Here is a 72089-nt window from a genome sequence, read left to right as displayed (position 1 = left end):
AGGAGGGCTTGGAAGAACAAGACTCGCTGCAGATTCTGCCAAAGCTTGTGAATAGATCATGAACAGCATGTGAATAGAGAATGTTAGCACAGGGTAGTGAGAAGAAAAACAATAACAATCAGTACACCCCAGTGATGTAGCCAAGTCTGGATAAGAACACTCTTCTAGTATGTCACTCCTTCATTACCTCCATCTCTCCTGTACCTTCAGTGCCTTCCACCCACTCTGCCACCAGTTGTTTTCCTGTAGTCCATAATCCATATCCATGGATTAAGTCCATATCCGTGCTTAAACTTTTCCCAGTCAAAATGAAGAAAACAAGCAGCCCTCTTTTAACTCTAGAGGAAAGATGTTTAAGGAATGTCCCATACTCATGGTCTTCCTTTCCTCACTTTCCATTTACAGCTCAGTCCAAACCCATACAAGCTGGCTTTTGCTCAGAACCCTCCACTCAAATGGCCCTCACACATCCCACCGGTCTTCACATTACCAAATGCAGTATCTTCCAAATCTCTTCTTATAGAGCATCTACACTATGTTTGCCTCTATTGACCATCACATATTCTTGAAACTCTCCTTGACATCAGATCATAACTTTCCCCTTTTTCTGTTCTCAGCTCTGACCATCGGTCTCCTTCACGAAGGTTCTCTCTGTCTTCTCTTTAAGTGCAAGATTTTCTCAGGGATCTTCTTTTGGCCCACTGTTCTGCCTACCTATGAATTCTCCCTGGGCAGTAACTTTAATACTTACAGTTTTAACCAACACCTTATCTTAAAGACCAACAAGTGAAAATTTACAGCCTTTGTAGTTCCCCTGAGTTTTAGACCAGAAATAGGTCTATCCAGGCATACTTCCAAGGCACCTTAGAATTAATTTGGATAAAATGATTGTTTCTTGTGACTCTTCACCCATGTATCCCTCACAGAAATGCTATACTTGCTCCTATTTCCTAATAAGTTGTTGACATCAGCACAAACCAAGTCTCCAGGTCAGCTGTTCTTTCCTATCGCCCTGCCCACCATGTCCATCCTCCACAGCCAATTAATCAAGTCTTGTCTCCTCTCTTTTGTAACCTGTTGACTTATACCTGGAATATTATAGAATCTTCCTTGGTAAGTATACAGATTGTAGAAACCCAAAGAATTTGGGCACAGCTTTTATATGACACATGGGGCTTTGTCGCATGAGTTACTTGTATTCCAACATAAGCACGAACGCATAGACCTGCCTCAAAAAAACAGTCCAAACACAAACTGGTTTTGTTAAAATAACTTGGAAAAGTCCTTGATTGTTGAGTGTTGCTGTTTGCACTGACCTTGGGTGGAAAATTGGATTTTATTCCTTCATGGGGATGTGTGGAAGATTTGTCTGAATCATTCCTTTTATCTAAGGGAATTTGTAATACACCAGCCTTGAAAACAGAAGACAGATGAGTTGCTAGGCTATTGAGAGGTATGTTTGCATGGATGAATACTTTCCAGGGAGGGAGCCATGTGTTTATAACCTCCTCAATATTAACTGAACTTGAAAGAATGAATTGTGACATTGACATTGATAGGGGATCAAATCATAATCTCCACAGTGCCCGAATTTCACTTGATTTACCTTGCTTCCTTTCTACTTGCTTGTGCTCTCCATTGGGCATTGTGTTCATCCTCTCTTACCTAGACTACTGTCATATCCTCAGGGATATGTGAACATGGATATTCATGTGTCAGAAGGTCTTTTTTTGGCAGTGAAGGCCGACAAGACTATTTTGTGATGGTCTATTCTAAAGGAATCATAAAGCAGTTGCTTTTTACATCCAGCATAGATGTTAATGTAATTTGTTTAAAAAATGATTAGAGAAGACAATTTAGGTAACACAGACAAGCTTTATTTAACACTTCCTGAAACAACAGTCTCCAGTCAGAGAACTGCAAGATGGGACGGAAGGCAGGCAGCTTTTATAGGATAAAGGATAAGGAACAAGGAAGGAAGCAAAAAAGCCCAGAGTTGGCCTGGAGTTTAGGGACTGACTGTTTATCATATATTTCTGGTGAAGCACAGCACTTACAGGAACACAGAAGTTATCTAAATCTCTATTTGCTGACATGGTGCCCTGGATAGGAGAAGCTCCATCTTGGTCCTAGAAATACACTTCAACAAAAATATTCCTTAGGGTTGTCGTGACGATTAAAAGTTCATATCCACTACTAGTATTATTAATATTTTGCAAATAATTCCCATTTAAGAATATTTAAATAATATTTAGTTTTTTTAATTTTAAACACTTTTAGGGTGACATCCCCTTGCCCCACTTCCAAAGTAAGCAGGTCAAAATCGTGTGGAGATCCATCCATTGTCTAGGCATGCCAACTCCCAGACATGCTAATAGCTGACTAAGGTGTCGCAGGAGTTTGGTCTCCTGGACATCAGACATGCCAAAAGTACCTGGGAAATTTAATTCATCATCTGGATGATTTCATATGTTTAAAACAAAAATCAAGTGTGTGTGTTTTCATGTTGGGGTTCAGTGAAAACAATGCTAGATTAGAAAATATTCTAGGTCGTATTATTTTCAGTGAATCAAGAAATTTCCATCTCTTTGGCACCTGGGTGGCTCAGTCGGTTGAGCGTCTGACTCTTGGTCTTGGCTCAGGTCATGATCTCACAGTTCATGAGTTAACCCCACAACAGTCATCAACGAGGAGCCTGCTTGAGATTCTGTCTCTCCTTCTCTCTGTACCTCACCTGTTTGTGCTCTCTCTCTCAAAATGAATAAATAAACTTTATTTTTAAAAATAAAGAAATTGCCATCTCTTTCCCCTTTTTTAAAAAAATTTTTTTAATGTTTTCATTCACTTTTGAGACAGAGAGAAACAGAGCATAAGCAGGGGAGGGGCAAAGAGAGAGAGAGAGAGAGAGAGAGAGAGAGAGACAGAATCTGAAGCAGGCTCCAGGCTCTGAGCTGTCAGCACAGAGCCTGATGCGGGGCTCAAACTCATGGACTGAGAGATCATGACCTGAGCTGAAGTCTGACGCTTAACCGACTGAGCCACCCAGGCGCCCCTTTTTCCCCTTTTTTAAAAGTTTGTTTTGAGAGAGAAAAGCAGGGTGCATGTGCGCGACAGAGGAAGAGAGTGAGAGAATCCCAAGCAGGCTCTGCTCTAGCACGGAGCCCAGTCAGGGCTTGAACTCACAAACTGTGAGATCATGACCTGAGCTAAAATTAAGAGTCAGACACTTAACGGACTGAGCCACTCAAGCACCCTTGCCACCCTTTTTGTTTTAGATCTAAACATCTTTTTTTAGACTAAATCTTCAACTGTAAAAAGTTAGTTGAGTAAATTACAATATATCCATATGAAGAAATTCTAATAGCTATTAAAAATCTTCTGTCAAGGGAAACTAAATAACAGAAAAAATGTACATCATCTAATACTAAGCATAAACTATACACAAGAGAGATGTTCTTAAGTTGCATATGCACACAGGTATGTACATGTGTGTAAAAGTATAGATTTTATTTGTAAGAGGTAGGATTATATGTGGATTTTCCCCTTTATTTTGCATTTCTGGGCATCTTTTGCTTTTGAGATTAGCAAATTTCTATAAAGGAAAAATATTCTCCCCCATCTTATCTAACAAAACCATTTATTACTGTCTAGTTGTCTCCCCAGAGTTATGAACATTTGCTAATGAGACTTAAACTCCCAATAATATATGGCTTATTCCACTCACTGTTGCACTGCTGAACTAATATCTATGGGTAAAGTTTTAATATTTTAAATATTTTTAAAATTTATTTAAGTGATCTCTACACCCAACGTGGGGCTCTAACTCACGATCCCAAGATCAAAAGCCACATGCTTTTCCAATTAAGCCAGCCAGACGCCCCGAAAGTTTTAATGTTTTAAACTGAATAGACTCTTCCCTCTTATAGCTTATTTTTCTCTATTATAATCTAAGAAATAATTATGAAATCTTTAAATTTATTAAAAAGTATACAGAATAACACTATAAACACCAATGAATCCATCACCACACTGGCACACACATCTGGCATTTTGCCAGATGTATTTCATATCTTTTTTTTTAAGAAATAAAGTGTGTAAGATAAAATTGAACCTTTACTCAGTATTATTACCTTGCCTCCCTCCTCAAGGTAATCATTATAATGAAGATACATACAGCTGACCTTGAACAATACAGGGGTTAGGGGGACCAACATCTACCAAAAATCCACAAATAACTTTGATTTCCCCAAAACTTAACCTGCCTAATGTTAAATAGCCTACTCTTGGTCAGAAGCCTTACTGATAACATAGTCATTTAACATTATTTTGTATGTGATATGTGTTATACACTGTATTCTTAAGTAGGTTAGAGAAAGGAAAATATTATTAAGAAAATCATAAGGAAGAGAAAATACATTAACAATACCGCACTGTATTTATAGAAAAAAATCCACACGTAAGTGACCTGTGCAGTTCAAACCTGTATTGTTCAAGGGTTAAATATATACACCACCCAACCATATATTTATATTTTTACCACATATTTATATATAAACAATAAATACTTTGTGATATGATTTTTTAAATTTACATAAATATTAGATTTTACTTATGCTTTTAAACTTCTTTTTCCACTCAATATGATCATCTTATAATTTATTCTTATTCATATATGTAACTTGAATTCATGACTTTTGTTTATAGTATTACATTGCGTGAATTTTTTCTTATCCAATTATTGATGGTCATTTAAGTTCATTCTAATTTTTTTTTCTGTTGCAAATAGTGTTGTTAACATCCAACCATCTGTCTTCTTAAGCAAAAGTACAAGCATGTATTTTGGGTGTGTATCTGGATTTTATGGCTTCAAAGGCATTTTCCAGTCCTCTCCAATCAACCAATCAGTGAGTTAATCAATATTCACTGAGGGCCTACTCTACTAAGATAAATAACTAGAACTTAGTTTTTACGAACAGAATTGCGTTTCCACTCAATGATTCAAAATAAAATCAAATCTAAAGACAAAAAAGTGTGACTATTATTGTAAACCATACGAGACTCTTAAAAACTGAGAATAAACCGAGGGTTGATGTGGGGTGGGAGGGAGGGGAAAGTGAGTGATGGGCATTGAGGAAGGCACCTGTTGGGAAGAGCACTGAGTGTTGTATGAAAACCAATTTGACAATAAATTTCATATTTAAAAAAAACAAAAAAAAGCACAACTTTCTTCTCCAAGGAATGTTTCAGATTGGTGACTATGCCAGGGCAAGCCCATTTTCAGTGAATTTTCATACTTTGTGCAGTTCTAGTCCCTTATTAGATAACAGTGACTGTTGATTCACCCTGGTTCTTGCTTCATTGTGTTATTTGGTATACAGCATCCTGACCAATGAACCCAAGAGTGATTATTCATTCTGTGTTTAAAAGTGTTCCTTACATGCAGTTTTCATTAAACATGTGTTTATTGTAGGAATGCACCAATAAGCCTAACGATCACCTCAGCCACCCCAGAATTTACAGTCAAGTTCAAGAGAGAAAAATAACATGTTCAGTGTCATGTTGGAAAAGTATAGGATCTCAAGGGAGCTTATATAAGGGACACCAACCTGGACTTTGGGGTTTCCAGGGGAACTTCTTAGACAATGCAATGTCTGTACTGGGAGATTGAGTAAAAATCATCCAAACACAGGAAAGGCAGAAGACAAAAGAAGAGAGTTTATTGTGTTTATTGAATTCCTGTGTTATTAACTTGTTTTAAATCTCAACCTTAGCCTCAATTAAGCCTCTATCAGCCTGTACGTCATTGAGGTCTAGCAAGGTCTATTTCCTCAGTCTTTCAATATCACTTTGTCACACATTAGAAAGACTCAGAATTGAGCCAAAATTTTCCATTAAATAAGGCTTCCTTCAATGTTGTTTGTGTCAAATCCTGATGTCCTGAAATATTTTAGATCCATTAAAGCTATTGATTTTTATAAGCATTTTATCTCTATTGACCATTTATCATTAATATTCCTACACGTTTTACTCTGACCATAAAACATAAAGGAAATCCCAGTACCTACACAGTGATTACCTTTGACATCAAAAATCTTATGAATCTTCTATCTGCAGACAAAATTCCAAAGAGTATATGCATTATATTGATTAATACTAGGTCCAAGCAGGAAGAGTGAAAATGCCCTAGGCCCATTTTAATGAGTCTGGGCCTTGTTCTGAGGTCAAAGAAAAGCCATAGGCTGGTCTTGAGCAGCGGGTTTAAGGAAAATCCCTCTGGAAGTGATAGAGAAATGGATTGAGTTGGGGCTAATACCATCATCCTGGAAAGAGATGAGAGTGTGCATGAGGATGCTGTCTATGAGGATGAGGACGATGAGATGAGAGCTCAGAAAGATAATTAGAAGGAACAATGTGAAGGAAAAGGGGGCAAGGAGGGAGAGGTTAGGGAAACTTCCTGGTTTCTGGCTTCCGGAGCACTGTAACGACAAGAGGGAAAACACGGTGAGCACACAATCTGAGAATAAATCAAGTGGCTCCTGGTCTGCACATGCTGAGCTTAGGGTACCTGCAAAACATCTTGGAGGAGACGCCCAGTAATCAACCGACGTTCAGCTTTCTGGCGTGAAGGAGTGCTTTTGGCTAAGGTAAAGGTTTTCCTTCCAGTAATAATAAAGAGAACAGAAAGAACCTTGTCCCCAACCTGGCAGTTATGAAGGCATTAGGAATGTCCAACACTTAATAATTTTTTATTATAAATGTCGCCAATTCTATTTTTAAAAATACTAATTTAATTGACTTTTAAAGGGGAATAAAAACTAATCAATGAAAATATTGTCTTCCTAATATAAATTTCCACGGGAAAATCACCTATTTTTATAGCTGCTTATTACAGGCCTTTGAAAACAAAGACAATCAGACTGAAATAAACATTGATAGCTCACTCCCAGAATTATTGATTAATCGAGGAAGGACTTGCATCATTGTATGAAACCAGTGAAATATATATAAGCACAAATTATTTTTAAATATTGCTTGCAATAATGTTTTCATATCTAACAATCAGACCATATTGTATCCTGTGAGTGTCACTTCTATGTAACCATATTGGCGTGGTTAATGATTTACTACGTTTTGCTTTTTTCCTTTACTTTTACATAATAAATTCTTATTTAATTACACCAGTTTAGGTTATCTTGCTGGACAACTCTACCAATATAGCAGTCTACATGACACATAAAGGCACACAAGAACAGTTTGCACTGCATTCAGTAACATTACTGATTCCATTGGGATCTGAAGAATAGTGATAATTAAAAACAGTTACCATTTGTTTAGCCTGTGCAATATGACAGAAACGATCCTGCTAAATATTTTATAAACCTTAGCTCCGTTAACACTCACAAAACTTTTTGTGGTAGGTAGTATTATGAAGCCCATTTTACAGATGAGGAAAATGAGTCTCAGAGAAGTTATTTGTCACACAGATAATGTGGTTTTAAACATAGATTTGCCTGACTGTACTAAACATTTTAAATTGCTACATATTGTGTGTGTCTCTACTTTGAAATCATAGTTTATGTTAATTCTGTCTTCATATTTTATTTTATTATTTTTTAATGTTTATTTTTGAGGGAGATACAGAGCATGAGTGGGGGAAGGGCAGAGAGAGAGAGAGGGAGACACAGAATCTGAAGCAGGCTCCAGGCTCTGAGCTGTCAGCACAGAGCCCCATGTGGGGCTTGAACTCAGAACGGCAAAATCATGACCTCGGCTGAAGCCAGACACTTAACCAACTGAGTCACCCAGGTGCCCCATCCTATCTTCATATTTTAGCAGAAACTTGAAAAGTCACTTCAAAGCTGTTATATAAAGGCAAATCTGCGGCTCTTGGGGTGGTGCCTTTCCTAGAACTTAAGACTAGCTCACAACATCCTGATGCTTCTTAGTCCTTACTGCATCCTATCTGAATCTTTTATGGTCTCATCTTTTCAAATGCAGAGTCCAGGAAAAGCTGAAAAGGAGTTTCACTGGGGCAAGCCACTTAGAACTGAAGCCTCTGACAGGGACAGGCCATTCTTTTGGGTTTCCTGAATTTGCTAGTCCATTCTTGGCCACTTTTCCCTTATATTCGCTGGGAGCATTAAGATGTGAGAGAACTCTTGATGTGCCAAGGGGTTATCTTTCATCAAAGGATCCATGCACTCTCAGAGGGGTTTCTTTGGTGGTTTGTTGCCCAAGTACCCTTAACAACTCTCCCCCTCACTCCCCCCTCCCCCCCTCCCCAGGCTCCGGCAAGTGAATACTCAGCTTCCTGTCAAAATACATCAGGTACTGTCTTCAGGCACACTTTCTAGTGGAGGGTTGAAATGATATTATAAATTGTAGAGGTACCCAGACAATGAGTAATAAGTAATAAAACAGTCTATATGTGGGGAGAAGGGATGGCAAACAGTTCATACATATTACCCCCCAAATTGACAGGCAAGAAATCTTGCCATTTTGTAACATAAAATATGGTAACAGTTTTATTTTCCACAGGGATCATGCAGAGAGCATTAATAAGCTAAAGCACACAGAGCTAAATGACAAATCTTGATTAACAAACTACCCACAAAGCTCATATTTGCCTCGGTGTGTTTAAAGATGCTTGAAGGCTGTAAATCCCTGACCCTCATTCTGACTATTGATTGGTAAGAACAACACCCTTGTTTTTAACTAATAAAAACAATGGTTTCTCTTTACTTTAGGGCAGGTATCATATTAAGTAGTTAATTTTTCACTTTCGTAAATGTGTTCCTCACCCAATTCTCACTTAAAGACCCTATGACATCTATTTTAAGAAGGTCACCACATCACACTGAGAATCTTGGTTTTGACCTTCTCTTCACCTTTAGTTCCCTTCAATTGTAGGGTCACATCAGCAATACAGGAAAATGCATTTGAAAGCATTAACAAATTTTTTCTTCCTTGATATTTAAATACCTTTTTCATGGGAGAAAGTCTGGGATTCAATTTGTGAAAAGGAATAGAGAATTGTATTAAACATTATTTTATTAGCTGAAATCATCATTTTTAAAAAGAGAACCAAATTAAGACCTTCATGAAGAAAACCAACACCTAAAATGAATACAATGTTACATGTCAATTATATCTCAGTTAAAAAAACCCCAAAAGATGAATCTCCTTAATTTTGTGTTGTCAGAGAAGACATAAAAGGGGCTTAAAGCCTATTTTTAGTAGTGGATTCTAGGAAAACAATGGTGTTTGTTGAAAATATTTTAGCATTTCAAAGTTTATAAAAATCTCAGCTTGACATTCCTACCAGCCTTGTCTAATACTTTGTGTATCTTCATAGTCATGTTTCTCATGTTTCATCACTAAATCACTATGATTATCATTAAAGTTTGAAAGCTTCAGGAGTTTCTAGATTCATTCTGGCTGCTCTTCCTAACTCTTTGTGCTCCTTATCTTTTCATCTCTTCTGCCAACCCTAGGTTCCTTACAGGCTGCATTCCTGTCCTGAACACTCATCCCACCTGCCAAGCCCTCCCCCGCCCACCACCACTTCCTTCCCCAACATCCCCTGCTTTCCATTTATTCTTCTAGTCTCAGTATGTCACTTCCTGCAAGACATTTCCCTGACCAGCTCTCCCCACCCCATCCCTGCCCTGGAGGCATCTCCATGGGCTCAACTCTTATTATTATTTCTCTGAGCCACCTTCACTTCTTTTCACAATGTCAATTGTGTAGATGTTACAGTTAGTGTCTGCCTTACCTCATAAACCGTAAGATCCATGGGGTGGGGGGTGACCTTATCCTTGTTATCAGCGTGAGCAGACATATTTGTTAAAGTGGGATAAAATTGAATATCTCTTGGAAATTTCAACATGTTAACTCCTTAACAAAAAGCTAACCAAGGCTAAGAACATGACCAAAACATTTCATTAAAATATTCAATAATTTCAATTTCAATTCAATAATTTCAATTATTCAATAAATAGAAGTCTTGAGATTAAATGAAATATTTGTGAATAATGAGATAAGGTTTTTAATAGGAACAGGAATCTAGAAGTATTCTACATTTATATGTATGTCCAAAGCTTCCCATCCTATTGAACGAACAGAGAGCTAGAACTTTCTAGTTATGACAGAACTTCTAGATATGACAAGTAAAACAGTCAATCTAATGAGTGGTCAATTTTATCCCCATAAACATCTGCATGTAATACCTATTACATGAGAATTTTAAAGAAGAAAATCAGAGATCTCTCCAACTGGATTAGATGCCAGAAAACAAAAAACAAAAACAAAAACAAACAAACAAAAAACAAAACAAAACAAAAAAACCCTAAATTACTTTGGTCATTCTGGAAGTAGACTATTTTTATAAGAAGAAACATTTCTACCATAATATCATATAGCCAAGATGAAGAAAAATTAAGCACTATTTATAAGATTTTGGTATTAGAAAACTAATTGAAAACCTTTTTACCAAACAGAACAGAGATAAGCCCTTATTTTGTAATCAAATATCTCAAAATTACTGAATAGATTACTCATTGGAACTACCAATCATTTCCAACCATTGCTAACACCTATAATCAAGGAGTAACTGAAATTTATTTTCTTTTCATTTAAGCAGTGTGCTTTTGGAACAGACAAGTTGCGTTCTCTGCCATTTACAAACTAGAGGATTTAATTTAGAATTCTATAATTGAATGAGATAGTACAATAACCTTTTATATAAACTCATCATTTCTTATCTTTCCCAAAGCACAAAATGTCCTGTATGCCATCATCACCATTGTTTACTTTTCTGGAAGGTTTTTGTTTAAATTTCTCTAACTGACCTGGGATTATGAATCTGCCTTCAAAATACAGTATGAACAGTTTGCTACTCCAGTCCTTATAAGAGTTCAAAGCTGTTATTGTGAAACTTGTAGGACAATTAATTTTGCTTCCTGTTATACTAGAAATCTGAGTACCTGTAATATCTCTTTCCAGGGAGTTCATACATATCACTCTCATTTATCTCCTGCTTTTTTGAAAAATTGGAACTTTGGGTTTGGGTTTCAGAATTCATTTACCTCAAAGCATTTTTCTTTCTTTCTCTTTTTTCTTTTTCTTTTTTGGGGAGTTCAGGGGGGGGGGAATGCACTACCTGGCAGTATTCTTTGTCCTGTTTTTGTGGACTGCGTTTGAGCATAAATTTATGAGCATAAATTCAGTGGTTGGAAAACATCACCGGTGATGTTTGCTGTTTATCATGTTTGCTGGTTATCTAATTTGATGTTTATCATGTTTTTCTGAAGAAGCGGAACATGCGCTGTGGACTGGTGACTGTAGTCAGGGAAGCTGTACTCTGAATGGCTAAATGGAGACCATGTCAAGAAGGGCTCCGAGGGTAAATTTGGGAGAGCAGGAGAGAATTGGGCATTGTGCCTCACTGGTCAGGATGGCACAGTCTCAGCTCTGGGGTTCTAGAGTCTAGGTCCAGGCACCTGTGGCCTCAGTGTCCTCTTAGAGGGGCCCACCCATTGCTGCCTACTGGACCCCTCTCACAAAGCTGGTCTCTAGGTCTCCTTCCCTCTCTTTCTCCCTGCTTCTAGTCCTACTTTTCTGTTTGTTGGCTTCTCTAAGCTATGTGTAGGAGTTTCATAGTCACAGTAGCTGAAGAAATCATCTAATTGGGTTAGTTGGATCCTATTTAATGTAGAGTGCGATTACTGGTCAGAGTTTGGGGACATTCATCTCACAGCCTAATCCATTTCTCCATGGAAGTGTTACTCGCTTTATTTCTTGCCACAGTTCTTCACTGTGCAAATCTGTCCCACATGCTGCAAGATATTAACATCCCTGGTCTTGACACTAAATGCCAGTGCACCCACCGGCTGTCTTTAGGTATCATGTGAGTAAAAAATATTCTCTTTCCCATTTCCAAAATGGGTTCTTGACATGGGCGACCCCGAGAGTCTCACGGACTTTTTTCTCTCAAAGCAGAAACAAAGAGAAAGATTTTACATCACAACTGTAATTAGAATTTAGCTTAAATAATTTTTTAAAAAATCCTTTCTAACCTGAAAGCATACTTGGGAACATGTAACTGAGGAGAGCTCTAACTTTTCTCCACCACCTGGAGAGAGGAAAATAAATCAGATCTCCTTTGATTTGTAATTCTATGTTAATGACATAGCTGGGTTTTAGTTTTTCTTCAAGCTGTTATAAAATAAACTCTTGGTTTCTGAATTGTATTGAGTCCACCGAATTATTTGGAATGCTCATTTTTCCTTATGCCTTTTATCTATAGTAACCACTAAAACACAAGATTTGAAAGATAGTACTTCAAGAACGGAGTATTTAAACCTCTATCTTTTTTATTTCTACCCTTAATTTTGGGCTTCACATAGGCATTAGCTTGAACAGGTCACTTTTTTTCTTTTTTTTATTTATTATTTTTGAGAGAGAGAGAGAGAGCACATGAGTGGGGAAGGGGTAGGGGTGGGGAATTGAGGATGCAAAGTAGGCTCTGTGCTTACAGCAGAGAGCCCAATGTGGGACTCAAACTCACAAACTGAGATTATGACCTAGGCCAAAACTGGACACTCAACCGACTGAACCACCCAGGTGCCCCCAGGTCACTTCTTTATAATTGATAGTCCACAACTTCTAAAAATTACTTGATTTACTTTTAAAAACAGAAACACTAGAAAGCTAGGCTAAGATCCTTTAACTATATTAAAATTAACCTGAAGAATACCAGAAAAAGCCTTGAGCATCCAAGCTTTAGATCCATGAAGGAAGCAATTCTAGAATGATGAGTGCAGCTGAAAGGCAGGAAGGTATTAAATGTCTCAAGCTCCTTCTAAGTAAAATTAATGATGCTGTCACTTTTAATTCATGCAAGAATGGCACCACCTCTCCGGAGGCATTTGGAAACATAGATGTTGTTGTCGCAAGGCTGGGTGAGAGGAGTGCTTTGGTGTTTGAGTGCCAGGGATACTAAATCTTGTGCAATACGCAGAATGATCCTGAAAAACAAAGAATTGTCCTGCCTGAAAGCCAGTAGTGCCCACAATAAGAAACGCTATTATAGGGGCGCCTGGGTGGCGCAGTCGGTTAAGCGTCCGACTTCAGCCAGGTCACGATCTTGCGGTCCGTGAGTTCGAGCCCCGCGTCGGGCTCTGGGCTGATGGCTCAGAGCCTGGAGCCTGTTTCCGATTCTGTGTCTCCCTCTCTCTCTGCCCCTCCCCCGTTCAGCTCTGTCTCTCTCTGTCCCAAAAATAAATAAACGTTGAAAAAAAAAATTTAAAAAAAAAAAAAGAAACGCTGTTATACATCTAATAGACATAAACCCATATATGTCTAATAGACATAAACCCAAGTCCCACTGCTTGGGGAAAAGAGCAAGTTAGTCTTCCTGATGTCAAAATTTAGCACCTTGTCATTGTAAATGAAACCCAGAGATAATGTTTACTTTTCTTCTGCACTTCTCCCTGCTCCATATAATTTTCCCTCATCTATGAAGGGGTTATCAATCCAGGGTCAACTATTTATACTGAAATGCTTTGCAAACAGGGTTAAAGAAAACTTTAGCGCCACTACTAACATATTCCTTTTTTTAAAAAATTTTTTAATGTTTATTTATTATTGAGAGACAGAGAGAGACAGAGCATGAGAGGGGCAGAGAGAGGAGGAGACACAGAATCCGAAGCAGGCTCCGAGCTGTCAGCACAGAGCTCGACCTGGGACTCGAACTCACAAACTGCGAGATCACAACCTGAGCCGAAGCCGGATGCTCAACCGACTGAGCCACCCAGGCGCCCCTAACATATTCCTTTTTAATTCCTGATATCTCCCTCAGTCACCAATCCTTTAATTGTACTAAATGATGCTTATGCTTCTTCGAAATTTCTTTTTCCTGCTCCTTTCACTCTGCTTCCATGTAGTCTCTGCACTTACCTGCTGGACATCTGGATGAGAGAAATAGCCTCTCAAATAGCCCATTCTTGGGCTAGTTCCTCTCCTGTCTGGTCCTCCTCCCTTTCCAGCTGCTGCTGGCTGTTCCTTAAACACCATGTCCCATATTACTTTTTACTCAAAAATCTTCCATGAGCTTCTACTTCCTATCGCATCACCCCTTCTTCATCATATCAGAACTTACCAAAGGCATTGGCAGGGGTTTTTTTTTACAGTCGTATTTTCAACTTGCATTTTTCAATGTGCCTGACGTAAAATAGATGCTGAGTATATATGTAATTACTATATGGTGGAAATTTGGCTCTTAATTTTCAAGACTTATGTCCAAACATTTCTTAAAGCTGTTTTGCTTTTCACTTCAGTCCAAGCCCTTCATAATTTCACTCTCCTTTGTATTCTTACAATATTACTACAAATCATAGACCATTTATTCCTATTTCTCATCATTTGTTACTGTTGCAGAATTTTCTGCTCAATTAATTAGCTCATAAACTACATGCTACTAAGCAAATGGTAGCAACACTCTGAGAAGTCCACAATTAATTTGTTTATTGCTTTCTGAAAACAATCTGCAGTTTGTCTTCACCAAATTACATCACGATGTATAATGGGTATTTGGGGCTTACAAATCCTTTAAAAATGTACTCGGAGCTCATAGTATAACCCAATCCTTAATACAAATAATATAAGTCCTGTCATATGACTGTAGGAAAAGCCTGTGAAGTTAATGGAGGTTTCCCATTACAGGCCATGAGTCTTGCAACAGACCGTTCAGCTAAGATATACAAAAATGAAAAGGAAACAGACCTAGATAGATGGTGTATCAAATTCTATTAACTCATATGGAATGAATTCCTCACTTCTGAATTTCTCTTTGCATTCAAATGATCCTTGAACACTCATTCATTCTTAGTTTATAAGCCAAGTACTTGATTAAAGACTGCTTCTAAATCTTTAGAAGTTCAAATGGTCTATAAGCCACAATTTCCTTATATTTATATGCATGGATATGATATGAAAATATTCTTGAATTATGATGTTTTCACCAACCAGCTTTACTCTTTAATTCAGTATCCAAAGGAACTTTGCCTGTGAATCCTAAGCATTCTTCAGAAACAGTAACAGTTCTAAGAGCAGTCAAGGATTTAAAAATATTTTCATACTTTATTTCTTTCATTTCTTCTTACCTTTCTTAAATAAAGAGGGAAAGCATTCATAATCTCCGTTCAGTTACATAGAATTGGAATACTGCTATGTAACAGAACTCATCACACTAATGCACAGGATTGAAAGTCAAGCAACTTTGGTCTAGGCTGAATTGAATTAAGTCTTGACCTTGTAAACATTTCCACAGGAGGTAGAACACACACACTTGACTTTTTGTCAAATAAGGGATAGTAAACAATGATTCTGAGACCCTAATAAATTAAAGGTATTTTAAAGGTATTAAATAATTTTTTCTTTTTATAGACCAAAGATGAAGCAGCACACAGATTTTCAATAAATTAGGAAGCAAAATATTAAATCTTCATAGCTGAAATGTTTGCATCTTCAAAGCTCCAGTGGTTCAATTTGATAATGTTTGAAACTATAATTAATAACGAGATCACATTTTAAACAATTTGCGTGCAAGGCAAAGTCTGCAAGTATCTCCATTCATCATGGAGTTGTCCATAGTTTTGTACCAGTGACTTGAAAACAATGTCCTGCCACTGTATATTCAATTTTCTTTACCCTGATGGCAATCTGAATGAACAATATTTGAGCAGTAGAGATTCTTAGTTTCAATCCTCATTCAACATTGTTGGTTTAAGTGCCTCCAGCCGCTGTTCCCATGAACACAGTGTTGATGGGTGGTAAAGAGGACACCATTTCTCTACCATTTGCTCCATGGGAATCCAAGGTCTCTTGAGCTGGATACTGATTGGAAGCTCCATACATACATTGGGATGTGGAGGAAGGAATTGGGGTTTGCAAGCTGGATGCTGTAAGGGAAAATGTAATCAGCAATTGAATATTGACTGACATTTTTTTTCCTTTCCAAGTGCCACTCATTTTAAGCCTCCTGTATTTATTTTCGCATTTATCACCCATATCTATGCTATTTTCCTACAAATTGTTTTGACTTCTACACATTTCACAAAGAAAACTCCATTTCAAACTTAAATTCAGACAACTTTATCACCAAAATATATCCCCAGTCTACTTCCTCTTTCCATCCACACTTCCTCAATTATTCAAACCCCCGTGTTCTCTTATCTGGACCCACACAGCCACCTCCTAACTAGTCTTAGGACGGTCACCTTTGCCCCACCCTCTCATTCTGCAGGGAACAGCCAGGATAATGCTGCTGATGTATACATCAAATTGTTGCTGTTCTCAAACTCTACAAAGACTTCCCCCCACTCTTAGAATAGAATCCAAGCTCTTTGCCCTGGTTCGCGACGTCTTCTGTGAACTGGTCTCTGCCTTCTGATTGATTTTACTCTACTGTCTTCATTCACCATGCTCAAAGCACATTGGCCTTCTTGCTGCCCACTCAGTTTTCCTTGTTCCCACTTCAGAGACTGTGCACTTGTCATCTCTTCTGCCACCACTCCACCATCAGACCTTCAAGTCATCACCTCCTAATCACTCAACTTTCAATTCTAATATCTCTGCCTCAGGATTCCTTTCCCAACCATCTTACCAAAAGCAGTTTCTCCATAACCATGTGTCATTTTACCCTATTTAACTGACTTCAGAGTACCTGACACTATCTTTTTTTTTCTGCATTTGTCTATATAATCATCCCTCAATCTCTCCTTCCTAGAAGGTAAACTTCTTATAGGCAAGAACTCTGTCTGGTCACCACCATAACCTCAAACTTAGAATGAAGTTTGGCCCACAGTAGTTGGTTCTCAAAAATTTGACCACCTGGCTCTCTGACACTACATTTCCTTCATGTATGGTTGCTGGCTTCTCATTGCTGTTTTTCTCATTTTTCTAACTACCATCTTCTCTGTCCCTGGAAGCTAGGTTTTCTAACTAAGGAAACATAGAGTGGGTCCTAAGTTCCCTCGCACTACTTACCCACTTACTCTGTTCCCTTTTTTCACTCAGAAGCCCTCTTTGCTATTTACTTGTAAGCCAGCTCTGACAACTAAAGCTTAGAATCCATCCTACACCCAAGCTATGTTCCATCAAAGCTTCCACTATCTCTACGAGTAAACAGAACTAATAGTAACAATAGCAACACAGTACATTTTAGTCTCATGGTGAGGAAACTTCCTGAAGTGGAATTTTCTGCTTCATTAGAGTAACCTAGAAGCAATGACCATCTGCAGATAGCATGAGATGAGCTGCTAGACTCTGCTCAGGGAGCATCTGTGATGGTCACGGGAAGGGAAGAAGTGCTTCCTATTGAGTTATTGGAAAAGCACACTGAGAGAGGAGAGATGGAATTTATCTTATTTTCCCTTATGCTCCAGCTGGGTGTCAATGGCCTTTACTCCAGCTAGCTTGAAATCTATTCCATTGGAAGATTTCAACCATCTCATATAAACATTAACACTCTGCCTTGATACTTACATGCATATATACTTGCCCTGTGATCCCTTATTAGCCATATTGGAAATTAAATCTATACATATATTTTTGCCCCCTTTTTCAACTCACTGATGTATGGAGTTCCTACCATGTGACAGACACTTTGCTGGGTGCTGTTGATGTACAAATTGTACAAGTACAAGTTGCAGGATTTTCCCAGGGACAGCAACCTGGTTGGAAAAAGATGCTAGGGGACTTTATGGCAAACACACCGTTTTGCTCATTTTTACTTAAACTATATGTAACAGAGCAATAAAAATAGCAGCATTTTCTACAGAGCTGTCTAATCACATTTTACATACAATTGAGAAAATGACAGCAAACTCTATCACAAATCACCATTTTTTAAAACTTGGAGTGGTTTTAGGGTACTAGTGGAGATTATGGGGTCCAAAGATACCTCTTGGCACTGTCCCTGGGTCCAACCGTGAACAGGAGAGAGTGAGAAAAAGACATCATTACTGCCCTCGTAAAACTTAAAGTCTTTTAGGGGCACCTGGGTGGCTCAGTCGGTTAAGCGTCCGACTTCGGCTCAGGTCACGATCTCACTGTCCGTGAGTTCGAGCCCCGCGTCGGGCTCTGTGCTGACTGCTCAGAGCCTGGAGCCTGTTTCAGATTCTGTGTCTCTCTCTCTCTCTGCCCCTCCCCCATTCATGCTCTGTCTCTCTCTGTCTCAAAAATAAATAAACGTTAAAAAAAATAAATAAAAAACTTAAAGTCTTTTAGACTGCATTTGACCGATTATATTCATGTTTTGCATACATAGTAGGTGCCAGCTATTTTTTTGAAAGAATAAGAGATTTAGCAGTGGGTTGCAGAGTGACCAACAAACTGAGAAAGGGGAGACTGTTACCAACAGACACAAAAATATGACTCGATCCAAAGTGATGAATCACTTGTAGGAATATGACCTCCAGGTTTACCTCAATAGTCACCCTCCAAAGTAAGACTACATACCTGAGGTCAGCAGCCTTTAAAATGTTTTCAAGAACTACTAAAATAATTTACCTACTACTGGAGTTCGACACGCAACTGATGGTGATGTGTCTGCGTAAAATGAGCTGGTCTGCTTTCTACTATTGTCATCTAAAATGTTAAGTGGATCGTGGATGTCACTGTAGGGAGGCAGTGAGCGAACACTGCTGATGACAGAAACATGTTGGTTCACCATTGATCCGAGTCTATGAGACTCTGGGTAGTTTATGTTGCTTCCATAGTATCCTACAACAGAAAAAGTCAGGAATGTATTGTTAATGTACTACAAAGAATATTCCAGGAATGAAAAAAGGGACAAGATAATAGGGAGGGGCCTAAAGATGCCATATTATAAATATTACATTCACATCCATCTTTACTATAGAGTTGGATTTGTGCTTGTATAAGGATATGCTTCACTCTGCTGGGTTTTTTTGTTTTAAAAAAAAATACAAAGGAGTTATCCTATTATTAATTTTCAGATGTAAGACTACACCTCTCTCATATTTTCCTCATCTAAATTAACAAGATCTTCCTATAAAGAAAAAAAGCACTACTAACTTCTCACAAAGATTACACTACTTGTCAAATACTTGTCAAATTTTATCTACAGATTTATGTTACTGGGAGAAGGACTGGTCTACATCTAGAAGAGAGGACACAGAACCCGCATTGGTGGCTGAAGAAAGAAGTCCACAGACCTTTCCAACTCCCTAAACTTTAAGTGTTTTATCAGACTAATAGGGGGCACAGTTTCTGTCCTAATCTGTATGATCTGCTGCTAGTTCTCCGGAAGAAACATTATTTACTACAAATAAAATGGATAGAACATTCTTCTTTTGGGCTTATTAAGGGAGATCTCAAACATACAGTTTGACATAGTATTTTTTTCATCATTTGTGGCATTTAAAAGGGCAACTTAAAAAAAAAAAACCACAAGAATTGTATCTGGAAGAAATTAGCTCCAAGTATCTAAGATTCCATGATCTTTGGAAACTTTACGTGGCATGGCATACTACTCAGAGAGGTGGAGCTCAGTTCAATGTCTGATTTTGTCTTACTGCCATCTCAAAAGCCAGGAAAAATTCTTTAAAAATTTCAATACCATTCGGTGAATTAGGAGGCAATGTTGCTCCTTGGCAGCTGGCAGCGCCTGCATTGCTCAGGAAATTGAAGCTTCCTGTATTTAAAAACTGCATACTGTGTGAATCTTGGCTGTGTGAGGATGGTCCGTAGCTGGAAGGTGGTCGAGAATTATACGGAGACCCAGCACAGCTGCCACTGAAGAAGTCTCTAGAAAGCTGCTGTTCACTCCAGGCCATGCATCGACCATGCTCTGGGCGATGAGGATAGACTCCTGATGGGGGGTGAGGCTGTGCCCTAAACACAGTCTGATAGTTAGAGTTGGTCCCATAAAAGTCATGGCTGGTTTGAGGATGAGTAGGATAAATGGGCTCTGGGAATGTTGAGCAGTGGGGTGGAGCTGACAGGACTGGGCCCACACTTTGAGGTCTTCCTGCCATTGGTCCCTGGTTAATGACGCTTCCTCGGCTCGCCATGGCTGGAGAAATGGGTGGTGTCATCAGATGACCAGTGTTCTGGGAAAGGTCCATTTGACCTGGAAAAAATTACCAGAGCCTTCACAAGTGGCATATAAAAATAGATGGATGCATATCTTTAAAAATTATTCAAAAGATTTATCAATATGCTTTTTTTTAAAAAAAATGGCTCATTCTTACTCTCTAAAAATTACAGAACTGGGGAACATTAAAAACCTAGGTTTAAAAGATACCATCACAAAAAAATAAACAAACAAATAAATAAAAGACACCATGACAATACATGTATATTTCACAATACTGAAGTGTTTTACACTTGATCTTGGCCAAAAGGCCGAGAAGCAATAATAGTGAAGTGTTTTGAAGTTAGTCACTATGAACAAAAGTCTGCGATGGTTTCATGCTTCCATGGGTATGAAGATGGTTAGAGCTCAAGCTTGAGAAACTCAAGGGATCTGTTCTTCACAATTCCCCATAATTAAAAAAAACAAACTGAATGTTAAATGGTTTGATTTTTAGGATAACAGAAAAGGCAATAGTGTCAAAATGCCCATGGCTTCAAAGCAAGCCAATTCAAAACATCACGCAAACACCCCTGATCAACAACGAGTTATGAATGTCACCCACTCTGAGGGTGTTTGACTTTCCACTGGTGGAATTGGGCCCCTGAACTATAAGGCCCTCCCAGGTTTAAAATTCTGTGTGTCCAATGAAGTTATATATTTCAGAAAAGACATAATGCAACAAGCAGACGTAAAATATTATTTAGTAGTGAGTTCCAGCCACTTAACATTCGGATTGATACAAAGGGGATGCTAGACCAAAGATGAAAATTATTGTAATGGTTTTCTAAAATGGCCAAATCTACTTTTTAATGGAGGAGAAATAGTCTCCTCAAAAGCCAAAAACAAATAAGAGGCCCAGTTTTTTGACTCCCAAAGCATCTTCAGGATTTTATGTGTACCTAATCTAATTTTTTCTTCCACTTAATGAAGATAACTATTCGTATTTCTGATATAACTGAGAGAGCATGTCACAGTGTGGTACCTATGTTAATAATGGCATTGATAACAATGTGAATGAAAAATGTTGAAAATCACAGAAACTTTACAAAGCTTTCATGCAAGTTAGGTAAGACAAGTCTTGTTTACTCTTTGAATGCCTGAAGGTCACCAGTTTTGAAGAACACACAGGAATAGGCTCCTGTGAGATGCACTGAAGCCCAAATGTTTCCCAATGTACCTGTGAGCGGCATGGTGTCTGTATTCCCAGCAGGAAATGGGTGTAGAGCAGAGGGTAAGCCTCCAGGATGACTGGATGATAGAGGAAGATAGGGTGTTTCCACATGGCTTTCATTCTTCACAGTGTCACTGGAAACAGTGCTCCCTTTATTACGGTTGGCCAGAAAGCAAGAACTCGGAGAAGCAGTGAAGGCAGCTTTACTTGCATCTGGAAAGATTTTTTTTTTCTTAACAGGAAAGCTAACGTCATTCCCATATTCCTAGTATATAAGCCCAAGAAAAGGAAACTGAAAACGCTCTAGGGTCATGTCACAAAGCTGGAAACTCCGGGGAAATATGTGCCATGGGAAACAAGGCTGGCACATCTCTGGTCTTGGCAGTGGTGCCGGATTTTTGCTGTTGTTGCTACCTGTACCTTTGTGAGTGTGAGGCGTGTTCTGAAGGGCGCCAACCACCACCCCGCCCCCGCCCCGGGAGTGGACAGTCGTCAAAATGCAAGTCATCACATCCCAAATGGACATGTTCTCTTCCTTCTTTAAGCTCCCATAGAACTTCTTTCTACATTATTTATAAGGTGTGTACCACAGGTGTTGTCTTTAATTCTGATTATTTTTTTTATTTTAATCACCTAGCTACCTTAATTGATTTCATATCCTTTAGAACTTCCAGTAAATTCCTCTGACTACTCTAAGTATAAATGGTGGAGAGAAAAAATAGTGCTCCAATGGTGTTAATATACTGTGTTAGTAGTAACACGCCTGGGGAAAAAACTCTGAGACTGTTATAGCCCCACACAATGTGTGCTTACAAATTCTCGAACTTGGGTTTAAATACAGAAATACGTAAAACAAAGTATACATTTTAAGTTACCTGAATTCTTCATATACTTGTCCAATAAATTCTGTAACTCCTGCTCTTTGTCATTATTGAACTGGGTCTCCATGGCAAGGAGAATGTATTCATCAAGAAGCATTCGGATCAAATGGAAAGAACCTTGTTTGTGGATGGGAAGAGGGAGAGGACAATGTGAGATGAAAGGAGGGAGAGAAGGAGAAGGAAAGAGAAAGAGAGAAGTCAAGTTATCTTTGTGACCATCTCACAACACTTTACAATGAGCAACTGAAATAAACAAATACTTGTTGGACTTTAAATGACCTGCTAAGACCAACATGCTTAACTTGGGTCTCTAATCTTTCTGTGTACCGCCTGCCCAGCTCACTGTGTATACTGTCCTGCCAGCTCTTTGGCCGCTAATTACATCAAAGGAAAATACGGATGAAAGTGAGACATGCTTTATGCTTTAAGAGGGCACACATTGGAGTGTGATAAGCTTTAACCTGAGGAGAATGAGCTCTACTCTGCTGTATTTCTGTTGACTTTGTACTAAATAATTAGACAATGGCCACCATGGGTCTGAAAAAAGTATCAAGTAAGATGTCTTTCTAGCCTGAAACAAAGTTCCCTTTGGTTTCAAAAAACCAAGAGAGTTATTTTCATTTGGAAGTTGTCTTGGAAAACCTTAAACTTCTTTGAAGAGATTTCCCAACAAAAGTCTGCTTTCATAATAAAGTCAGGCTTCAGTGTGGTATGTTTTAAGAAACATCACACAAAACCAAGATATTTCAAATAATAGGCTCAATACATTTTGTTCATCCTTCAATACAAGTTCACTGATTTTATCTAATTCCACTGAGGATTAAATAAAAACAACTTAGTAAACTGTAACCTATTTTATAATGTAAAGATTTCTTGGAAAGCTAAATGCAGGAGTACTGTCCACAAGACAGCATTATAGCTGCAAACTAAGAATCCCAGAAATTTTAGAAAAAGAAAGATATTCAATTTTTAAAAGAGCTAACTTGACTCAGTTTGTTTCACAAGTCAAATCAATCAGGAAAGAGGTTTCAGAAACATATGAAAGCATGTCTTCTCAGCTGCTCTTTGACTGCAGCTATGCAGTTCCTGAAAAAGATGCAAAAATTTGCCATATTACAGTTGGTGCCTTTGGAAAATCATGTACTAATTACTGTTTACTTGCCTGTCTAACAAAAAAAAAATTATCCAAGCACTGATGGGATGTAATGATAATAGCTGCCATTCTAGAAGTGTTCACTGGGTACTAACTGTGTTTTTATATATATTGTCTCACTAAAGTGCCAATACAACCCAGCAAGAGGAATATTCATCCTCTTCGACCAACTTGGGGGATAAAAACCCAAGCCAGAGAGAAGCAGTGTTAGGATTTAACTCTGCATGCGGTCTGACTCCAAAACCCAGGCTCCTACCTACCATTCTCTATGTCTCGACAGTCAGATTTGAGCAGTAACAGTGCCACACGTTTAAAAACTGATAGGAAATGTGACTGGAAAGTGAATTATGTATTCAGATAGGAAGAGCTTTATAAAGCACTTAGGATACCAAAACTGGATGCATTGTTCAAGGTGAGGTTATGCATTACTCGAGCACCAAAAAAACTCCACTTGAGCAGAAAGTCTTGAGCCCTCTTCTTTAATGATCTTCCATTTTGTTTGCTGGTCTACAAGTAAAAGGAACAAAATGAAACTATAAAATCCGTCATCTCATTACTACATGCATCCTGCATAAAATCAAGAGGTTGATAAGCTGTCTGACAAATGGACAGATGGCATGACACGCAATTTATTTTATCAGATATGATGATCTGTCCAGGGATTTTAATTTTAGTCTGTCTTTGCTGTCATTTTTAAGGTTGATAGATCTTTATTCTGTATGGTTTTTTTACCTAGCAGAATCAGACAACACAATGAAATAATTTACAAAATACTTCATCTCTTCATTTACCTTTGACAGAACTTTAAAAAGAACAGAAGGTGAAGTGTGAAAGAAGAGTTATATATTTCTGTGAATGATTAACTCTGACTTCTCTGGTCCTGAATGATAATCTGTTTTCCTTCCAGGAGGAAAAGAAAAGTCCCTACAATATAACCAGTTTCCTTGATACAGAATGGCTAACACCAACTAGTGATGGATATATTTGCTCTTATTGCCTTGTTTCATGATGGATTGACTTGCAGGTTAACTGGAAGAGTTGAAAAAACACAGAAAATACAAAATACTGCACTCCCAGAATTTAAAAATGCAAATACTTAAAACCACATTTTCTGTCAGCATTTATGAAAATTTGCTTTTTAGAGAAGGGTCAGATCTTTTCAGCTTAAAAAAAATTTTTTTTTAATGTTTACTTATTTTTGAGAGAGACAGAAAGTGTGAGCAGGGGAGGGGCAGAGAGAGAGAGGGAGACAGAGAATCCAAAGCAGGCTCCAGGCTCAGAGCGGTCAGCACAGAGCCTGATGCGGGGCTTGATGCGGGGCTTGATGCGGGGCTCGATGCGGGGCTGGAACTCATGAGCGGTGAGATCATGACCTGAGCCAAAGTTGGACACTTAACCGACTGAGCCACCCAGGCGTCCCAGATCTTTTCAGCTTTTATCTTTCACCACCTATGTTACTCAGCTGTAACTGTACTGACTGACAGGGAATGCATAGTGTCTTGTAGTTCTTTGTCAAGAAATGATGAATAGAATAGAATCTATGCCCAACACTCTCAAATCTGGTCTATTTCGAATTTTGATATTTGGGCCACCTTATTTGCAAGTCTTTAAGAGCTTTTCAAGGCATTTTTACACACAGACTATCACCCCTCCCCCACCATTCAAGGAATTACCAGTTTAGCATTTACTACTAAGAAAAATTTTATTTTCTGAATCTGTCATTGAAAAATACCTTAATAACTCTCTGCTCTACCACGGTATCCAACCATTCAATGAAAGCCTCCACGGTGGCATTCTTCTTAAGAAGATCTTTCAGTTCTTGGAACACTGTGATAGAATCATCTAAAATGAAAAAAGAAAGCAGAATATTACTCTACTTTGAACTCAAGAGAAAACCTAAAACTAGGAATCATTTAAGAATTTTGTAGCATAAAAGGGAAAGACAGAATAAATTAAATGTGTTAAACAAATTATTTCATATCCTGAGAACAAGGAGCAAAAAATCCTTAGTTTTTACTCTTCAACATTTTAATAATAAGTGTATGTATTTTGGCACATATTGAAATATAGGCTTATGTATTATATAAGCATGTATATACTGGGGAAGAGTAAGTTGTCAGTATAGTTGATTATTCATTCTGAGTCCAAAGCTTTCATTAAATGCAACAGCGTCATTGAAAGCTGATGAATGAAATAAGCTAAACTTGTTGATTTCCTGCTTTCTGAACTACTTTTATCTTTAGCCAAAATTAAATTCTGCACTGTGGAACTGAGCCACTTACATGAATAATCTTTCATCTTATAAAAGTTAAAGAGGCCATTTAGAACTACTGTTTATTAAAGAATTTGAAGTTTACTGAACCCCAAAGGGTAATACAATTTTATACTAGGAAACAGAAAGCAGGGCTGATGTTGGACCACCCCAGAGAGCAGCCTATCACTTGTGCAACAGCCTATCAGAGGCTACACTTTGTCTTTTTGGAGAGAGAGGATGGGGAAATAGTGGATTGCTGTCCCTTGAAAATAGAACCTGGTAGTCTAGTCACACATATTAGCTTGCTAACTCTGTCAGATTGTCCAAACCTGCGCAGGTAATTTCTGCTTTGAAAAACAGTATTATATTGAGACATCATTTTGATATGCATCATATACCACATGATGCTAAGAGTGTAAAACACACGGAAATGTGTATGCATATAAAGTTGGAAGAGAGCTCACAACACTCAAAAACATGTTCATTATTGCCAAGTTATTTCTTTTTTTCTTTCGTTTATTTTTTACTTTTTTGGTTATTTCTTTTAAAAAAATTTTTTAATGTTTGTTTATTAGAGACAGACACACACACACACACACACACACAGAGAGAGAGTATAGAGAGACAGAAAAAGAGGGAGAGAGACAATCCCAAGCAGGCTCCACACTGTCAGCACAGAGCCTGATGTGGAGCTCAAACTCACGAACCAGGCGATCATGACCTGAGCTGAAACCAAGATGTCACTTGTGCCAAGGAGTTGACAGACCCAGCTCTAAACAGGAAGAAGACTTACGTTCAGTGTAGATATCTGATTCAGTGTCTGTGCTGCCAGAAATGGTGAGAAGGGCCTGCGATCCAATACTATTCAAGTCAACCTTTTCAATATCAGATACCATAGAATTCACAACATGCTGGTCGAAGAGAGCTGGTCTGGCAATCTGCATAAAGAAAGTAAAAAAGACACTAAACTATATTATCAAGAGTCTATCTAAAGATAAGTTTTGGCTTCTAGAGAAATAGTTCCTTGAGACAAAAGTATCACAAATGCTTTATTTTAAAACTAAAAGCAATAGCTGAGACTCATGACCATCTCTGTTAAAGCTTTAAAAACTATTTTTGGAACTAGAAAATGAATTTTTTAATTCACGGTCATACAAGAAGGATTTTACAATGTTACGCTTCTTATCTGGAACTAGCCCAATCAAGTCTTTTAAAATTTAGGGGGATAAAAACTTCCACAAAGCAAACAATCATTTGAGAGGAGGGGAAATATATTTTTTAACAATATACAAACCTGTAATCCTAATTTAAGAATTACTTTTTTTCTTCCTATTTAAGAGATCCAAATTAGTAGTTTAAAATGTGTTGTTTGTGGGTTTCACATCAAATATTACATGGGCTCATTCCCCACAACCTTAATTTTTATTAACTGGATTCATAATGCAAAGAACTACTTTGCATTTTACATTGCACTCAGAAATTTTGTATTTTTTTACTTTTTATTTTGAAATATATTAAATTTACAGAAAAGAAGGAAAGATAGTGCAGAATATTTCCGTATTCTCCCTATCCCCCTTCTCCTATTGTTATCACCTTATCTAACCATTGTTTATTGCCCAAGTCAGGAAATTAACATTGGTATAACACTGGTAGATAGACTACAGACATAATTCAAATTTCCATCAGTTTTCCCACTAATGTCGTTTTTCTATTCTAGCATTCACTCTGGGGTCTCACATTACATTTAACTGTCTACTTAGTCTTCAATCTCTGAAAATTTCTTGCTCTTTGCTACCAGAGGGTTTTTTTTTTTAATCTGGTGACTCAGACACCAACATACCTGAGCAAGGTGTAAGAAAGATGTTTGCCGTTTGAGAGAAGATACAAATCTTCGCACGATGGGTATCTTCTTGTCAGTTAGAGCTTCTGGCAAGTTTTCCAAAGATGAAACAACCCACTGTTCCCAATTTTTAGCAAAATTTCTTATATCTGCTAATAAGCTACACACACAAAAAGACTTATGTATTAAATGCTAAATTGTTCAAAATGCATTAAATAAATGTAGTTTAATGGAGGTATGCTATTATTCTGTGATTCCAAGAACATGACTTTGAAGTCTGATGGATTCAGCCTAGGTCTGCCATTTACCCCCTTGGTCAAAATACTCAATGTCCTCAAGTTCTGGCTTCATCTATTGAATGGGAACACGATTAGTATCTATGTCACAGGATTATTACTAGGACTACATAAAATAACTCATGGAGATTTCTCTGGTCAAATGTGGCATGCAGAGAGTAATCAACAAATAATACCTTATTGTTAATATTAACTCATGGTTCAGTCATTTTTGATAAAATATTTCTGGGTAAATGTAAGTATGCACTTGATTTTGCACATCTTGACTTCTTGAGAGATACTGCATAGGGATCATAATGTCGTTTCAGGTACTTACTATTAGTGTCTAGTAATATATTTTTACAATCCAAATATGACTGTGGGATAGTGGGATACATGATCAAAAATGTACTATAGAACCCTATATAGAAACTTGCAAATGTTGGTTGTGTGTGTGCACAAACATTTATACAGAAACACAAAAATTTTAAAATCAGTCAATAATCTACACATTCTACCTCAACAAAAAAGATCTAAATTTATATTTGGGATGGTGCTACATATTGGCAAGCAGTGACATAATACAGGAAAAAGAATAGAAAATGGAGTTAAACAGACACTCAATTAAAATCCTGACTCTGTTGGGGCGCCTGGGTGGCGCAGTCGGTTAAGCGTCCAACTTCAGCCAGGTCACGATCTCGCGGTCCGTGAGTTCGAGCCCCGCGTCAGGCTCTGGGCTGATGGCTCAGAGCCTGGAGCCTGTTTCCGATTCTGTGTCTCCCTCTCTCTCTGCCCCTTCCCCGTTCATGCTCTGTCTCTCTCTGTCCCAAAAATAAATAAACGTTGAAAAAAAAAATTTAAAATCCTGACTCTGTTTTTTAATTAGTTAACTTACTTTAGGCAAATAAATTAACTTCTTTCTGCTGCCAGGTTCCTCATTTGTGGATTTGGGATTGTAACAGCCACTGGGGAATAGTCTAACAAGTTGTGTTTTTTAAAAAATCCACTGTTCAATGATAAGAAATTGGTTAAATGAAGTATAGTATTTTTCAGATGCTATGCAGCCATTTAAAAACAAAATGTTGAGAGATGCCTGGGTGGCTCAGTTGGTTAAGCGTCCAACTCCTGATTTCGGCTGAGGTCATGATCTTGCAGTTAGGAGATCAAGCCCAGCACTGGGCTCTGTGCTGGGCATGGAGCCTGCCTAAGATGCTCTCTCTCCTACTCCTTCTGCCCCTCCCCTGCTCACACTCAATCTCTCTCTCTCTCTCTTTCATGTTTTTTTTTTTTTTTTTAATTTTACTTGAGAAAGAGAGACAGAGTGTGAGTGTGGGAGGGGCAGAGAGAGAGGGAGACACAGAATCCAAAGCAGGCTCCAGGCTCCCAGCTGTCAGCACAGAGCCTGACGTGGGGCTTGAACTCAGACTGTGAGATCATGACCTGAACCAAAGCTGATGTTTAACTGACTGAGCCACAGGCGCCCTGCTCTCTCTCTCTAAGAAAGAAAGAAAGAAAAAGAAAGAAAGAAAGAAAGAAAGAAAGAAAGAAAGAAAGAAAGACAAAGAAACAAAGAAAGAAACAAAGAAACAAAGAAAGAAAAAATTGAAAAAGAAACAAAGAAAGAAAAAATTGAAAAAAGAAAAATTTAAAAAATAATGTTGATCCAGATCTGTTGATATGAAACATTTTCACTATATACTGCAATTATAGTATGTATACTATGGTTCCATTTTATTAATGTGTATATTTACAGGTATTCTTAGAAAAAAAACAGTCTATGGGATAATAACATAAGACATTAATGTAGAGAGATCAGGAGTATTTTTTAATGCATTTATGTATGTTTTTCATTTTCTACAATAAACTACTTGCATATTTAAGAGATAAATACATAAATATTCTGCTTCAGGCAGTTGTAAAATTAAGTAAAATAATTTATGTAGTCTCAAAGCCCATGTTGTAGTAATAAAGGTCAGCTATTATTACTATTAACTAATAATGCCTGCCCCTAATAATAGTTAATTACTATTAACTAATAATCACAACCATTCTGTTGTGACACAGAAATGTTAAGTGTACTTAATTCAGAGATCAGATTAGATGTTTAAAGATAACATATTGATAATTAAAAGAAACTATTGGTCTGTACAATACTATTATATAAATAAATAAAACGATCTACAGGAAAAAGTAAATCAAAAATAAACTTTGTTTTGTCAATCATCATGTATATATTGAGCATCAACTACGTCCATCCTACGTGTATTTGTGCCTCAAATACTAAAATAAATTTCATTTTTTCATTAGACTTTATTTACAAAGAAAAATTTTCGTTTTTATTTTTGAGTTTTTATTGTTCACACATCAGAAAGTTTTTGTGAAAAATCTTCAGGTACCATTTCAATTTCAGATTTTTTTTTATTGAAGTATAATCGACAAACAACATTATATTAGTTCCATGTGTACAACATAGTGATTTGACATTTGTGTACATTGTGAGCTCATCACCACCATAGTCCAGTTACCATCTGTCATCAGTTACCAGAGGGGATGCGGGTCCTGGTGGGGCAATATGGATGAAAGGGATCAAAAGGTATAATGTTCCCAGGATGGGGAATACAGTCTATTTAAGATCTTATTCCTTTGTTAAAAGAAGATGGTAATTCCATTATGCCACTTTATGATTTTGCAGTTAAGGCCAATAATAATAAATAATAATGTTAATAAGTAATCTTTAATAACAAAGATAAAATAATTTTTCTTATAATTTTTATTATTGTGGTTTATTTTCCATCAATTATCCCCATTTATTTTCCTGTAGCCAGTTTCTATTGAAGAACTTCTCAGTATTTCAAAGGTCAGTACACTTAAATATTTATTTTTCACTTGGACATTTCTCATATTAAAAGGATTTCAAGATTATTCTATCAATTTTGCTCAGTGAAGTTTGAGTATAAGGATTGAGGCACATCTTCTAACTAATACAAAGGGACAGGAGCGGGAAAGTAATCTTTATAAACAAACGAATTGTTATTTAATGTTTTCCTTTAATATAATGGATAGGGTTAAATTCTACATTAAGAAACTACCACATTTTATTGACTGAACCTACCTTTCAGGCATTTCTTGCATTGTTGCAGGAATGAGTACATCTGTAAGAACCTTAATCACAGCAAAAGAGAATTAACATAAATCCTTACTTAGTATTTTTGTAGAAAGACACTTATTTGTCAATTACTTTTCATTCCTAGCTTTCTAGAGAATAATATGCTAACTCATTTCTGGAAGTTATGCTTTTATCTCTAAAATGAATGTATGTGTGAGGTGCATGTGTAAGAAAGGTGAGGGGTGGGGATCTAGAAACATTACAATCCTAGGTTAGCCTAGGAACACTAATAGCCTGGGTCCAGAGAGTTAATTATCAGAACACAAAGAATAATGAAAAGATGGTCAACATCACTCATCATCAGAGAAATACAAGTTAAAACCACAATGAGATACCACTTCACACATGTCAGAATGGCTAAAGTTAACAACTTAGGAAACAAAAGATGTTGGCAGGGATGTGGGCAAAGAGGAACACTTCTGCACTGCTGATGGGAATGCAAACTGTGCAGCCACTCTGGAAAACAGTATGGAGGCTCCTCAGAAAGTTAACAATAGAACTACCCTATGACCCAGCAATCACACTACTGGGTATTTATCCAGAGGATACAAAAATGCTGATTTGAAGGGGCACATGCACCCCAATGTTTATAGCAGCACTATCAACAATAGCCAAATTATGGAAAGAGCCCAAATGTCCATTGACTGATAACTGGATAAAGAAGATGTGATATATATCTATATACAGTGGAGTATTACTCAGTGACCAAAAAAAATGGAATCTTGCCATTTGCAACGACGTGGATGGAACTAGAGTGTATTCTGCTAAGCAAAGTAAGTCAGTCAGAAAAAGACAAATACCATATGATTTCACTCATATGTGGAATTTAAGAACCACAACAGATGAACATAGGAGAAGGGAAGGAAAAATAAGATAAAAACAGAGAGGGAGGCAAACCATAAGAGACTCTTAAATATGGAGAACAAACTGAGGGTTGCTGGAGGGGTGGTGGATGGGGGAGATGGGCTAAATGGGTGATAGGCATTAAGAAGGGCACTTGTTGGGATGAGCACTGGGTGTTCTATGTAAGTGATGAATCACTGGGTTCTATTCCTGAAACCAATACTACAATGTATGTTAACTACCTTGAATTTAAATTAAAAATTAAAAAGAAAAGAATACTGAAAGAAAGGGCTAGACTGAGCCCTAAACATGGATGAGGTGGGTAGGACCTGAGAATTAGTAGAAAGAAGAATTTAGATAGTGTTGACTGATCCCAGCTCAAGAAAAACTAGAATAAAGAAAGAGGGGACAAAATAGGATATGAGCAATGCAGATCCATTAAGCTGACTGATAAACTGAGTGGTCCAGCCTGAGGAAAAGGACCAAGAGGAGAAGATATTTCAAAATGTGGGTAAACCCTAATCTTCAAAGGCCTATGTAGCCTACCAGAAAAATGTACATGTATTCCATGTGTATAAGACAATATTGTATATGCCCAGTATGTTAGTTACCAAGAATTGGACTTGGTAATCATGTACTGTTTTATGGACTAAAAGTTGACCACTCTCCTGAGAGGAATGAAGATCTTCCAGAAACTCATTCTGCAATGAGAATTGTAAATTGCTCTATTTACAATGCTTACTGTGTCTCCCTGGGTCCACTATGAGGAGAAAAAACTCAATTCATTTAGAGGTACTTAAACTCAGGACTTTTGTGTTGAACTGAAAAAAAAAAAAAAAAAAAAAAACAGACCATTTGTAAAGAAAAAAGAAAGAATATGCTTTAAGAATATTTCTTGGGGCACCTGGGTGGCTCAGTCGGTTAAGCGACCAACTTCAGCTCAGGTCATGATCTCAACAGTTTGTGGGTTCAAGCCCCACGTCAGGCTCTGTGCTGACAGCTTGGGGCCTGGAGCCTGCTTCTGATTCTGTGTCTCCCTCTCTCTCTGCCCCTCCCCTGCTCACACTCTGTCTCTCTCTGTCTCTCAAAAATTAATAAATGTAAAAGAAAAATTTTTTTAAAAGAGTATTTCTTGGAGGTACTGAATGGTGTTCCAAAGAGCTTTACTTTGATGGTGGTAAGTGTGTATGCATGAGACCCGGGGGCTTTTCTTATACCCTCTCTTGGAGCCACCTTATTTCCCTTTTCTGCTTACTTCTTCAAGTCTTAAACATTGCAATCAGTTACTGCAAACTAAACCTTTTCCCTCTAAATAATGATACTCATATGCAACCCAGAAAAATGAGACAATCCTCACTCTCCTTTGTCCCTCTTCAACGTGAATTTGAACTAAAGGCAGAGAATATACTGCACTTGCTCCATCCTCTTATCCTGTGATAGGGAGAACTTAACAGAGGATGAAAATATGGGCTCTCCCATTCTGGCTCAAGACTACCTACCACTTCTTGGTGTGCAAAGTTGCTTCCAGTCTGAGTTCATCTAGCTTCTGCTGAGAACCTAATAGTAGCAACCAATTTAGGACGATTTTATTTTCTAAATGCTTAACAGGGTTCCAGTTTGGGTTTTCTTGCAAACTCAGATTATGTTTTGAAAGGAAAGGTTTTGTTTTCCTTCTGACAATTGAACAGGTAAGTGCAGCCAAACTCACTTTAAAGTACCCAGATTGTAACACAGTTTTCTCTCTCAGCCTCGACCTTGCTGTTGCTCTAACTAAGGAACTGACTGTCAGGGAATTAGATTCTCCCTCTTCCCAGATAAATGTTTGGCTAGAAGGCCAACCAGTTCATCTTTGTTTGTAATGTCTTCATGATCTTTCTGTAGACATCTGAATACTCTTATTTGGTTTTAGAACAGAAATGAATATTAATGCATTAAACCTAGAGATTTCCAATATTTTTAAGTTGTTAATCCCATAAGAGTGTTTAACTCTGCTTTTCCCCCAGAAACAGACGGTAAAAAAGCCATCATATTATTCACTCTGAAAACACCTTAAACAGGTAATAAAAATTAACAAAATTTAATGTATTAGTGAGCATGTCATATTTTGAATCATTAACTGTAAACAGATTGATTTTATTTCAATGTAAATTTAACCATAACACATGCACTATTAAATACTGGTTTCTCATCAGAAAAAAATAATACTGTCTCTCCAGCCAGAAATAACAAATTTATTGAACATACAATGCAAAAATTTAGATAGAATACTTATAAAGAAAACATGCGGTTTGTGTTTAAGACACCCCAAAGAGCTTACCTTATAAAGAATTGAGTCACAAACACAGAAAATGTCAATGATAACAGGGTTTTCAAGCAGGGGAAGAAGATGATCAGGCATTCCTTGCCAAAAGTGTAATAAGAAATGCTGGATCTAGTTATAAAGCAAAAAGTATAAACATTAAGATTCTTCCTTTACATGAACTCATAAAGAACAAGACAAGAAAGTATACACAATATGATCAGCAAAGCATTCTTTGTCGTCCTTACCTCTTCAAAGTTTCCATTAATTGCATTGTCCAGGATGCACTGGCAGTGAGTTTTATACATCATTATGAGGGTATCAACCTATTTCAAGGAAGAAAACGCTTAACCAAAGAATCCTTTCAATACTGCCTTCATTTGTTTATGCATTCGTTTGTCCAGCATGCATTTTTTAAGCTCCTATTATGGACCAGGCATTGTGCTCAATGTCAAGGAATCAAAAACAAACGTACAGTTCTTATTTCCAGGAACTTAATGCCTTGTGAAGGGAGAAAGGCAAGCAAATAGACAATTACCGTATAGTATCATAGGAACAATGAAAAGCTGATTGAGCAAGGAGCTTTGGGCCAAAGCAACATTGTGTTTTTCTACCTAAGAAGAGAACTACCTCTGACTGCAGAAATACACACAAAATGGTAAAATACATCAAGTGTCCACACAGCGTTTTATTAAGTGGGTGGTGGGCAGTGTGGCATAGCGGTTTCCAGTTTGGGGTCTGGAATTGGTTAAACTGAGTGCCCAGTTCAACAGCACTACTTTGCACAGGTTGTTTTGTCTCTGAAACCTAAGCTTTTTCTCTTTAAGTAGGATAGTAATAACATATTACCCACACGGTATTAAAAAGATTAAATAAAATATCAGGCAGATAGAAGAGTGCCTGGTACACAGTAAGATCTCACTAAATATTACTCGAAATTAGTAATATCGAATGCCTCATAAATTTACCCAAAAAATATTTGAATAGTTAATGCCCATTCTGAAAAGTCTCTGCTTCCATGTTACCACAGATATTTGGATTGCATAGTTAAAACATGTTAAATGTATTCTAAAATCTGTAATGGATTAGAACTAGATAATATTTTAATAGATTAATAATAGTCAAATATCCGTATTTTACAAGCTAGAAATATCACTACCTGTTACTGGTTGTGTAGTCTGTGTGAACAAGAACATGGCTTAGAGGTTACAGGTGTGAGTTTTTACCTGGATTTGAATACTAGCTCTAACCTGCCACTTACTAGCTGTATGATGTCGAGCAAGCTACTTAACATTTGTGTGTTTTAAATTTCTCATTTGGAAAATAGAGATGATAATAACAGTACATTTCCAATAGGGTTGTTATGAGGACTAAACAAATGAACACATGCAAAGTGGTTGGAATAACCCATAATACATGCTGAGAGACTGACCATTAGATTTACTTTTATCCCAACAGTATCTAGGGTGGTGATGGCAATGGGGGTATCCCACTGTAACCCTCCAGTCTCCAATATTTATCCCTACAGCCTAGTGACAGCACACATCTTTGTTATTCAGCTCAAAGCTGTAAAATGATGACATGCAAATTACCAATATCCCTGCAAGGAGGTATGCTGATTACAGGACACCTCTAGCAGAATATGTCACCATTAATGCAATTGAGACATGGTTCATATTTTAGTCAATGATATTACATCTTTAAATAGGTTTCCAGGACATATTTTTAAAAAGAAGGATAAGGACAGTATGAAATACAGAAAGGAATTCACAACTGTTGTCAAAAATTAACCCTTTGAAAAACAGTGTGGAGGTTCCTCAAAAAATTAAAAATAGACCTACCCTATGACCCAGCAGTAGCACTGCTAGGAATTTACCCAAGGGATACAGGAGTACTGATGCATAGGGGCACTTGTACCCCAATGTTTATAGCAGCACTCTCAACAATAGCCAAATTATGGAAAGAGCCTAAATGTCCATCAACTGATGGATGGATAAAGAAATTGTGGTTTATATACACAATGGAGTACTACGTGGCAATGAGAAAGAATGAAATATGGCCCTTTGTAACAACGTGGATGGAACTGGAGAGTGTGATGCTAAGTGAAATAAGCCATACAGAGAAAGACAGATACCATATGTTTTCACTCTGATGTGGATCCTGAGAAACTTAACAAAAACCCATGGGGGAGGGGAAGGAAAAAAAAAAGAGGTTAGAGTGGGAGAGAGCCAAAGCATAAGAGACTCTTAAAAACTGAGAACAAACTGAGGGTTGATGGGGGGAGGGAGGGAGGGGAGCGTGCGTGATGGGTATTGAGGAGGGCACCTTTTGGGATGAGCACTGGGTGTTGTATGGAAACCAATTTGACAATAAATTTCATATATTGAAAAAAAATTAACCCTTTGATCCCTGAAATATAAATAAGCTTTGATTCCTAAAATATAAATAAGCTTCTTTCTTCACAAGTATTTCCACTTATGTGTTCAAATGTATTCTTTTGTACACAAATCAGTTAAAGTTTTTAATCTTACTATTGGTACTACATTTGCTTATTTAATATTCACATAGTCTTCGGACTATGTAAATTTTTATTGTAGCATTGCATTATTTACAAACATAATTTTGCTCAGTTTTCTGAGAATAACACACCACCTTATAGAGGGCAGGAGCAGAGGTAAGGCTTATCTCCAGTAAAGTTAGTATGTGGTGAGGGTGGTAACTGCCTTGAGTGACACCATGATGAGGCAGAAAGTGGTCCCTCAGCTTTGGCCAACCCCCACCTCACTGGGATCAACTTTTCACTGGGAAGTCCCATCCTTTCTGTCTCAAGAAAGCAGGTGCTTAAAGTGCTTAGCTTCAGCCCCACCCTTCTTTCTAGAAACTGACAAGTTACTTGGGGAACTGGGATACTGGCTAAGAAGGTGAAAAGCAGCATCCAACTGTTTTCGAGGGACAAAGAGGATGTCAGTCCCTAGTGCTCATGATGAGGACCACTGGGAATGAACTTAGAAACCAGGGGTTATTTAAGCATCCTGATACCTGAGTAAGAAATGATCTACAGACCAGGGTTTCAAGTTGACAGGTAAGGAATTCCTTGGAAGCTAGCAGAGAAATTGAAATTAACTATTGAAACATGCTCTCATTTCTTTTTTTTTTTTTCTTTGTTGCCCTCTCCATTCCCCTCTCTTTCACCAGGTAGATTTACTTACACAGCAAACATCTTCATGATATGCTTACATGTAAGCAATTCTTTCCACAAAGGGACCCAACAATACTCTCCTCCAAAGAACCATGTTCCCTGGAGTCCCACTGATTTCCACAGGTTTCTCCACAGACTGCCACATGAGGCATCCAAGTCTAAAGTTATAATATCACACCTTACAAGATTAAAAAAAAATGATGTGATAATCTCAAGAAATACGATGGGAGAGGAGAATGGTAGAAAGTGGACATACTTCAGGGGACCTGCTTGGAATCAGCATCTGAGAATTATCTTCAATATTTTGCCTATTCTTAACAGGAATAGTAGGTCATCAGAATAAATCCTGGAAGTGACTGTGCAATTCTACTTATCTGTCAATAGATCTTTTTATCAATGCATTATTTTTATTTCCAGTTTCTACACAAACCCACTACTAAGTCAGCTGGACATTAGTTAATCACATTCCTCTGTCTTTGTACCTCAAGAATACGAACTGACTTAACATACTGTTAAAGATATTTTCCTTGGGGCGCCTAGGTGGCTCAGTCAGTTGAGCATCTGACTTCAGCTCGGGTCATGATCTCACTGCTCGTGATTTCGAATCCCACGTTGGGTTCTGTGCTGACAGCTCAGAGCCTGGAGTCTGCTTCACATTCTGGGTCTCCCTCTCTCTCTGCCCACCTCCTCCCCCAGCTCACACTCTGTGTGTGTGTGTCTCTCTCTCAAAAATAAATAAATGTTAAAAAAATTAAAACAAAAGATATTTTCCTTAAATGTTAATAAGAAATGAACTTTGGTTGAAAAAAAATGCAGAAATCATTATGCCCTGATTTAATAATGGATGCTGCCGTTAGTCAGCCAGTAGGAACTCAGCAAATGACTTTAGAAGTTCAGAAATAGAGGAGGATTTACTCTTAGATTTTACTACATAAGCATTGAAAAGTCACATTAAGGATTATTTATAAACTGAATCCTATGAAACTGTTTCTTCCTTAACTTTCAAAAAAATTGCAACTATAACGGAACACAGAATTTTAGAATGGAAAGGAAGCTTTGTCAACTTCTAGTATAGTCCTTGTCATTCATCTAGATATTGCCCCCTCAGTGCTAGGAACAAATTGTCCTAGACAAGTGCCTGATGACTGCTGAAATTATATGAAGCTAATCAAAAACATAAAGCTTATAATTAAACTGCATGTGAGAGACACATTCTCATATTTTCTTCCTTGATATTGAGTTTTAGATAAAAAATAATCTTTAGTATTTTGAGGTTTATTTTGCCAACTTCTGACTACATACTATCATGGAGATGGTAAATAATTAATTGGAAAGTGTTTAATCAATGTTAGTAAACATTTGTCCCTCCTATAAATCAGTCAATTATGTTTGATTATGCAGATTTCTGACTGCTTCCTGCAAATGCCATGAGATTCCCAGCAAATGGCGATAGGGAACCAACATATCAGAAAATCAATAAAGAAGTATCTTTAATTGATACCTTTTCTTTAGAAATGCATCCCTGGTACACAAGGTGTTGAGCACTGGGGAATTCTGGAAGAAGTGTTCCAGTTTTTGAACTTAGTGAGTATTTACGAGTGAAGCCACCCTATAATTTAGAAAAATGAAAAGAAATAAATCATTATTAACTATTTGGCTCTGAAATACCATTCTAATAAAATAGAAACCCATAAAATATCATTCTTCTTCATCCTGCAAATGATGACAAATTAAGAGATTTTGGTAAACTGTTCAGATCATTCAATTGAACAAAAAAAGAGCTGTCAGCAGAATCGTTGTTTCCAAATCATAAATAATTTCATAGTCAGGATATTTTCCCTATTATTTTGGATTTTAGTTTTGAACATTTGTCAGTTTATACAACTTTTAGAAATTTAATTTTAGTTCACATTTGTTAATGGCATAAGTTTTGAAAGACCTACTTTTAGAACTGTTGAATTTGAACTCTACGAGGATCAAGAATTACCAAATCCATTTATGGATTGTGTAAACAAGATGATAAGAAGTTAACTAATTTGTTTAGTTTCAGAAATAATTAGTGATAGCTTGGGAGTGGAGCTTAAGTCTTCTCATTCCCAAATTGGTACTCTGGACTTTCTCATCTCAACCTTACCCCACCCTGAATTTACATATGTGTTCTTCTTTTGATCCCTTGGAGAATAGCACACTTCTAGTAGTCTTCAGAAATTAGAAAAAGTGACAAAAAACAAATAATATATAATGCCACAGGGTTGATGTACTTACAAAAAATCCACACAGAAAGAGAGAATGCATATTTGTGATGGAACCAGAGCCTCAGCAAATCCGTCTCCCAGGTCATAACTAGTTGTTCCTGCCCCTCAAACAAAGTTTTAGCAAAATGGATCGTAATAAAAAGTTTAGGCAAAGAATGAAATTGTGACTATAGAATAGGAAGGAAAGTATTCCTGGCAAGGACAAAATTTCATTCTTTCCCATAGTTTTCCTATATTTTCTTCTACAGCTTTTGTATTTCTTTGTTTGTCTCTGTCATATTGAAGATTTATTGCTTATACAGGTTAGGTTCCTACCCTGAATTATCATTCCCAACATTTGTAGACTATTACAGACTTACATGTTAAATCACTAAGAAGTTGGGAGGACTTTCAGTCCTCAAAGCAGGTATTTTAAGAACATTGATTTCTCATTGACGGATTTGATATCAGCTTTCAAAAATTTTTTATTAAAAGTGCAGTAGAAATCTATTTCTTTCAGATTAGGTTTTAGTTTTCACCCTTGTTATGCTTTATTTTCAAGTATGGATAGAAAAGAATTATTCTGATTAAATAATTCTTAAGAATTAAAAAAAAATTTTAAGTTTATTTATTTATTTTGAGAGAGAGTGCAAGGGAACAGGGGAAGGGTAGAGAGAGAGGGGGAGAGAGAGAATGCCGAGCAGGCTCCATGCTGTCAGTACAGAGCCCTATGCAGGGCTTGAACTCATGAACGATGAGATCATGACCTGAGCCAAAACCAAGAGTTGGACACTTAACTGACTGAGCCACCCAGGCGCCCCTAATTCTTAAGAAATTAATAAAGAACTACTATATAAATGATTAACTATCATGAACTGATATATTAGCACAGTTAATCCCAATCCACTCTATTTAATCAGTCTTAAGAATTCAAGATATATTTCAAATATTTTTGATGCTTGGATTTGTCATATATGAGCATGAATCATCATTGTACAGTCAAATAGTGGCATTGTCAATAAATTGGGAAAATAATAGGATGTGAGAAGTAAAGAATTTAATCTTAAAAGGGGGAAAAAATAATTGGCAAAGAATATGAAACTAACATTTGATAGATAAACATAACAAAAATGCACTTAAATTCTAATTTTAGGAAAGTTTACATTGTTTTCTTATGCCTTTTCTCATGGGTGGAAAATCATGTTTATTCATCCCAAAATGTAATTCGGTGAGATTGGAAAAGAGAGATAGAGAAACAGAAACCAAACAATGGCAATACATGTGTTGTATTAAATCTAAGTTAGGAATATGAGAATAGTCTCATTTCCATTGACAAATATAATTAATAATCAAAAATCTTTCCACAAGGGGAAAAAAAACAGGCTCAGAAGATTTAATAGGTGAATTTTATCAAGCATTCAGAAAGCAGATATTTCAAACTTAAAAGATTTTTTTTTTCAGACAGTGGAAAAGAAGAACCTCTTTCCAATTCATTTGAAAACTTTTATGCCAAAACTGGACAAGGACAGAAAAAGAAAGAAAAGTCATAGGCCAATACTGGTTATTATCATACTTGAAACAGTACCAAATAAAATACTTGCAAACCAAATCCAACAGTCAATAAGAATGATAATAACCAAGTCAAGCTTAAACACACTACATTGACAGAAGAAAAGGCGGGGTGGGGGGTAGCATACCATATGTAATCATCTCAATTGATCCAAAAAAAGTATTTGTTAAAAATTCAGCCACCATTGGGGCACCTGGGTGGCTCAGTCAGTTAAGCGTCCGACTTCAGCTCAGGTCATGATCTCACAGTCCGTGAGTTTGAGCCCCCCGTCCGGCTCTGTGCTGACAGCTCAGAGCCTGGAGCCTGCTTCGGATTCTCTGTCTCCTCTCTGCCCCTCCCCTGCTCATTCTCTGTCTCTCTCTGTCTCAAAAAGAAATAAAAACATTAAAAAAAAAATCCAGCCACCATTCACTTCTCTTTCTCCCTCTCTGTCTATGCTAGAAACAGAAAAAAAATTCCCTAATCATTCAATAATCTATCAAAATATCAAAAAATAAAAAATATGAAAATAATCTATCAAAAATCCACAGCAAATATCATACTTAATAGTAAATAGCAAGTTCATTACTATTTGACCTGTTTTGCAAGAAATATTAAAGACGGTCTTGTGGGTTAAAATGAAAGGACACTAGACAATAACCTGGAGTCATATGAAGAAATAATGATCCCAATAAAGGTAAACACATGGGCAATTATAAAACCTGGTATTATTATAGCAATAGCTGTAACTCCACTCTGTTTTCTACATGATTTAAGAGACCACTATGTCTCTTTTAAAAAAAAAACAATTAGTCTAAAAGCTAGTATTATTGTAACTTTGGTTTGTAACTCCACATTTTCTTTTCTACATGATTTAAAGACTAATGCATTATTAAAAAAACAACTATTAGTATATGTATTTTGGACACACAATTTATAAAGATGTAATTCTGTAACATCAATAACTGAAAGAGGTAAGGACCAAACTTGAAAGGAGCAATGTTATGTATATTATTGAAGTTAAGCTGGTATAAATTCAAGTTAGAATGCTATAACTTTGGGATGATAAATGTAATCCCCATGGTAGCCAAAAAGAAATTAGTTGCATAATATAGACCAAAGCAAATGAGCAGGGAATTAAAATATTCACTACCTAACAACAGAATACACATTTTTCACAAGTGCACATAGAACATTTTCGAGGTTACACCATATGTGAGGCCACAAATTGAGTCTCAATGGATTTAAAGAGATAGATATAAAACAAAATATTTTATCTGGCCAAAATGGCATGAGGTTAGAAATCAAAGCAGAAGGAAAACTAGGAAAATTCACAAATTTGTGGAAATTAAACATACTCTTTTTTGAAAGTTTATTTATTTTGAGAGAGTGAGAATCCTAAGCAGTCTCTAATGTCAGCACAGAGCCTGACATGAGGCTCAATCTCACAAACCGTAAGATCATGACCAGAACTGAGATCAAGAGTCAGACACTTCACTGACTGAGCCACCCAGGCACTCCAGTAGATCAAAGGAGAAATTATAAGGGAAATTAGAAAATTCTTAGAAATGAATGAAAATGGAAACATACTACATCAAAATTACAGGATGCAGTGAAAGTGGTGCCAAGGAAATTTATAGCTATAAATGCCTACATTAAAAAATCTCAAATCAACAATCTAAGTAAACAACTTCAGGAACTAGGAAAAGAACAAACTAAACCCAAGGTGGGCAGAAGAAAGGAAATAATAAAGATGAGAACAGAGATAAAATGAAATAGAGAATAGACAAACAATAAAGAAAATCAATGAAACCAAAGGTTAGTTCTTTAAAAAGGTCAAAATTGACAAATTCATAGGTAGACTGACTGAAAAGAAAGAATAGAGAAGACTCAAATGATTAAAATAAAAAAAGGAAAAACTCCTGAGTCTACCGAGAAAGGATTTTAAGAGAATACATGAACAAATGTACATCAGCAAGTTGTTTAACCTAGATGAAATGGATAAATTCCTAGAAACACAAATTCTACCAAGATTGAATCACAAAGAAAGAGAATACAGTATCTGAATCAGTCTATAACCAAGGAAATTGAATTAGTAATCACAAATCTGACAAAGAAAGGCTCTGATCCTATGGTTTCACTAGTAAATTGTACCAAACATATAAAGAAGAATTAACACCATACTTTCTTGAAGTTTTCCCAAAAATTGAGGAGGAGGGAACACTTTCTAACTCATTTTATGAGGCCAACATTATTTTGATACCAAAGTCAGACAAAAACACTACAAGGGGAAAAAAAACAAAACAGGCCAATATACCTTATGAACATTCATGCATAAATCCTCAGGAAAATACTAATAAAGTGAACTCAGCAACATGTTAGAAAGATTATACACCATGACCAAGTGAGATTTAGTCCTTGGATGCAAAAATCAATCAGTGTAATAGACCACCTTAACAGAATAAAGAGAGGAAAACACATGATTATTTCAATTGATGCATTTGACAAAATAATACTTAACAAGGAATTTACCTCAACATAATAAGAGTCACATCAAAAACCCACAGCAAACATCATATTCAATAGTGAAAGACCAAAAGTATTTCCCTTAAGAGCAGGAACAAGGCAAGAATGCCCATTTCACTGCTTCTTTTCAACATAGTACTGGAAGTCCTAGCCAGAACAAAAATGCATCCAAATTGGGAAGAAAGAAGTAAAATTATCTGTTTGCAGATGATACAATCTTATATGTAGGAATCCATAGAGATTGCACAAACACAAAAAAACCCTGTTAGAAATAAGTGAATTTAGCACAGTAACAGGATACAGTCAGCATGAAAAACTCAGTTGTATTTTCATAAAAATGAACAATATGAAAAGAATTAAGAAAACAATTTTACTTACAATAGCATTAAAAAGAATAAAATACATGGGAATTAACTTAACCCAGGAGGTAAAAGACTCATATAATGAAAATTATAAAATAATGCTCAAAGAAATTAAAGCATAAAGGAAAGACATCCTATGTTCATTACTTGGAAAACTTACTGTTAAGATGTCAATAGTACCCAAAACAACCCACAGATTCAATGCAAAATCTTAATGATTGTTTTTGCAGAAATAGAAAAATCCATCCTAAAATTCATATGGACTCTCAGGAACCCCAAATAGTAAAAACAATCTTGAAATAAAAACTAAGTTGGAGAAGTCACAATTCCTGATTTTAAAACTTACTAAAAAGCTACAATAATCAAAAGAGAGTAGTGTTGACACAAGGACAAACATACAGTGGAACAGAACAGAACACTCAGAAGTAAACCCTCACAAAAACTGCCACATGATTTTTGACAAAGGTACCAATAGCGTTCGATGGGGAAAGGGCAGTCTTTTCAACAAATGGTGCTGGAAAAATTGGATATCCACAGGTGAAAGAATGAAGATAAGCCTTTACCAAATACCATGTAACAAATTAATTCAAAATGAATCAGATATTCAAAATATAAGACCTAAACTATGCAATTCTCAGAAGAAAAGATAGGGAAAAATCATCATAACTTTAGATTTGGCAATGATTTCTTAGATATGAGAACAAAAACAAAAACAGACAAATTGGACTTGCTAAAAATTAAAAACTTCTGTGCATCAAAGAACACTGCCAACAGAGTAAAAAGATAATCAATGGAATGGGAGAAGATATTCCCATATCATATATCTGATAAGGGATTAATATCCAGGACATATGGAGAACTTGTAAAACTTAACAACAACAAAACAAACAACCTGCTTCAAAAATGGACAAAGGATGTGGACAGACATTTCTCTGAAGAAGATATACATTAGTCAACAAGGACATGAAATGATACTCAATATTGCTAATCATTAGGGAAATATTTCAAAGAAGAGAACTGGCCAATAAAAACCCTAAAAAATGCAACCTTATATTTTTGATGCAGTTATTCAAAGCAATTTTCAAATGAAAATCACAGGTGCCGTTTTGCATCCATTGGATTGGCAAGAACTAAAATGTCATTCAATGCCACGTATCAGTGAGAATGTGGAACAAAAGGAATGCTCACACATAGTTGGGCAGATATAAATTGATATAACCATTTAGGAAAACAACTTCATCTTAACTAGTAAAGTTAGACATGAGCGTATCCTAGAACCTGGAATTCCATTTCTGCACATGTGTGCCTGGAGGATGTTCATGCACTAGTTTTTCAGAAAAAAAAGTCCACCCCTGTTGAGATGAGCACTGGGTGTTGTATATAAGTGATAAACCATGGGAATCTACCCCCAAAACCAAGAGCACCCTTTACATGCTGTATGTTAGCCAATTTGACAATAAATTATATTTAAAAAGAAAAGAAAAGAAAAAAGTACACCAACAATGGAATAAATAAATGCACTGTGATATTTTCACAGTGGAATATTACACAGCAGCACAAATAAGGGTATTAAAGCTACCTATACATCAACATTGATCAATCACAAAATCTAATGCTGGATGAAACCAGAAGGTCTACAAAAAAAACGAATCCATTCTATGTAGGGCACATAATGAACAATACACTGGCAATAATAAATAGGGTAATAAAACAATACATAGAATTATTCATCATTTTGAAGTATATGGTTCAGTGGTATTAAGTATATTCATATTGTTGTGTAGCCATAACCACATTGTTTAGGTATATATTCATAAGTGATCAACTTTAAGGAAAAACACAGTAGTGATTAATACCAAATTTTGGACAGCAGTATCTTTTGGTAGGTGATTGGGATGGGGGCACAGAGAGGACTTCTCTCCATTAAGCTGTGGGGTAGATCTTGAATTTTTATCTTAGGTTATTTTTTAAATGCATGGGTGCACCTGGGTGGCTCAGTTCATTGAGCATCCGACTTTGGCTCTGGTCATGATCTCGCAGTTCATGATTTCGAGACTCGCGTTGGGCTTGTGCTGACAGCTCAGAGCCTGGAGCCTGCTTCAGATTCTGTGTCTCCCTCTCTCTCTCCCCCTCCCCAACTCACACTCTGTCTCTCTCAATGATAAATAAACATTAAAAAAATTTTTAATAAAAAAATAAAATAAAATGTGTATGTGTGTGTTACGAACAATACATTTCCAAATAAAAAGAATGTTAGAAGGGCGCCTGGGTGGCTCAGTCGGTTGGGCGTCTGACTTCGGCTCAGGTCATGATCTCATGGTCCGTGAGTTCGAGCCCTGCGTCGGGCTCTGGGCTGACAGCTCAAAGCCTGGAGCCTGTTTCGGATTCTGTGTCTCCCTCTCTCTCTGACCCTCCCCTGTTCATGCTCTGTCTCTTCTCTGTCTCAAAAATAAATAACCATGAAAAAAATTTTTTTAAATGTTAGAGTGCTAAGGAAACACATATTAAGGAACAAAGTATATCTATTATATTTAAATACTTGTTTAAAACTCTCATCTTGATAAATAGTAGTTTTGTGTAATAGACGCCAGCAACATTTGGAATCAACAGGAGGCAAAAGTGCCGAAAGAAAAACTTTAAAAATTAAATTTGTTGGATATGTTAACAATGGTGTGCAAAGTTGGTATAAATCAAATAATGTGCAGTCCAAAACATGTAGCACAAAAAGAAAGAAACAATTGGTAATCTGGGAAAAAAAGTAAAACACGATCATTTTAATTACACTAATATGTTTGCTATTTTAATTGCACCAAAACTGGTGCCCGTCATAGGCCAGTTACAGAGGTCTGGGAGGTGTGTGTGTGTGGGGGGGGGGGGGTGTTCCCCTCAACCAATGACTTCAGTACTCTTGGGTAAACTATTAAGTCTTATTTCCAAAAGAAAACAAGAAGAAACCTGCAGAAAAGAAACCATATGATTAGAAGGCAAGAGGGTCTGATTTATGAGGAAAGATTAAAGGATTTAAGCAGCACAGTTTGGCTAAGTGATGACCAAAAGAGAGCATGATAACAGTCTGTAAATATTTGCAAAGCATATACCAAGGAGGGAGGATTTGTTATTTATCTTGGTACAAAGTTGTTAAATGGCCATGAATGGTCGATGTTAAGGAGAAGGAAATTCAGGCTCAGAGAGACTTCCTGGTTGAAATGAAAAAAATCAAAGGGGCTGGCTCCCTAAGAAATAATGGCAACTTCATTACTAGAGCTAGTTAAAACAAAATTTGGTGCACACTAGAAGATTCACAGGAAAAGAAAGGCTTTCTTTGATCAGGACAAAGCTTGAGAGTAGGTTTTGTTAGTTTTATTCCAGAGGATGAAAGGATTCTGAAACATTCTCTAAGACATTTCTGAAATTTGAATCACTACATTTATGAATAAAAATGTAAAATAATCAAAATTCATACCACAAGCTGATAATTACTCTTACCATCTTCCTCCTGTCCTTTTGTTTTACTTTTCTTATTTTCATTTTGTTTTCTTGTATAGTATGAACTATTTAAAGCTCAAAAAGGGGGTGGATAAAGAGTATTAAGTAGCCATGTACTAACCAGATTGAGACATTACAAATTTGAAATATTAAAACAGTCTCTGTAGCCTTTCCTAATCTTATTACCTTCTTACCCACAAGAAATAATGCTCTTCATTTAGTTTATATCATTCCTATTTAAACCTCTAAAAATTTATCTCATATGTCATACTCTTAAGCAACATATACTATTGCTTTAAAACTCGTATAATACGGTATATATCCTTCTACATTCAATACGTTTTCTTCACTCAACTTTAGGTTTTTGAGATGAATCTAATTGAATTCTTGTAGCTATAGTTCATTCATTTCCAAAGCAGTATAGTATTACCTTGTATATATATATTAACATTTATTCTCCCACTGTATCATTATGGCCATTTGTTTTCCAGCATTCTGAGATTACAAACAATACCGCAATGTGCCTGCTTGTGCACCGTGTGAAGGTTTCTCTAGGAATACAGTCATACGGCACCTTCAGCTTGACTAGTGATTGTCCCCTCTCTTGTTCACGAGCGTTCCTTTGCTCCACATGTCTGACAACACTTATTTTCAGACTTTTGACTATTGTTATTCAAAAAATAGTGACATGACCATTTGTTATGGTTTTAATTTGCATTTCCCCGATGAAAACTTCTCTGATTAACTTGAGCACTTTTCACATGTTTCTTGGCAGGAATGGTATCCAAAATATTTGTTGACCCCATGTTATGGTCAGTCAGGAGGGGTGCCATGAATACCAATACTATTTGCAGTTATTATTTTTCATCTTGTATGAATTGCATGTTCATATACCATGTTATATTTCTACTGGGTTGTCTTTTTATCATGGAGTTGAGTATTTTACATGTTCTAAAATAGTGCCGCCCAACAGAACTTTCTGTGATGCTGAAAATGTTCTGTCTACACTGCAATACTGTATATGATTATTATGGACCTGAAATGTAGCTAGTGTGACAGAGAAACAAAATTGTAGGTAATTAATAGCCATATGTGGCCAATAGCTACTATATTGTACAGCACACCTATATATATTAATCCTGTCACTCATATATGACATGTAAATATCCAGTTTTATTTACATTTGAAGCCACAAATACATATATTTGCTTTTGTGTCCTCTTTTCTTCTTAATTAACATTTTTCCATGTCATTAAAAGAGATTTTTAATAAATGGCATAATATTTAGTCCCATAAAAGTCCTATAAATGATGTCACCATGGGGCACCTGGGTGGCTCAGTCGGTTGAGCATCCGACTTCAGCTCAGGTCATGATCTCACAGTCTGTGAGTTTGAGCCCCGCGTCAGGCTCTCAGAGCCTGGAGCCTGCTTCGGATTCTGTGCCTCCCTCTCTCTCTGCCCCTTCCCTGCTTGTGGTCTGTCTCTCTCTGTCTCAAAAATAAATAAAAATATTTTTTTAAAAAATGATGTCACCATTTCTTTATTGGTAGTAATTTAGGTTACACAGTTTTTCATAGTTGTCGATTACAATTTTTGCATAATATTTTGTAAACATTTTCTGTTATTTCTGTATATGAGATTCATGCAAAAGTGAAACTGTGGGAGAAAAGGCATGAACACTTTGAAGATATGATACAGATCTTACAACTTTTTATCCAGGGAGTTTGGTCAGTATTCACCAGAGGGATACGAAACAGCTTATCTCACCAGAACTTCACCAACATCATCATATTAATTTCTAAATATTTGATAATTACAGAATTCAAATTTTTATTTATTTTTTATTTATTGGGCAGTCCATTTTTCATGCATTTATTGCCCTTTTCTTCCTTATGTGTATTTTCTATTCATGTCTTTTACTGCTTATTGTCATCTTCATAGTTTTCTATAAATTGATAGGATTTCTTCACTTAATAGAAATATTATCCCATTGTCATATTTGCTGAAAATATTTTCTCCAGTCTTTCTTTTGACTTCAAATTTTATATATCATGCTTTTGATACAAAAATAGTTTTCAATTTTTATATTTTTCCTTTGACTTCTTAAATGGTTTTCGTCTTTATATTTTTCCTTTGACTTCTTAAATGGTTTTCGTCTTAAAAAATCATTCCCAGCAGCTCTTTCTGCCCACAGGTTCTGTCCCCGTGCTTTAATAAAATCACCTTTTTTTGCACCAAAAAAAGGGAAAATCATTCCTTATCCAGAAATGAAGTAGATAAAAATGTTCCCTTCTAAGTACTGTTTTTATATTTAATAATTTATATGAAATTCATGAGGCATAATTTTTTTCCAAAATGGTCAATTTTTCTAACATCATGCTATGAAGAATTTTATTTATTTATTTGACACTACATCCTCCTCCAAAAAACAATTAAGACAATTCACTGAAAAAAAAATTTTCCTTCATTGGTGGTAATGTCTCTTTGATCATACATTAAATCCTTATTTATACTAGGGTCTTTTTTTTCAGGTATCTAATCTCTGTTATGGATCTATTCTACCTACAGTTGAGTTTATATCATAGTGTCATAATATTTTGATATCTGCCAAACAAGTCCCTTTTCACTATTCTTATTTACATTTCTCTTAACTATTACTTTCTGTATATCCTTCTACATTAAATGTATAGTCATTTTAATCATTTCCAAGAATCAATTACCCACTCAAATTTTTATTAGAGTATTAAATGTCTAAATTAATTTAGGAAGAATCGGCCCATTTATAATATCTAACATACCTAGCCACTCATGTGGTATGTCTTTTCATTTAAAATTTTCATTTAAATAAAAAGCTTCTGCACAGCAAAGGAAACAACAAAACTAAAAAGCGGGGCACCTGGGTGGCTCAGTGGGTTGAGCATCCGACTTCGGCTCAGGTCATGATCTCACTGTGAGTTTGAGCCCCGCGTCGGGCTCTGTGCTGACAGCTCCGAGCCTGGAGCCTGCTTCGGATTCTGTGTCTCTCTCTCTCTCTGCCCCTCCCCCACTCATGTTCTCTCTCTCTCTCTCTCTCTCTCTCAAAAATAAACATTAAAAAAAAAAACTAAAAAGGAGCTTACTGAATGGGAGAAGATATTTGCCAATAACATATCTGATAAAGGGTTAGAATCCAAAATTCATAAACAACTGATACGACTCAATACCCAAAAAACAAACAATCCAATGAAAAAATGGGCAGAAGACATGAACAGACACCAACAGACACATGAAAAGATTCTGAACATTTCTCATCTTCAGGGAACTGCAACTCAAAACTACAGTGAGATATCACCTCACACCTGTCAGAATGGCAAAAATCAAAAGCGCAAGAAACAACCAGATTGGTGAGGCTGTAGAGAAAAAAAAAAAAACCCTCTTGCACTGTTGGTAGGAATGCATACTGGTGCAGCCACTGTGGAAAACAATATGGAGGTTCCTCAAAAAATTAAAAATAGAACCATCTTACAATCCACTACCAATGTTTCCCAGCTAAAATCAGGCACTTCTCTCCATCTCTAGAGCTATCATCCTCGTCCAGATATTCTTTCATCCAGACTTATCCCCAAATCTATAACATGATGCTCCTTGTTTGCCTTCCCATATGTCAGTGGTTGACATTTGGTAACATCAGAGACATTTCTGCTTGTCACAAGAGGAGGGTGTGGAATCTGGTGAGTAGAAGCCAGAGATACCATGATGTTGCTAAACATCTTGCAGTGCACAGGACATCCCTCACAACATAGAATTATATAGCCCAAAACATGAGTAATACCAAGTTTGAGAAACCCTAACCTATAACGTTACATCAATTCCATCACTGTTACTCTTTTTCCCTGCTCCACTCCAAATTCCCACTTAATTCTCAGTTCTTTCCTTGAATGTCACTTCCTATGGAAAATGTCCCTGACCACTTAAACTAGGTTGATACCCATGACACCCCTTATAATTGCATATAATTACTTTAAAAGATATGTTTTCCTGCTACACTGTAAAAGAGAAATTCTATCCATTCACTATTTTGTTCCTTAGTATCTGTAACTCCATCTATCGATTAATATCTTGAGCATGAGTTTTAAAAAGTAGAACTTAATTCAGAATTTGAAAAAAGCAAACACATCTCTCAGCCTCAGTTTCCTTAGCTGTAAGTTAGTAATGCTAACAACAATTTTCCCTACCTCACAGTTAGTAGTGTTCAAATGAACTGTAATATATGCAAGTTGACACTGAAAGTCTCACGTCCTAAGCAAACTATGATGGTTGATCACTCAGGTACCAAGTAATTTTTTAAAATCTCAGCTTTGAGGGGTGCCTGGGCGGCTCAGTCGGTTAAGTGTCCGACTCTTGATCTCAGCTCAGGTCATGATCTCAAGGTTCGTGAATTCAAGCCCCGCATCAGGCTCTGTGCTAACAGCATGGAGCCTGCTTGGGATTCTGTCTCTCCTTCTCTCTGCCCCTCCCCTGCTGTGCTCTCTCTCTCTCTCTCTCAAAATAAGTAAATAAACTAAAAAAAAGATGTTTTTAAATAAAAAATAAATAAATAAAATGTCAGCTTTGTTAAACAAAACTCCATTATTTTTTAAGTGTTTAGAGTAGTTCCGAGCCTTTAGAAAGCCCTTGTGCTAATTTCTATAATCATCATAATAATGATGCTTTATTGCTGCTGCAGTCTTTGGAAATGTCAGCTATATGACAGCCTAACAAAAATATTTTAGTTTGAATTTGTTAACAAGATCTACACCCGAATTTGTAGTGCACTTTTCTAAGGAGGAAACAGTACACTGGAGAAACATTTTTTCTTTTTTTCTGTAAAATGAGCCTTGCCATACACATGCCGTAATAGCTGATGGCTCACTAAGTACCACCAACCTCATCAAAGTGGTAGAAAGAACACCTGAGAGAAATTACTTAAATTCCCTATTGACATAAACTTCAGTCAACTGAAGTGTATTTCTAAGTCAATATTTTTGCACTTTCACAATTGTTTATCTAATAAAGAGCTATTATTTCATTGATAAAAAGAGCAATCTAGAGGATTTTACTATGTAATTAGCCATTAACTGTATTAAAAGCACTGGTGGGAAGAAATTGGTCATTTCAAAGGGTTGGGGGCTTTCTATTATTTCTTAAGATAATATGCTTGCATCATTTCACCAAACTAATGGAGTTACAACCTCAGGTCCAGATTTACCACACAACACATTGTCATGTGCCCTTAGTTCTGTGGCACCTCTTTTTAATGATTAGATAACTTGAGGATAATGAGGGCCTTATCGTGTGCCTAATTAGCCATGCAGTCCCTAATGGTAGTCTAACTCATTTAGATAAAGTCAGTTTGCTGATCTGTTCTTTGGTTGGGGGTGGGGAGTGGAAGGGGTGTCTAGGGAGAAAGTGTGTGAGTGTGTGTATGTTAGAAAGATGTACCCTTTCTCCCTAGTTCCCTCCTCCACCATCCACCCTGTCTCCACACTGCAGAAGAGGTCAGCAAACTGACTATACATACACATACACTCACACAAAGTGGTTAAAACAAACCACAGCATAACATTTGGGTTTCTTGATAACTCTTAAAGGTTTTGTCTAAATGGGTATATTCCGAATACCAGTTCCTTCCATATCCTCAGCTTTAGACTTTTTGTTTATATTCAACTGGAAATGTCTTAGATCTGTAATGGTCTTTTTTTTTTTTTTTTTTTTTTTTTTTTTTTGCAATCTCTTAAGTATCTGGTATTAGGTGAGAATAACTGAAAAATTACCCTTCCTACGTTAATTGGAAATTGTCCAGTAGGTCCATGTAAAGAATAATCAGTAGCCCCAAATCTAACAGCTCTCTCTGAAGTTCTCAATCATTTAATGGGCTCCTAATAAATTAACATTTATTTCTATATTTGCCAATGAGGACGGTTAGCATGTATTATTTAGTTTGTAGTACATATTATAGCAGATAAAATAGAAATGAAAGTAATTCTTACCTCATTCTTCAGCTTGCTTCCAGAAAACCTTAAAAATCAGTATATTTTCCATTAGTTAACATATAAATATACAGTTATAGCAATCAAGGAAATGCAGAGGACCCACAATAGTGGTAACTTTGGATCATGATTAGCAAAAGAAACCTGGAGAAATCTGCTTGATTTTCAAAGAGACCCAAGCCTTCTTATCAACTTACTTAAAAAAATAAATCTATTAAGGAAAAGTAAATGAAGCATATTTAAGGAAATCTGATAAGATCTGCAAAGAACATTTGATATTAAATATTCATTTGTATTCTAGCCTGTATTTTCATGTTGCAGTTAGTTGTAGCCAATAAGCTGCCATTATGTTCTTCACCATGTCTGAGTTCATCTTAGTATGACTCAGGTGAATAAAATTATTTTTTTACACATGTCACTTTACTTTTCAAAAAAATTTATTCTTTTGAGAGCTAAGAGGAGTTCTTGGTAAATCATACTATAAGGCAATCTCCGATGCAGATTTAATTACTAAGAGCTCCAGTATATGAAAAATAGTAATTGTATATTATCACTGGTTTTATTGGATATCACCCCAATAACGACCTCCTCCTGATGGTTAATGGCAGGTTAGAGAAATGTGTTATGATCATTTGTGTATTCCCTTTCACAGAGACTCAAACAGGGCAGTAACTTTATCTCACTTAAGGTAAGCTGGTATTCAAAGCATGTATTATTAGTGATGAGTTATCGTAAACTTTTCATCTTTGTAAGGTACTGATGAAGCACAGAGATTTTTATGGTATTTTATATTATTTTTAGAGGCTTTATAACCAACGTGGGGCTCAAACTCATGACCCCGAGACTAAGAGTCTCACGCTCTACCAACTGAGTCAGCCAGGTGCCCCAAAGACAGAGATTTTTAAAACAGGTTATTTCTTGGGGAAAAACATACATTTTCTGCCCTTATTTTATTGATTCCAGCCTGAAAACAGACTCAGCCTTGTGAGTAAATACTAATTTAAAAACAATTCTGCTTCCTTGATTTTTCCTTTTCATCTCTCTGGTATACCTTGTTCACTATTAATTTCTCATTAATGATCAAAAATTACATAAATTACCCAATAATCTAGACCATATCATTGTAAATGTCCATACAAAGTTGAAATTAAGGTCTGATGCTTAAAAGAAAACATTTCAATAAGCAAAATGAGAAAGTCTTTTATTCAATTGCTATTATGCATATTTCAGGAAATGCAAAGAATTTGTCTTGAAGAAAGTAGAACTCTACCTTGTCAGGCCCTTTCCAGAATAAACGGAGTGGTAATATGCACTGCTCTCTTTGATGCCAATCCCATAATAATGATACCTAGAGCAAGGACAGGAACCAGCTCTGTGTTAATGAAGGAGTTTTTGGAAGGGGAGAAGGAGCTAAAAGTACAGCCGAGGGAAAGAACAGCTAAGAACTGCAACCCTCTGATCACCTTCCTTTCCTGATTTTCTTTCAAGTAGCATCTTAATGTGCTAAATCGCTTTGATGGTCATTAGTCCTACTTATGGTCATATTTCTGGCTCTAGGATTAAAAAAGGAGAACAGCCAATCCCCTTCTAACCTCTAAAATATAGGCTTCAAAACCAAAAAAATTCATAAATGTAGACATTTAAATGTAACCACTTAAATTTGTAAATGTCAGCACTGGCTCCAAGTATATCAAGTGTCATTCTGCTAATTACCAGTCCAATTTGAATTTAGTCAATTGAAAAAGAAAATGATAGGTTTCCTTTATAGTATATCTATTGGATGGAGTAGAAAAGTATGACATTGTATGGAGGAAGATATTAATGTCGTGTATAGGAATATATATGAAGCATGTGATCTTTCAAACGTTATTTTCCTCATGAGGAATGAGAAGCCCAATTCACTGTCATTTTCACTTCAAACTTTTGTGCAACAATGAGGGAAAAAAACTGTACCATGAATCAATGGAAATATGAAATATGGAATGTAACAGCGTCACAAATACTTTATTATAAATGTGTCTATGGATCCTGAGCCACTCACAAGTATAGCATTTCATCAGTTCTCAAGTTGTAGCTCATTCTCTTAAGCTGCAGACTCCTGACTTATTACACACCCAGGCACAAACACTATATTACACAAAAGCTAATCAAACAGTGGGAATTCAGTAAGGCTGGCTGAAGCCTGACTTCTGCCTTCCCTTTCCTTCCCAGCCCAGCACACGCAGCAGCACCATTTACTTGGTTACCTATTGTTTCAATTTGCATTCATCTAAAATCAAGCAAGGAATGAAATAAAAGTGAATAAAGGGGTTGCCAGGGGACTCCGCTGTAACCGTATTTAGAATTTCATAACTTAGCATCATCATCTGAGTTTAAAGTGGACAAGACAGTGCAGATCTAAGTTTCAAGGCCCCTTTTCTGATCTTAGCAATAAAAAAAAAAAAATTAAAAAAAAAAAAGACTTGGCAGAACAAGTCCACCCCTAAACATTCCCAAGGCCCAGAACAAGAGTACAAATGAAAGCCCACATACCATATACTTAAATATTCAAATCTAAATCAAGCTAAAAAACTACTACATAAAATAACCTTGTCCTCCTAGCTTGACAGTTTTCCTCCATACTAATCTGGTAGGTGGGTTTGAATCTACAATTCTTCCATGTGTGAACATGGCGGTGGGAGAAGAGCCACCCTTAGCCCTTGTCTTCACAGCCCCTGCTCTTTTCTTCACTGTGAGGAGACTCTTGTGAACACACGGCCTCCATGTCCAAGATCAATCCAACCTTCCAACCACCACCGCCAAAGAGCTACCTTCTGGTGGCTCAAGTCTATGTATACTGGTGGAACATAGCACCCTTCTCAGGATGGATGGGGGGAAAGAGCCCCACATAAGAGGGAGAAGGCAAGTCTGGGCTCTTTGGACAAAGAATTCTGGGGTTCTGGGGACCTGAAACGTGGGCTGGAAGGAGGATGTGGTCTCTCGATGGACACATTTATTCAGGCTATGGACCCTTTGTCTCCTGGGGAAGAGGAATGCTGGAGGAGGGCCAGAATAGAGCCCCCTAAACTGTGAGGCCCAGAGATGGGTTCTCTCCCGTTAAGTTCTAAGGGCAAAGAAGTCACCTCTGATGACCCTGGGCTATTTGAGATAGAGAGAAAAGTGTTTTTAAATATGGAAACAAAAAATTACACATATTATATAAATGTTTTTAGAAAGAGCTATTATATTTGAGAAACAGTAAGGGGGGGTGATCAAGGTGAATGGTGATATTTTGATTGCTGCACACTGGGAATAAGTTTTCAATACAAGGGCAGTAAGTAGCCTGTTAACCTGAAACAGAAGAGGTGGGTTTTTTTTTTTGTTTTTTGTTTTTTGTTTTTTGTTTTTTTGTTTTTTTTTTGAGGTGGTGGGGGGTAAGGGGAGAGACAGAGAGAGGGAGACAGAGGATCTAAAGCAGGCTCCACACTGTCAGCACAGAGCCTGATGCAGGTCTCGAACTCATGAATTGTGAGATCATGACCTGAGCCGAAGCTGGAAGCCTAGTGGACTGAGCCTCCCAGGTGCCCCAAACAGAGGAGGTTTATAACTGCTCAAGTTTTACAATACAGAAAATAATCCTATAGTAGAAGAAGAATAAAAAAAACCCATAAGGTATAATGAAACAGAGGGGGAAATGGAGGAAATCCAAAAGTGATGGAAACCCCAAAATACGGAAATGACTAAGTCTCCAGTGAGAAACTAAAAGAAGGAAGCTTATTTAAGTCATAAAGACCTTACCAAAAGCATTTATATTAACAGAAATAGATAAGGAAAAGACCTAAAAACCATGAAAACAATGAGCAGATTTAGAGGATATTTGGCAAGTGTATTATAATTAATAATTATTATAAAAAGTTAATGAACCTGAGTCTGAAATAAATATTAATATTTTTAATCAAGATATAGAACTAAGATATCAAAGGGAATTTCTTTCTATTAGAAGAAATATAGCAAAAGATGTTTGAGAACAAGCAGATCTATTACAATGTAAATATATTGTAATTTTATTTTCTCTTGCAAAGTTTTCTATTTATTCTCTAGAGGCTATAGTTTAAATAACTATATTTTATCCACTTGCTGAAGCAATATATGTTAAACATTGCTTTAAAAGTTGATAATTTTCCTTTATTAGAACGTTGATCTTTTGTTTCTCATCTATAATCTTTTTTCAATATGTAGATAATATTATACCATGGTAAAGTGGTTTGTCATGCAGATTTGAGAAGAAATTACATTGCCCGGTGGTAGACAAAATTCACTGGACAAGTCAAAGGGATGACCAGGAGTTCAACAAATATTGGAAGACATACTGTGTCCTGACAACTATGCTAGATGTCAATACGGTGAAAAAACAGACATGGGAAATCAGGGCAGGAAATTATACCCTTGTTCATGGATTCCTGAGCCCGACCACTTGCCAGTCATGGAACAGTGACCACACTGACCAATACTGAGGCACATTTTACTTTCATTTTTAAAAATCACCTGATGATCAGGTTCTGTAAAAACTGCAACATCCTTTAGCACTCAAGAATCCTGAATAATATGAATTTGTAATTTTTTCTTACTTATGACTTTTAAGGAAAGGGTATTCTGATTACACAATTCATTTGTTCCTTATTTTCTAAAATGACTGTATTATTTTGCCCTCTTCTTTCCAATAATGGGCAAAAGCATCTTTAAAAATGGAAGTGTGTAATATTTCTAAGTACATTTAGAGTCAAGAGTTTACATCTTATGGCCCCACCCCACCCCCAGCAAAAGAAAATCTTTTTAAAATAATGTATTTTATTAGTAGGCTAAATGTAAATGCTATCAACCCAGACATGCACTGAGCACTCTTTGTTTCAATGGGTCATGTTGCCTCTGTACTTGAGAAGCAAAATCTTTTTTATAATCTTGTATCTCAATTTTATTTGTGTTTAGAAATTCCTAAGTGAAAATATTTTGAATATGTTTGCACTCAGTATAAACACTTCCTCTTCTAGCTCAGCACAAATCATATTAAGCAAGCATTGATAACTAAAAAGAATCATTAAGACCTATACCATTGATCTGGATTTTTCTTATTTGATGATCCATATGTAAACAAGGACTTCTAGAATGTAAGCTCCCTATAATAGGAAATCAGTAAACGTTTGTTGAATAAATAAATAACATGGAAAAAGTTAGAAATAATAATATGTCATAAAGAACACTTTAGAAACAGGATTTTTTCAATTAAAGGCATGCGTATAGTATCATATACTTAAATATATCAGCACAATTTTAAATTTGGTAGAGATCAAAGGATTTCTTGTCTAACATGATATAAGGAAATATACTAACTCCTTTAACCCTACCACAAACACAGTCTGAACTTATCTATCACTGTCACAATTACTTGTTCTCATAAATAACGTGTTTTCTCACCTTGGTGCTCTTTGTTGAGTTCTTCATGGGGAATGCCCTTATTCCTTCATGTCCTCATTTCTTACTCATAGCTCAGGCATTGTAATTTTAATGCATGAAGCTTGCCTGGTTTCTCAGGAATCTAAGGCCTCTATGCCCTTTGAACTCCTCTCTTGGTCATTTATCCTATGTAGTTTATATCTCATACCATTGGTGAGTGTATATGTGGCTTACCTCTCCTACTAAACTTTAGATTTAGAGGAAGAGAATTGTATCTTTTCCTTCATTGATTTCCTCCTTAGAAATTACTGTATAGAAAAATCTTCATTTATTGGATGAATCAATGTATCCTGCTAGAAATTTAGACACTGATAAAACACAAATTCTCTTAAAGCCAATAGTTTCAATAACTTCTTTGTAGCACTGTTTATTCCCAGGTTACCAGTAAAATATTGGGGCTGAATAAAAGTTGTATAACTAAACAATATATACAAAGGGCATGAAATTAGCATATTTAAGTAGAAAGACGATTGCTAGGAATAGAAATCTTAATATTTTCCAATGATCATTGTAATGCTTTAGCACATCTCCTATCTAGTTTCTTCTGGAACTAATAAAATAAATCTTTACTCCTTAATCTTCCAGATACATGTTATCATTTGAGTGATGATTTCATGCCTTTGAGAACAGAGAAGAGATAATAAATGAGTAGCTCTGTCCTCCTAAAGGTAAACCTCATAAAACTAGGAAGAGTAATTTCATGTAAAATATACATGGATTTTTCATCTCAATCCTTACATTTTATAGCATTATTTCACTGTTAATATATTCCCATAAAATAAGTTTGCTGCAAAATATTTGCCAGAAATACTCCAGTATTACAAAGACCTATGTTGGTGCATGCTGAATAAAAAGCACTGTCTACATAAGTGTGGGATAACTAGTTTTAATTAGTTATTTTTATTTATATACCACTACCCAATGCCTATTCTGTAGGTTACTCTGAATAGATTCCCAAACATTGCACAGTTCTTTCTCTCTATATAATTTTTACCCATTTTGCTTAAAAATGATATGTGAAAACTGCTTTAAAATCTTGGGTATGACTAGCTAATTTCTCTGAGAAAATGTTAGCATAATACAAGTAGTTTTGTGATTATCCAGCAAATTGTGTTCATTCATTAGTGTCAACTGTTCCTTAGTCTTATATCAAATAATAGATCGTTTACATTTTAGGAATAAGGAAGATTTATTAATTTTTATGTCCACATTTTAAAGTGAACATTTAATAAAATAGAAAATATTTTTAATAGGACAAATGAAATTATTGCTACTCTTGCTGCTAAAATATTTACATTGCACCTAACACTTTTCTTCACTTGCTGATAAATTTCTACCTGCACCTATAGTTCTTCTTTCCTATTTCAATCATTATATAGAATTCCTGAAACATATGTTCCTACTGAGCTGGTAGCCCTGATGTTAGTTTACACTACACGAATGATGACCGATAAGGAAATGATGGGATTAAGCTGTTCAGGGACTTGCAATAACTTACTGTGATAAGAGCAGCTGCCATATCAGTTTTATTAACCCACTAAATCACTACTAATAAATAAGATAATAGCTTTTGTCCATCATGTCTGAAAAGCAAGATTTGACTGATCAAAGTCTACGAGAAATTAAAATGTAACTTCAAATCAAACAGTCTACTGCGTACATGAAATCTACTTGGTGGTCTCGACTATCAGCAATCCTGAGCAATGGTGGGATACAGGCTCTTTTTCTTAATCACTGTATCCCTAGGGCCTAGGAAGTACCAGCACACTCAATAAAATGCTTATTAAATAAATGAAGCTTAATAGTGAAAGTTTTTTGATAGTGTATATCCTATCCTGCTATTTGCATATTAAAACCTCTTTAGCACCATGCTCTGTACATTGATATAAATATGAGTGGATTGATTATTGATATAACACATTTATAACATAAAATAGACAAAAATTGCTTTGCATTACTCTTTTGTGCCTATATGATTTTGTTTCATTTTTACTTTTTCAAAATCCAAATTTAAAAATACTGCCCAGAAAAAAAAAAAAAAAAACAGGTGTATATTTTGGCATTGGTAGTAAATCAAAAGAAGAAAAAAAAAAAAACTCAAAAGACAACACAGTTTTATCTGGGTGTTGAGAATGTACAGAATCTGTCACTGGGGCTTCTTGGCAGGGAGGGGAGGGTGACAGTGAAGGAAGGGACAGAAAGCTGAGCTGCTAATGCCCCTGTAAACTGATTGGCTTTGTCCCCAGGGCACACTCAGGTTAGGTGTTCTAGGGTGAGGCTTTGTGACCCCAAGAGTTAACCTTTAAAGACTTTTTTCCAGAATTCTTGGCACTACTGGCTTCTTATGGAGAACGTCAGACCTGCCCCTGGAAACAAATGTTTCAATTTTTAATTGTTTCTAAGTTTGACAGTGCATGATATCTGGTGATCTGTGATATCTACCTAGGTAGTCTGTCCATTTGGATTTTTGTTTTGTTTTGCTTTTAACATATCTGTTTTAAATATTTTATCTCTTCCTTTTGGCTGAATAAATTTTGCCTCATTTTATTTAGTTACATGTTTTCATCTTTCATGTTCGTGAAGTCCTTGAAAGTAACACCTGCATAAAGGTGAGTTGTGAGAACTGATCATTTTAATACCAGTTATGACAGAACTTAGGGAGAAAAACCTTGAAAATAGACACAAAATTCACTCTTCTTTTTTAGATCCTACCAATCACCTCTTTGTCACAAAGATCAGTGTTTCCCAAACTTTTGGATTTCCTACATGGAGTAAAATTTGAAAAGTAACATTGTTCCATGAACCCTAAAGGCTGCCAGGGACGGTTTTAGAAATAGTGGTGCTATCTTGTGTCCAGAATACATAAGAACTTTTTGAGTTCATCAGGATCAAAATCAATTATTTCTGAAAGACTCAAATGAAATGACTGGATATACTCTAGCTATTCTATGAGAATTTGGCAACAATTGAGAGCTTATGTTTTTAGATAACCATCACTAAACAGTTATATAATGTCAATATATTTTAATAAATGATCCACAGAACTTAAAATAAATTAATACTTAGTTTAAATTTTTCAAATAATTCAATAAACATTTAGTGATAGTATGTTTAAGGCACTAGAATAAACACTACCCCAACAAGTTTTGCAAAATTAATAGTAAAATTTGGAGAAATTATAAATTTCTCTTTCTCCAAAATATGCTAACTTTCTTCATTTATCTTTCTGTTTCACAGATTGTTCATATTTCTATAGACATAAAATATTTTTCATAAAGATGTACATTTTTAAAATATTAAATAGCCATTAAAAATGATGAATGTGAAGATAATATACCAAGATAAAGAAATGCTTGGGACAAAAATTAAAGGGCGCCTAGGTGGATCAGTTGGTTAAGCCTCCAACTCGATTTCGGCTCAGGCCACAATCTCATGGTTCGTGGGTTCAAGCCCCGCATAGTGTTCTGCGTTGACAGCAAGGAGCCTGATTGGGGTTCTCTCTCCCTGTCTCTCTGCCCCTCACCTGCTCTCTCTATCTCTCTCTCTCTCCCCCCCCCCAGTAAATAAATAAATAAATAAATAAATAAATAAATAACAACAACAACAAAAGAATAATTACATCAAACCATTGCCAACTGCAAGATTCACAAACTCTCCATCTTGCCCTATCTTTCAACATACTTGTTTATGTATGAAAATTTTTTTCCCCAGGATATCAAAATATCAAAAAATATAACAAGCAAGTTATAAAAAGCAAATGTCATACTGCGAAAGAAGGAAAACAAATTCAAATTTTAATAATTTGCTCTTGGGCACATCTGCTTTTAGATATCAAACAAATTTCCTGAAATTACCACATGTTGGTCCATAAACCTAAACACTTGAGCCTCACAGAGTCACAATGGACAGGGTTAATGATTCATCCCTAATCCTAAAGGCTCCTTTTAGGATTAATTGACTTTCCCAGCAGCCTGCCTGCCTGCCTTCTTGTAGATCCTGTGAAGGGGATTTCTCTGCATTGCTTTGCCTCTTTTTCTACTATTTATCTACTTCCAACATTATCTCATCTTTCTTCTATCCACACAATTCAGTAGGAATCAAATTCAGTAGAAATCAGCCAGTTAACGTGATTCAAGTTTGATAAACAAGTTAGAGGGGAAGAGCCAATTCACTCTTTTTCAATCTGGCATTTCATTCCTCCTTCTCACACCACATACTGTTAACACCAATAGGAGTCAATTAAAGAAATATTAATTGGTAATCAATTATGTAGCCAACAACAGAAAGGATATAAAAATGAATGAGACAAAGTCTCTATCCTCAAAATATTATCTTTTGAGGGGAAGAGATAAGCTAATTACATACTAAGAATGAACCAATGAACTGCTGTGAGGCTATGAAGAAAGAGCCTACAAGAAATCAAGAAATAAGAAAAATTTCAAAAGAAGAGGAAGTTTATGAAACATTCTTTTCTTTTCAATGGATAAGCTTTCAAAATACCTGTAGGGAAAAGGCATTTTCCAGAGAAGAAGACAGCATAGATGAAAGAATGACATTTGGAGGTGAAACAAAGGGTGCTGGGCACTAATTTCGTGGGAACATAGGCTCCATGCTGAGAGGTGAGTAGATGATAAGGTAGGAAAATGGTTTGGGACTAAATCATAATGGACCCTGAATGTCAAAGTGAGAAAAATTTGAGCATGACAGAGATACAATTGAATTAAAACTTTTAGAAGTCCAATTTGGAAAAACTGTATTGAAAGGACTGGAAAGATACAGTGAAAGCCAGATTATGCAAGTGAGAATGGAGAGAGACCAATTCAAGAGAATTCATAAAGTAAGATTTATTTTTTGGCAAGTGACTAAAGCTGAGCTAGCCAATAAAGTTGCTCCTAGCCACATGTAGGTAGTGACCACTTGAAATATGACTAATCAGAATCGAGATGTGCTGTAGGAATAAAACACACACTTAGTAGGGAAAAAGAATGAAAAATATCTCAATAATTTTAATTTTGATTACATGGTGAAATGATACATTGGACTAAATAAAACATATTAAAATTAAATAACAACTGTCCCTTTTTACTTTTTTAATGTGGCTACTAGAAATTTTTGAATTAAATATGTGGCTGCATTATATTTCATTGGGCAATGCTGAACTAGATGTTGGGACGGAAGAAGACATTGGATGAGCTAGAAAATGAATGGGAGAAGAGGGAAGGGGGCCTGGCAGTTCTGTGACAGAGAAACCATAGAAGTTTTACATATTGATTTATTTTAAGAGGGCACTGTCAGCAGGTTCACATGCTAGACAGGTGCCAAGGAGGATGAGTAACAGTAAAATTGAGCCATAGGGTTTTTGTCTATGTAAAGAAATGGACTGTTACCATGTGAACAATGGTAAGATAAGTGAGCACAGCTACTCTTTCGAGGAATAGCAATGAGAAGGAAAATAATAGAGCAATTGTGAAGAGTACAGCAGGTCTGAGATGCGTCTGTTTTTATCAACATAAAAGAGATCTGAATCTGTTTGCAGGCAGAAGGAAAGGAAAAACTGAAAACACAGCGGACAGAGGAAATAATGGACGAGTAAGAATGGGTAACATGTAACTCTACAGAGATTGCCACAAGAGAAAAGCTAAAATTATCAAGAGAACTAACTTTATGTTTACATTAAGAGATGACCAAAGAAGTCATTTGTGGAGGTCATTTGTCTTGAAGGGAAAAGAAGAGGATATTGAAATTATTATCTGGGAAAGAAAACCAAAGGAAGAACCTGAACCATGCTTCAACTCCTGACTTTGGCCTTGCTCTTTGGGAGTGCTGTGGTTCCATCTGGCCACTTATTTAGCCATATATACTACCCTTTCAGGACACCAGTGCCTTCAATAGTGGATTTAAGATTGTAAAAATGATTTTTTTTATCAGAAGAAATAAGATATTATGATTTTTCAGTATAAATTTTGCTTTTTAAACATTATTCCAAAATCTACTTTTTTTCTTTTTAGTTCTTACAGTTGGTAAAAAATCTGCTTCATCAAGAAAAGAACACGTGATTCCATTCACTGATAAAAACAATACTCATTTTACACGTGTCAATCCTCCTATACGGGGTATCATATGTACAGATCTGATATCTATGCTCATTAACATATCTTACTTTGAATGGCCTCTTGTTCCAAGTCGCCGAGTCGTTAAGAGGGGGAATTTCTGGCGAATTGTCTAAAAAGAAAATCAATTACTTTAGTTTTTAGGAAACATGTGGTTCTGTTGCAAGCAACTTGTGGCCAGTTAATTCAAGAAAGTAAATGTTGAACTTTGGGTAAAATTTAGTCTGGAAGAAGTAATATTCTACATACACTGACAAGCAATTGATAAGCAATAATACACCAGCAGAGGCAGGGAAGTAGTTTTTTTTTTTTAATATGAAATTTATTGTCAAATTGGTTTCCATACAACACCCACTGCTCATCCCAACAGGTGCCCTCCTCAATGCCCATCACCCACTTTCCCCTCCCTCCCACCCCCCATCAACCCTCAGTTTGTTCTCAGTTTTTAACAGTCTCTTATGCTTTGGCTCTCTCCCACTCTAACCTCTTTTTTTTTTTTTCCTTCCCCTCCCCCATGGGTTACTGTTAAGTTTCTCAGGATCCACATAAGAGTAAAACCATATGGTATCTGTCTTTCTCTGTATGGCTTATTTCACTTAGCATCACACTCTCCAGTTCCATCCATGTTGTTACAAAGGGCCATATTTCATTCTTTCTCATTGCCACATAGTATTTTAATAAGATTGTTTTACTGCCCCGTCTCAATTTCCAAAGCGAATCATACCAGTATCTGCTTTTGCTTCATGTTGCTTACTACCTTATGTACCTAGAGGAAAGACTTGAGTGTCTTTACAATAATTTTATCCAGAGATTTATCAAAATTAAGTATCAATCTCCAACTCTGAAAAAACACAGGAAACTTTCTCCTTCCTTCCAGATATCCACAGCAGTGTTTTAAATTGTTTCTTTTCTATGTCCCTTTCTCAAAAATTTGCTAAAAATTAGCATCCAATTAAAGAACAAAATCTGTTCTACAAATAACAGGAATTGTATGATCTCCTAAGGGGCTCCATGGCAAACTTTTTGTATATGTCAGTTTCTTGGGGACCAATTCTGTAGTTTTAATCAGATTCTCAAGATATTTCATCACTACCCAAACAGTTAAGATTACTGCCATAAGGTGGAACAAAACAGTGCAAAAATGGACGTTAGCAGTTGTCTTATGCAACTTGCTCATTTTAGGGAATAAGTGAACTGAGTTTTGAAAAAATTCAGTGCTTTTCAAAAGGCTTCACAACAAATTTGTCACTGTCTAGGCCAGAACCTGAATAATGAGATTACCATGCACCATATCACACTAAATCCCATAAGCAGAGAGGTTTCAAAATAAATTTCTAAATTATTTGATTTTCAAAAACTGAGAAGCTCGACTATAGTATTCATTATTTTCTGGACAATGAGTCCCTCTACAGGTTAGAATTTAGATTTCAGTTTATATGAGATGCAATGTTTGAGCCCTAAGCTTCCTATAGTTTTCCTATATCCTAAGTTCTTAGCAGAGCATGAAAAGAATCTCGAAGGAGAAACTTTCCCAAGAGATTGATATCCTGTCTTGATTTTCAAAATAACATCAACATACATAAATATGATAATGCCAATTCTACAGATTCCCATCCTAACCATACAGTTGGGTAGAAAGGAATGTTTTTAAATAAGCAATGCTTCACCAATTCTGTCACAACATTTTAGAGTTTGGGGTATAAACATACTCAGAGTGAAATGGAGAATCAAGGGAACTATTTCATGAAATAAAGTAAAAATTATTAAAAACTCATATACTTGAACTAGCTAAATAATAAACACAATCACCAGTTGCATTAAAAAGATACTTGTCACCACCACTTAATTTTACTTCTCAATACAGGCTATACCATACTCTTTAATGCATCCCTCTTTGAAGGGAAATGTCACTGCTCAAATGGAGCTTCCTTTATTATTTTTTTAAATTTTTTTTAAGTGTTTATTCATTTTTGAAAGACAGAGAGACACAGAGCACAAGCAGGGGTGGGGTGTAGAGAAAGGGGGACACAGAATCTGAAGCAGGCTCCAGGCTCTAAGCTGTCAGCACAGAGCCCGACGCGGGGCTTGAACTCACGAACCGCGAGATCATGACCTGAGCCAAAGTTGGACGCTCAACCGACTGAGCCACCCAGGCACCCCAAATGGAGCTTCCTTTAATATCACATTAAATCATCTGATAGCTAAGGTTCTAATATTCAAAACATATAGTAGTTCCAGGTAAAACCTATAGTAGGTAAAATCAAGATAAAATGCTTGTGAAACAAATTTCTTAAAATTCTGTAAAAAAAATTTACTTAGATGCATTTGTTTCTATACTGTCTTCCAGACATGACTTTAGCAGTAAAGTAGTATGGCCAATATGTGTCATTTACCTTTCCAAAGGTGGCTGCACAGGCTGGCTCCAATTTCTCTTTCCTGCAGAAATCTAAATAGTGCGCATAAAGGATGCACCGTGGTAAGCAAACTCCCTCACACACAATGTAATTCTCTTCAAGCCTAAAAAAAAAAAAAAAAAAAAAAAAAAAAAAAAAAAAAAGGCAGAAAATTAGGTCAAACCTTTTCTTTATTTCTCCTTTCCTTTCCCCTTTCACATTGATTTAAGGACTGTTTTGAATACAGACGCTATACAATGAGTTCATGAGCAGACATGAGCAGACCTTCTTTATTCCGGATATTATTAACAGTCAGATCACAAGAATTAATGTTAGAAGAACAAGAACCCCAATGAATACCTGCTAGTGGAGTTAAAATACCCTGGTCAATGTAAAACCACTCCTTTCTGGTCTGTATCTCAAAGAATAGGTCTTATTTCTATGGAAATCCTCACTATTCATTATGGTTTGCTCTGTGAGATGCAAATATGTATGAATGGTAAAATTGAAGGAGATGGCTTTTTAAAAGACTATTCTCAACACTAATGGGCTGCCAGGTTTCAGGCTGGCAAATGCCTACAATCTCTTACTTTCATTCCCAAACTAGTCCTGAGCCCTAAATGGTTAGGGAAGCATGATGATGCATTTATCTGCAAAACACCTAAGAGTAAACTCACTTCACTGAAGTCTGAAATGGTACTGATCTACTTCTACCCTATGCCATTTGCTGTGATCAAGTACCATAATTGCCTGAAACATACCATGCACTTGAAACATAATGTACTTCTCTATAGATGTCTCCAAATAGGACATACAAATTCAACTCTGTTACAAATGCCATTGTATAAATTTTGAAAATTTAGACACAATTCTGTTTAATTTGAATGTCTACATTGCAATTAAACACAATTTATATAAATGTAATAATGTATACTCAAGTGTTATTAATATCTAAACAGCAATCGAGCAATCAGAACTTGTAGATTGTATTCCCAATTTTCCTAACAATTCAGTAGGTGATATTGACTAAAATTTATGTACACCCATTTTCTGTATAGTAAAATTGTAATTATTACTATATAGGAACAACACAATATTGAGCATGCATTCAGATTAAAATTGAGTGAAACTAGTCACATCTCTGATTTAGCATATTCCCTAAATGCATGAGATAAAAGCTAAAGGAGATGTTCATCAGACTTTAAAGCATCAGATGTTCATACTTCTTTGAAGAAGAACAAAACAAAACCCAGTCAGATTAGTATCCACAAAACTAAACCTAGCTGACGGTTGAAAACTGGAGTTACTTAGGTTTTTCATTTTAATTTTCAGCTCCAATTTTTAATATCCCCAATAATCTATATAACCATGAGGGAAAATTCTCGAAGTACAAATAAGTCACTCAGTTTCTAGAAAACTCTATGTAACACTCTTTTATAGGAAAGGGGTGGAAAGTTCAAACAAAAGTATAGCATTTTAAATTTCAAAAAATGAAAATCACTAAGAAAACATTCAACTATTTAAAAATTATATTTTAATGGCATGCATAAAATGTCAACTGTTCATGTGGCTATTTAATGTTGTTGCAGGCATTGTCTTTATCTTCAAAATACTGGATAATCCCAGCCATGAATATGGCTAATTTGGGGTATAACCTGTTTTTCTTTAATTATAATGCAATCACTCATATTTATAAAGCAAAAAAAACAAGTTTGTTCCCATTCACTCATTTGAGGGAAAAACTGAAAGTGATAATTCAGCAGTTCTCCACAATATATCTTTAAGCAATACTGCCCCAATTATACTAATAAAATAGCTGTATCTAAAATATTCCAGATAATTAACTCAAATATTTACTGCCCCAGTGTATTTTTAACCAGTCAGTGTGACATCAACTTCAATAGTTAAGCCACAACTTTAGAAGAATATTTGGTTTAGATTTCAAATATTTGAAAAGGTGTAAGTATATAATCACAAAAATTTAGTATATGCAAACTGTAATTCAGGGTTTAAATAGCTGAAAAAAAGTTAGGGTTTTTTTTTTTTTTTTTGCTAGATTTGTAGACATTATTTTTTTCTATTGTATTTTTCTAAGGTTTAGTTCATACCTTACATACATACAGATTATACAACCAATCGGTAAATAAACCTTTTAAGTTATTTGCTTGTTACTTGTAACTTGGAAGGAAATATATACTCCTGTTCACACTATGTGGGGAAGCTTAGAGTTTTTACTTTAGATCCCTCTTCCTTTTTGATCAATATTACAAAATGCTCTTCATATGTAGAAAACCTACTGATAAACTCTTGGTTTTAAAAGAGTTTCCATAAAATCCAATTCATGATATTTCATCACAATAAATCATATATGACAGGTGCTATAAAAATAGTTGAACATTTATTTAATAGAGATATTTTAACTGAATTTTCAACATCTTCTAGTTCAAATGCATTTCACCTACTGACCAGTATACAATTGTTAATTTGCCCTCATATGAATAAAGGCAATATTTAAGATCCTTCCTCCTTTTAAGGTGGTTTGAAGAATCATGTTTTATAAACAAAAAGACAATCAAATAACAAGTATATAAGGACCGAATTGATTGCATGTTAAGCAAATAAGTCATAAAAAGCATTCATTATTGCTGACATTTGATGAAATTATAGTTTATGTCAATAGTGAATAAAGTGATGGGTTTTTGTATTGCAGATCATTTTTCATCAACACTAGACTAGACTATGTCTCCAAACCAAACATTCATTAAAAAAAAAAAAAAAAAAAAAAGATTCATTTTCTTTTGGTATCTTAAACTTGCCCCCAAAGTTTGAGGCAGAGGCAAATTGGGAAAAGCAGATTCTGAAGATACTGACTTTCAAAACTCAACGGGTGCTGAAAAGTATCCCCCGTGGGAGACTTACCACTGCAGGGTGAGCTGAGTCTGCTTCTTTTTATCCTTCATCATCTGCGTGACGGTTTTCTTCTGAGAGAGGTGTAGATCGGCTGCTTTGGTTTTGCTGTCGTGACTGTCTGCATCCTCTTCTTCCGAGGAAACGTTACCATTGCTTAAACGCATTTCTGATTGCAAGTTGAAAGGGTGGTAAAGACAATCAGAATGCAAAATCAGTGAAGGAGCCTCTAAAAGTACCAAACTGGTGCCAAACTGGGTAGCCCAAGGGGGTGGGCAGGGGGTTGAGAGGGGAACTAAGCCAAATCCCTTAGAGTTCATTTCTAGGTGACCGACGTTTTCCTGGGGAAAATACAAAGATCAGGACGGAACATTCTCCATGTATGTTATGTCTGCGGTGTGTTTACTTTTCCTGTGGGGTGCCCTTCTTAGAATTCATCCCCTTCCCAGCCACATCCCCCGAGGGGGCAGAGCACTCACCCGATTTAACTCCCGCCGGCAGCTCCGGGTCTTCCCCTCTCTCCGCGCTGCCCAGCGCGCCGCCGGCCGCCGCCGCCAGGTACACCCTTTCCTCGGGGTAAATGAGCAAGCCCTTGCCCAGGAGCGGCCCACAGCACTCCTCCTGGGCCTCGGGGGAAACTTGGGGCGAAGGCTGCGCCTGCGCCTGCAGGAAGGTGTCGTCCAGCTCCGGGACCTTGGCCATCCTCTGGCCGCGGGAGACCTGGGCACCAGCCGCACGGCCCGCGGCCCGCGGAGCCCAGAGCCCAGGGCGGGGCGGGGCGGGGCTGGGGACCTGCGGCCGCGGGGGCGGGGGCGGAGACGGCAGGCTCCCGAGCCCCGAGGCGTCGCGGCGAAGGAAGGCCTTGCGCAGGGACTGCGCGGACCGAGGCGGGACGGCCTTTCTCCACCTGTCCGCGGTTCCGGCAGACGCTCAGCTCGGACTCCCTTCCTCACCTGCGCCTCTCTCCCCCGAGTCCCATTCCCCACATCTCCCCCCTTCTCTCCGCCCTTGCTCACGTCTGGCGCTGGGCCCGAGGGCACTTTTCACATTCACACCCGGAGCTCCCGGAAAGATCTGAGAAAACCCCACTCTCTTCCCGAGGGAAGAGCTACTGCAACTGTCTCCATCCCTAACTCGCTCGTCAGACTTAAAGGACGCACTGGCCCCGCAGCCTTGAATCTGCGAGGCCAGAGCACCACTCAGTCTTTGCACAACCTGGGCCGGGTTTATTGATTCTCGGATTAATCTCAGTGACGGGGACGGACGCCATCGCATCACACACGTGTCCAGACTTCCCTGCTCGAGGGTGCACCCTCGAGGGTTCTGATCCCAAGCCTCGCCTCTTTCGAGGATCTAACCTTCAGCATGGAGGAAACGATTCAATTGTTCCCTGCAATATTTTGTGACTTAAAAGCATCCCTGACAATTCCTCACCTATTGTACCTACGGGTAGTGCAGTGGACGTTGCTGTGATGAAAAATGAAGCCGCCACATTTCATTTCCAATCTAAAATGGCAAGGGAGTCATGTGGGGTGGAAGAAAAGGTAACTTGTGCTCTCTTTCAGAAGTCAGTAGAGAGTTGGGGGTGTGTGTTGCCTGACTGCCACATAATCTTCCATTCTTTCCATTTCTCTTCTTTCGACAAATATGTGCTGTGCTTACTCTATGCCTAGTGCTCCCCAGAAAAAGCAAGGAAGCTGTTTTGGTTCACACTGCCTCGCCACAGCCAACAACCTGTCATCTTCTTGTGGAGCATTAGAAAGAGAAATCACCCCTTAA

General features: G+C 36.6%; 1 protein-coding gene across 1 annotated transcript; it reads right to left on the bottom strand.

The window, feature by feature from the left end:
• Positions 1–14609: 14609 nt before the first annotated feature.
• RFX6 (regulatory factor X6) lies at positions 14610–71012 on the bottom strand. The gene is made up of 19 exons (XM_030314602.1): positions 70790–71012; positions 70323–70479; positions 67404–67527; positions 65061–65122; positions 54681–54758; positions 53411–53438; positions 38747–38854; positions 34295–34372; positions 34065–34178; positions 30851–30900; positions 27464–27623; positions 26417–26561; positions 25102–25211; positions 23759–23876; positions 22211–22333; positions 21342–21548; positions 19646–20158; positions 18574–18786; positions 14610–15962 (listed from the first exon to the last, which is right to left on the bottom strand). The coding sequence occupies exons 1-19, from the start codon at positions 71010–71012 to the stop codon at positions 15787–15789; spliced, it is 2787 nt and encodes a 928-aa protein (XP_030170462.1). The 3' UTR covers positions 14610–15786.
• Positions 71013–72089: the final 1077 nt, after the last annotated feature.

This window comes from Lynx canadensis, chromosome B2 (genome assembly GCF_007474595.2).
Source record: "Lynx canadensis isolate LIC74 chromosome B2, mLynCan4.pri.v2, whole genome shotgun sequence".
NCBI classification, from domain to species: domain Eukaryota; kingdom Metazoa; phylum Chordata; class Mammalia; order Carnivora; family Felidae; genus Lynx; species Lynx canadensis.
This window is presented reverse-complemented; position numbering and strand designations above follow the sequence as displayed.

Excerpts from the sequence above, each read along its gene's own strand:
- RFX6 (XM_030314602.1), bottom strand. The coding sequence starts at position 71,012 with ATGGCCAAGGTCCCGGAGCTGGACGACACCTTCCTGCAGGCGCAGGCG. Across the intron at positions 34,179-34,294 it reads TTAATGGAAACTTTGAAGAG|ATCCAGCATTTCTTATTACA; the intron begins GTAAGGACGACA and ends CTTTATAACTAG. Across the intron at positions 15,963-18,573 it reads GTGTCGAACTCCAGTAGTAG|CATCCAGCTTGCAAACCCCA; the intron begins GTAAATTATTTT and ends TTTCCCTTACAG.